Raw genomic sequence first — 71,544 nt, 5'->3', positions numbered from 1 at the left:
GGAAGCAGCCCTGCTCCAGGCATGCCGTCAGCAGCCGCAGGAGCTTTGGCCCCAGGGCGTCCATGGCCAGGACCCAAGCACGACCCGGAATGCCGTCGGGCCCGGGGGCCGTGTTCTTGGCCCTGAGCCGATGGACAGCTGCGCAGAGCTCACCGGGAGTGACGGGTGGGACTGCAGCCTCCTCGCTAGTTTCCGCCCTCAGGGGCGCCATGGCAGGTGGTGTGTGCGGGCCCCTCTCGGGGAAGAGCGTTGCGACCACTCGGTCCAGGAGGTCCGACTCGAGCGATTGGGTCAGCGGCGGCGCCCACGCGCGTAACTTGTTCCGGACAAGTTTGTATGGCCTGCCCCACGGGTCGGCATTGAGGGTCTCCAGAAATTCGGCACGACTCGCCTCAATTGCCTTCCCTATGGCCATAGAAAACTCTGCCCGGGAGTTTTTGTACGCCTCGTAGGAGCGGCGGATCTCGTCCTCGCTGGGCCTCCTTCTCCGCCTCTGGCGCATGTACTGGCGCCGCGCGGCTACACAGCCCTCGCGCAGTTGCGCGAGCTCGGCGGACCACCAGTACACGCTCGGTTTCGGCGGCAGACGCTTGGCCCGGGGCATTGACGCGTCACACACGCGCGTCATGGCCCCTCGGAACCAGGACGCTTCCGCCTCTACTACCACCGCTCCCTCCTGTACGGGCAGCCAGGCCTCTACTATCGCCGCCTCCCTGAGCAGTTCCCGGTCGAGTTTGGTGAGTGCCCATCTTGGGCCACCCCCGACCGGGTCCATCCGGCTTGGGTTGTGAGAGGTCGCCGAGGGGGTGGTGACGTCGAACCGTATGTACCGGTGGTCAGACAGCGTCTCCACCCCCACCATGACCTCCCATCCCTGGACACGGCGCGCCAGGGCGGCGCTCGCGAACGTGATGTCCACGATGGAACCACCCTGTTGCCGCACGCACGTGTGTGCCGTTCCCTCGTTCAGCAAGGCCAGCCCCGCCGCAACAGCCCACTCCTCGAGGGTGGCGCCCTTCGCGTCTGTCGCCGGAGAACCCCAGGCTGTGGACTTCGCATTAAAGTCTCCGGCGACGATCACGGGACGCGGAAGAAGCCGCCCGATTAACTCCCCTACTTCGCCCAGGAACTGTTCGAAGTCGGCCAGGCAGCGGTTTGGGGAGAAATAGGTTGCAACGAACCATATTTCTCCGCATAGCGCCGCCACGTACCCCTTCCCTTTTTTACGGCGGTAGGCGGAGGAACACCAGCTGCCGCTCTCGTCACCAGTGCCACCGATCCGTCCATGTCGCCCATGAAGTCGTCCCGGGGGGACAGAGTATGGCTCGGCCACCACGGCAACGCCGATCATCCACTGCGCCAGGGATTGGAACAAGAGATCCTGAGCCCTGGCGCAGTGGTTGAGGTTCGTCTGGAGGACCCGAATCGCCATCCTATTCGACGTTGGTTGGGTCCACCTCCTGCGTCTCCATAGCGATGTCTGGGGACTTCCTGGGCTGGGATGGGGCCCGTCGGGTGGCTCCAGCTCTCGATTTCGCCTTTTTCGGGGCAGAGGTTAGGCACGCCTTGGAACCAAGCATATGGTCGGCCTTTTTCCCCTCCTTTGCGCACTTGGCGCAGCGTGGCTCCTCCGAGCAGGCAGCCGCTTTGTGGCCGGGCTTGCCGCAGCGGTAGCAGGCGTCGCTGAGATCAGCGTCGTTGGTGCAGTTTGCCCGCACGTGCCCCGTTTCGAGGCATTTAAAGCACCGTATGGGACGCTGATCCAGCAGTTTTACCGCTGCCCGGACCCACCCTACCTGGAGTCGCCCTCGATCGGCCTCCACCACCTTCTTGGCTACGACGACTGGGCAGCGAAGCCAGATCGTGCCGAGGCCGGAGGCATCCTGCCTTACCTCTCCAGCCTTGATCTGGCCCTCTGAACAGCCGCCGACCTTAGCGACCGAAGCGACCACCTCGCCAGGGGACACTGAGTCGTCGAGTTCGGTGACTCGCAGCTCCGCGCACTTCACCGGCCTGGAGACTCTGACGACGTCGCTCCCCAGCTTTTCGGTTAGCGCTTCGGCCAGCAGGTCAGCCTTCTCGCCGCTGGCAGCACCTGGAATTTCCAGTACCCTGCCGCCAGCGGCTGCCCGCTTAAATCTCAAGGCGGTGATGCCGAACTGCTCCAGGTTAACTGTCTCCTTTGCCCTGGAGAGCACCTGGGCGTAGTTGACACCGCTTTCAATGGCCTCCGGCTGTAGGGTTAGCACCACAGCTGCCGAGCGAGGAGGGCGAAGTCTCCGGGCTTTGGGTTTCGCCCGCTGCGGTACCGGCTGGGGCGCCCTTGCCCTGGTCGCTGCTGCTGCTTTCCTCCTCTTTTTCTGCCGCCGACCGCCACCTTCCAGCCCTCGTCAGTGGATGTGGCGGCCGCTGGCCGGGGGGTTCGGCAGCGGGTGGAAGAGGACTCTCGGTGGCGGTGGCCTTCGCTGACGGTTTCGGCGCGCTCTTCTTACCCTTGCCTTTACCCTTGGCTTTCTTTTTGTCGCCCTTTTTTCGCCCTTTTGGGGTTCGACGGTGTAGTTTGGGGGACCCCGGGTAGGCGCTGACCCTCCCGTTTTCCCCCTGTGGCCGTTTGCGCGGCCTGTCGTCCCCTGTCTGCAGCCAGTGGGGGCTGCCCAGTTTTACCTGGCAAAAGCCTGCCGTCGCGTTCGAGAGCTCCGAGCCTCTCGTCGAGCATCCGCCCTACCCTGGCCGCGACTGCTCCGACCAGCTCGTCCACATCGGAACGTCCTGGGGGGACAGTGACGGGCTGTGGTGCCTCTTTGGGGAGGGACGAGGAGGGCGGGGCCTGCTTCTTGAAGTGGGCCCGGAGCTCCGCTTTCAGCTCCTCCACTTCGGAGCGCAGGTCCTTAACCTCCACCCTCAAGTTGGCATTCTGCCTCTGTAGCCGTCGCGTCTCTTCGGAGGAAGTAAGCTCCTTCAGGTCTTCGACCGCTTCCCCGATTGACGCGACAGCCACCTTGAGGGCCCGTACAAATGTCCCCTTTAGGTTGGCGGACCCAGTGGCCACCAACTCCACCGTCTTGAGGCTGTTTTTCACCCTTTGGTGGAGCGACGCCGCACTGTTGTCCGCCCCGTCTGTGTCTGGTGGGCCCGAGATCGTCCCGCCACTCTTAGGGGACTTTCCAGGCGCCAGCGACCGCGTGAGGCTTGCCAGCTCCTGCTCGGCCTTGCGCTGGAGCTCCTCTCGCCTCAGGCGGTGAAGCTCCCGCTTCGCCTGGGCAAGTCCCGCGTCGTGCGTCGAGCCCCCGCTCCGCGCCGAGTCCGACTCGGCACCCGTGTTGAAGGAGTTGGGGCTGGTCTCGGTCACTTCCGTCTCCTGCTGCGGTAAGTGCGAGATGGAGCTGAGCGGCAAGCGCTCGACCAGGACGATGGGTGCCTGGCCCAGCGGGTCCGTCCTGTTTTTAGGGCCACTTTGGCGCCTCCCCGCTTTAGCTTTCTTGCCGCTTTTGGCAGTGCTGGTCAGCGGTGCCACGGCTCCCGCGTCGCTCTCTGACCCGGAAGACAGCGCTATGTCATCCGCGGGCCGCTTGTCGGGTCTCGTGCCCCAGAACTTCAGGCCCATGTCTGTGGTCGAGGGCTCCTCCAGTGCCCTCGGGGGACCCATGTCCACCGAGCCTTCCGAGTCGCCGGTGTCAGCGGGGAGACCCCTCCAAACAGGTCTCGTCCGTCCAGCCTTGAGGGGAGTAAAACTCCTCCCTCTCGGGTGACGGCGTGGAGACTCCGCGTGGGCCGGACATCCTCCCGCTGAAAACTCTCGTTCTCGGGGTGGAAGGACGCACGAACTGCCTGAAACCTGTAGGCACAGGCGCATCCTCCATCCCCGTTACCGTCTCGGACGCGGGGTAGCGTATGTAACGCCCGAGTGCGTCCCGTAGTGGGCGGTACCCTGTCGGGACGGGCCTAGGCGAGGGCAGGGCAAGCCCAGGTGAGGACGGGGTGCCCGCCTCCTCCTCGCTGACTGCATCTCCTCCATGAGCAGTTTTCGGGGAGGGCTCTATCACTGCCTCCTCAGCATCTCCTCCTCCTCGTAACCTTAACAACAGTTCCAGTTCGTGAGCATCGGTGTCCGTTGGTCGCTTGCCAGAGTCGTTTGGTGTGATGGTCCTCGAGTGGTGTGCCCCCCCAGAATACGGCGGGCGGCATGTCACCACAGTACGGGATTCCCGTTCTGTGGTGACACAGAGGATTGGAACCTCCTGGGGTAGTTTTACTCTACGTTGACCACTCATGTTTTGCTATTTTTTAAAGGGGTATGCCCCCCTTGTGCGGCGCTTGTGACTGGGCTCCCCCCAGCCACTCATCCCATCGGCACGCCGCAAACCTTGGGATTGGGGATTTTTATAGTGGTTTACTCCACTTGGCCTTCCTCTCAGTGAGGGAGGCCCCCGGTCCGCTCAGTGCGGGTTGCGGGTTGCCCGACGGTGGCCGTAGCCACGACGCCGCGCCAGGCGGCCTGGGCACGCCTCCGGTAGCTCATAGAGCCCCGACTCCATCCCGGGGGGACACCTGGCAGCTCGCACTGTGCCCTCTGCTGACTTCAGAGGGACACGCGGAGCCGCCCCCCGTGTGCTGCTCTTAGTCTGGCCTCTCGCCTCAGGCCTGTCCGGTTTGGGAGGCCCTGTCCGGCATAGCCCTGAGGGTCCTGGAGGCACTCAAGCCCCTTCACCACGGCAAGGTGGCAACACGTCGAAGGGGAACCTTTTTTTTTTTTAAAGTGAGGAAATGCGTTACGCATACCGCTCCGGAGCGGGGTGAACCGGGCGGTTATGTGGGACTCCCTGTTGTGGGCTAATGGGACCCCAGGTATACCCACTAAAACCTCACTGTTGGCCGCATCAACGCTTTCTGGGTGGGGCCCGGGTATCGGGTGACAAGCTTCCGAAACCCCACCAGCGGCTGTCCGAAAAATTCGGACCACACTCAGAAGAAACTCTTCAAGGCTGGCCTCTCAGGGGACCCTCGTGTAGGTGGCAGACCTCCCCGAATCTGCCACCCACGGGTTCCCTTAGGGGGGAAGTTGACGGTCGCACGCCAGGCCAGGCGCCTCCGTGCCACGCGCTTGCGACGCATCGGTTGGGACGCTGGGTCTTCTTCCCTTTCTCTTTCAACGTCGAAGGGGAACCTAACCTAACCTAACCTAACCTAACCTAACCTAACCTAACCTAACCTAACCTAACCTAACTCTTAACCTAACCTAACCTAACTCTTAACCTAACCTAACCTAACTCTTAACGTAACCTAACCTAACTCCGAACCTTACCTAACCACTCAACTTAAATTCAGTACATGATTAGGGAAAAAAAAAAAAAAAAAAAAAAAAAAAAAAAAAAAAAAAAAACCCAACTTATTTACCAACAACTACTTATTTAACAACAAGATGGTGACAGCAGGCTCGACCAGGGTGGACTCGGTATATGTCGCCAAACAATAAAAAAAAAAAAAAAAAAAAAAAAAAAAAAAAAAAAAAACTGTATGTTTTAATAATAGAAATTATTAAGAATTACATTACCTTCCTAAAATACGATGTCGCTGGTGGAAACTTTGTCAAAGAGTGTCAAATAAAATTACTTACGTTATATATAATAATTTATTTTATGTCTCCTTTATAAAACTGACTCCTATAAAATTTGATCACGTATAATAGTCAACTGTAATGACGTATAACAGTCAAACTTTGTATTAACCAGGTAGGGTTGCTAGTCTTTATTGCTCGTCTGTTGTCTACATTGGAAATTGGAGTGCACAGCATGTTCCCGGCCGACCGCGCTCTAGAGCCTGCGAGCTCTGCCCGAATGCATGCCTACCCATTTCGACCCCTTTCTCCGCATATGCTTACTTTTTATTTTGTTTGGAATTGAACGAATTTGTTTATGTGAGTAGTTTTGGGACTGCGTGTGACTATGTTCTTTCCAAATCGTACCTAATGTCTCACTGGGTACTTTATTTATCGTCTTCCAGATGCTAATTTCACTATTATCCATGCTCAGCCGATTGCTGAAGTCTCCACTTTCAGACTTCCAAATGCTTATTTCGGTTGAACTTGTTCTCGAAGACCCGCTGGTTTGACTTTCAGGTTTCCAGATGCTTATTATATTTGATCTTGCTTTCAACATTTCACTGTGACCCTTTTTCTCAGACTTCCAGATACTTAATCGATTTTTGCCTAACTGACTGCGATCTTCAATCTGAGGGACCCGAAGGTATTTTTCATTTGTATTTGTTAATGGTTTCTTCCCAACTTCGTCGCGTGTATTCCTAATTTTCGTTTTTTCTGCTTTGTTTATCGATGCGTTTGTCTTCCAAAGATTCGTACCGATAGCATTCGCCTTTGATGAATAATTTTGGTATTTCCATAAATTTGTTCCAATTGAATAATCTTCCAACGATTTGTTATCTTGTATTTGAGATTGTAAAATTTCCTTATTGATAGAATTTATAAACGATTTACCATTTGCCTTTCTTGACTTTTCACTGACTGATTTATTTTCGGTAGCATCCGACTTTAACGCCTTATTTTGGGGTTTCCATATATTTGTTCCAATTGTATCATCGTCCATGGATATGTTACGTTGTCGTTGAGATTGTAAAATTTCCTTATATATGGAATTTATAAGCGATTTACTTACACGGGCCTTTCTTAACTTTTTATCGGCTGATTTAGTTTTGGTAGCATTCACCTTCAACGCCTCAGTTTGGGGTTTCCAGAAATTTGTTCCAATTGAATCATCGTCCAATGATTTGTTACCTTGTTGCGGAGTTTGTAAAATTTCCTTATATATGGAATTTTTAAGTGATTTACCTACACGGGCCTTTCTTAATTTTATATCGGCTGATTTAGTTTTGGTAGCATTCACCTTCAACGCCTCAGTTTGGGGTTTCCAGAAAATTGTTCCAATTGAATCATCGTCCAATGATTTGTTACCTTGTTGTGGAGATTGTAAAATTTCTTTATATATGGAATTTTTAAGCGATTTACCTACACGGGCCTTTCTTAACTTTTTATCGGCTGATTTAGTTTTGGTAGCATTCACCAACGCCTCAGTTTGCGGTTTCCATAAAGTTGTTCCAATTGAATCATCGTCCGATGATTTGGTACCTTGCCGTTGAGATTGCAATATTTCCTTGTATATGGAATTTATAAGCGATTTATTTTCTTTTCTTGTCTTTTTATTGACTGATTTAGTTTTGGTAGCATTCGCCTTTAACACCTCAGTTTCGGGTTTCCATAAATTTGTTGGAATTGAATCATCGTCCAATGATTTGTTATCTTGTCGTTGAGATTGTAATATTTCTTTATATATGGCATTTATAAGGGATTTATTTCCTGTTCTTGACTTTTTGTTAACTGATTTAGTTTTAGTAGCATTCACCTTCAACGCCACAGTTTGGCTTTTCCAGAAATCAGTTCGAGTTGACGATTTGTTGTATTGTAAAATGTCATTATTGATGGATTGTGTCGATTTGTGTGTTTGGGAGTTTCTTAATTTTTTATAGATTGGTTTATATTCTCTAGCATCCGCCTTCAACGACTCTTTTGGAGTTTCCAGAAATTTGCTCTGATTGAATCATCGTCTAACAATGCGATAGGTTGCTTATATGATGGTAATATGTCCTTATCGGTGTAATTTAAAGGCGCTTTGTCAGGTTTGGACTTCCGTGACTTTTTATCTACTGATTTAGATTCGGCAGCATCCGCCTTCAATGCCTCTTTTTGAAGTTTCCAAAAATTTGCTCGAATTGAATCATCGTCCAATGATACAATAGGTCGCCTATAAGATTGTAATATGGCCTTATCTGTGAAATTTAAAGGCGGTTTAACTATTATGTGCGTCTCGGTAGCGTCCTCCTTCGACGCTTTTTTTTGAAGTTTCAGATTTTTGTTTTTAATTGAATTATCATTACTTTCAGATTGTAAAATTTCCTTTTTGATATAATTTCTAAGTGGTTTGTCGTGTAGCTTGTCTATTTTGGCGATTGCTGGCATTTTACCGACTGATTTACTACCGCCAGTATCCGCCTTCAACGCCTCTTTTTGAAGTTTCCAGAAATTTGTCCGAATTGAATCATCGTCACACGAATGGTTAGTTTGCCTGTGAGATCGTAATGTGTCATTTTTTGTAGAATTTCTAAGCGATTTGACACGTGCATTGTCTATACGGCTATATTTTAAAGTATTATTTTCAGATTTATTGTACATGGTTTCCGCCTCTTTTTCGAGTTCCCCAATTTTCTTTTTAATTGAATCTTTGTTCAATGAGTCGTTACCTTGCCTATGAGATTGCAAAATGTCCTTTTTGATCGAGTCTATAATCGATTGCATCTTTTCTAAATAGGAGTATTTTAACTTTTGATCGTGCTCGTCGATCTGGGAGCGTTCAATCTGGGATTTCCTTACATCTGGTTTATCCATTGACGTGTTCGACTGCTCACTTGTATTCAAACGCTTCCAGGTGCTCAGTTTAGTATAATTTCTTGTGAAAAACTCTTCCATCTGTGAACTTAAGTCCGCCGAATCATCATATTGAATAGGTACGTCGTAAATGCCGGTCGCATTCGTTTCGGTCGTATTATCACCGATTCTCACAGGAACTCTTAGTGTAGTTGACGTCTTCCGCCGTTCTTCAATTTCCTAAAAAGAAGAAAACTCATATCAGATTGTTTTGTATTACCTTGGGTCGTCGTCGCGTTTGTTTGTTGTCAAGTTATTTGTACCATATCGCTTTCGTCACTCATTGTTCACTTGTCACTTTCGTCAGGACCCTTTTGTCGTCTGTGATGTTATGAGTTGTTGATCTTTTCCTTATTTTGGCTCATTCATTATTCGTCACTCTTTTGGCATATTCGCTGTTTATTTTATATTTTCAACCCCCGACGCAAAAACGACGGGGTGTTATAAGTTTGACATGTCTGTCTGTCTGTATGTCTGTGTGTGTGTGTATATGTGTGTCTGTATGTGGCATCGTAGCTCCCGAACGGATGAACCGATTTAGTTTTTTCTTTGTTTGAAAGCTGAGTTAGTCGGGAGTGTTCTTAGCCATGCGAAAAGCGGTCCACTATGTCGCGGTCCCGACCGGACGCGGTTTTTTCAAAATTTTAATTCTAAATCGAATTAGTGTAATTACATAATATTACGAACTCAGAATGAGACCAAAGCGGCTGTCGGAACAACTAAGGAGCCGGAATGACAAAAAGCCAAGCAATTCAAAATTATTATGATCAACGACGACAAATACCATAAAGTGACGAAATAAAACTGACGAACTGGTGACGAAATTAAAATGGTACAAATTTAAAACAAGACAAATGAATTGAAGAACGTTTTATCAATGAAAAAAAAGTTCTCAAAGTTGTGAATTTATTTTTCCTGTAATATTTATCATAATACCAATGTTTGGTAAAAAAAAAATCTGGGGGCAATTATTTTTCAGTTCCCTAAAACCCTGAGATTATGAAACAGGTTGCTATCTTGAGGTTGCTCATTCGGTAGTGGCCGAAATTTGTGGCGCAATAATTCGCACCGAGACGGCGGCGGGAACGAGTTGAACCATAAAGTAATATAATGATGTGAGTAGTTATACACAGAAGACGTACATAGTGTCGGTAGATGTTGGTGGCGTGCTCGCATTTGAGGTCGCGCCACGTGACGTCGCGCGGGTGCCAGACGCCGTCGATGCAGTGCATGTAGCGGAAGGTGCCCCACACGAAGTGGTCGCGCGGGCAGCGCGGCTCCACCGTGGCGCCGTGCGGCACCAGCCCCTCGTCGCAGCGGTACTCGCCCGGGTACTCCTCGCTCTTGAGGCACGTGCGGATCATGCGGTCCGAGCGCCGCAGCAGCGTGCACACCCGCATGTCGATAAACACTGTAACCAATCGGAGGCGTCAGACGGACTGCGCTCACACTCAGCCAGCCGGCGGCGGGCAGGCGCGAGGCGGTATACTCACTGCACTTGGGCATCGGCCGGTTCCAGCGGCCGTCGCGGCAGGTGAGGCGCTGCCAGCCCACGAGGAAGTGCAGCGGCTTGCAGCGCACGACGAGCAGGATGCGCTTCTGGCTGGCCTTGGTCTCGCGCGTGAAGTAGCCGTGCTCCGGCGGCGTCGGCATGCGGCACTCGTTCGCCGGCGGCGCCTCCGTCGTCGAGTTGGCGTCCTCCTCGTACTCGTCGTTGTAATAATACACTTCGTAACTTGACTCATCTGAGGCGAATAAAATACAATATTAATGTATGGCAAGGATGCATATCAGCGTGCTAAACATTAAGACCAGCCATGAACATGGTAACCCGACGAAACTATTATAAATTAAACCATACCTGCCTCATACCTTTCACCGATGTCAAGTGTTGATCTTTCAAAGGTGCTTCAACTAAGGTAGAGCTAACAGTGAGTTGGTATGCGAGTATTTCTTGTTAGGTTAGGCCAGTTAGGAATCCTAGAAAGATTACTAATTACAAATAATATCTATATTGTCTAAGTCTAACCTAAGTTAGGATAGATATCATAATAATCTAATCATAGTAATGTTTTTACATGTATGAGACAAGTTTGGCTGAAATATATATTTTGAATAGAATAGAATAAGGGGTGGGTGTATGTGGAGGGATGTGGAGATGGGTAACCGCGGACGCAGTCGGGCAGCGGCAGGTTCCAGCCGCCGCTGTAGCAGAGCGCGTAGGGCAGGCGGCGCGGGCGGCGGTGGCGCGCGCAGTGCACCCACAGGCGCAGGCGCGCGTAGCTGCGGCTCGGCATCGCGAACTGCTTGTTGGGCAGCACGCCGCTGTAGGTGCCGTCGCGCGGGTCGGCCGGCAGCCAGCAGCGCCCGCGGTACTGGAAACTGCGGACGTTAGCTTCATTTACTGTTCGGATCAAAGTCAAATAACTCATTTCTTAGTTTGTATTCCCTTCAAACCTTCCTTTATAGTCACCAGATTTCTTTACATTTTTAGCACCAAAAAAGTTTCAAGGAAGTTTCATACAAACTACCTAGGACATTTTGGGAAACGTATAGAGGATCTTGCTCAGCATCGTGGACTATCAGCCTACCAATTTTTATCAAAATAGGAGACGTGATCCAAATGTACAAACTTTTCGGGAATTGCTGACTTATGATTAGACGACAGAGACTACCGACGAAAGTGACCATAGATCAGTCAATGAATGCTCAAAAGGGGGGTCTAGGTGGAATGGCCGAAAGCAGAAAGTTTCACTACGGGATGTTGTTAGGGATAGTCAGGACACATACATACTAAAAGTCCTCGGACTTTGGACGTGAGCTCGAAGAGGGGGGGATGAAAAAGGTCCCATTTTTTGGTTTTTTGCTCATATTTTAAAAACTATGCGTCATACGAAATTTTGGTTTACTACACTTTGAAAGCTTATAAAATTCTCTATAACTTTGGTCTAGAAACATTTTTTCTATTCTTAACCGTTGTCTAGGTATGAACTCCTAAAAACTGTCAATTTTTAAAAAATCGTCATCCCCCACTTTTTACTTCATACATTGCTCCATATATTGAAAAATATTTATCTTAGACAAAAGTTTTCCTGAGAAATCTTGTAGATCATTCAATCACCTTTCATAATATGTGCACATATACTTATGTGTCACGTACCGTTTAGTAATTATACGACTTTAAAAAAAATGTCTATTTGAGCATTTTTTAGGGTTCCGTAGTCAACTAGGAACCCTTATAGTTTCGCCATGTCCGTCCGTCCGTCCGTCCGTCCGTCCGTCCGTCCGTCCGTCCGTCCGTCCGTCCGTCCGTCCGTCCGTCCGTCCGTCCGTCCGCGGATAATCTCAGTAACCGTTAGCACTAGAAAGCTGAAATTTGGTACCAATATGTATATCAATCACGCCAACAAAGTGCAAAAATAAAAAATGGAAGAAAATGTTTTATTAGGGTACCCCCCCTACATGTAAAGTGGGGGCTGATATTTTTTTTCATTCCAACCCCAACGTGTGATATATTGTTGGATAGGTATTTAAAAATGAATAAAGGTTTACTAAGATCGTTTTTTGATAATATGAATAGTTTTGGAAATAATCGCTCCTAAAGGAAAAAAAAGTGCGTCCCCCCCCCTCTAACTTTTGAACCATAAGTTTAAAAAATATGAAAAAAATCACAAAAGTAGAACTTTATAAAGACTTTCTAGGAAAATTGTTTTGAACTTGATAGGTTCAGTAGTTTTTGAGAAAAATACGGAAAACTACGGAACCCTACACTGAGCGTGGCCCGACACGCTCTTGGCCGGTTTTTTCAGTGAACGAAAAGAAGCAACAAATATTATGTATGTGATAAACGTGTAAAATATGTATTTAATGAACTAGATTGTATTACGATGCTGTATAAAGGCATTTACATAACCGGTAACAATAAATATAATTAGCTACACACAAAAAAAATTGGCCCAGAAGACAGTTAGTAGTATATCGATACCTCCTAAGTATACTTACTGAGACTGAGGCAAGTGACAATTTTCAATTTTACTAGGTACATTTACCTTCCACGGAAAATTCATGCTGAAATTCGCATTAGTTTTGGAAATAAAGTTTTCTTCAGAAATCTCGTAGACCATTCAATCACGTTTCATAATATGTGCACATATGCTTATATGTCATGTACCGTTGAATAATTATACGACTTAAAAAAAAGCGGAGCGCCTCCACCACCGAGTCATCAACGACTGTCACCCGGGGGCCACCGTCGATCGACTGATCGAATGTATCTCTGCAGGCGAGTTTGACTGCGACTCCACGCTCGTAGTTTTCATAGGGAACAGTGTCGACTGTACTAAGCGAGATATTTTAAAACTATCCGCTACTCTGTCGAAGGTCGACCGAGAAGAGGTTGCGAAGATCATTATTTGTGCGCTCCCGTACAGAATGTCTAGCAAAGTCAACAAGAGGGTGTTTCACTACAACTCTTTATTATATAATTTGGCGTTGTACAGTAGTACGATTTCGTATTTTGATACGAATAAATTTATAGATGAGTTTGTTATGCCTTATAAGAAAACCTACCTACCGAGGAGATGCCGTCTGGTGATTTTAATTTAAACTAACAGCTCCGACACGAGTGCACCAGCCGGCTCCATTTTTATTGATCACTGCGATGCTAGTATGATAGGTAAAACCAATTTATTGAACCTGGTTCACCAAAATATCCAAGGATTCACTTGTAAGGAACTTGAAATTGATTTGTATTTGCAGTCGTCGAATATTGACATACTCTGTATTACTGAGCACTGGCTTAAAGAACATGAATTTATGTTTAATTTTAAGAATCATAGTATAATTAGTTCTTTTTTTAGGAAATCTAGTAACCGTGGCGGGTCATTAATAATGGTTAAGCATAACTTAAAAAGTAAAGAGCGCCGAGACATTGTTGACATGTCTGTAGAACGCCATATTGAACTTTCTTGTGTTGAGATGGACCAATTTATCATTATATGCGTGTACAGGCCCCCTTCGGCAGACTATAATGTATTTGAATCAGTAATAGATGACGTACTTAGTAGTGTTTTTAGAACCCAAAAAAGTATAATTGTGTGTGGCGATTTTAATGTCAACATACTTGAACATTCGCCATTATGTGGAAGGTTATTAAACACCTTCAAATCCTTTAACTTGGTTAACTTATTCTGCGAACCCACTCGAATCACAGCAACCAGTGCTACATGTATAGATAACATTTTTAGTAACAAGGATGCGATTAGTAAATCTGTTATTAACAACCTAAGTTCTGATCACTGTGGTCTAAAAGCTTCTTTCAATGAGAAAACAGAAGAAATTCCGCAAGATACTTTATGTAGGCCAATCTCTCAAAGGCTCCTAGATTTATTTAATCGTAATGTTACCAAACGATTATGTTGTCTTTCATGTACGCAAGAAAACCCCAATTGTTTGAGTTCTGATTTATTTAACTGCATTAAAAATGAATTTGATGTCTGTTTCACTAAAAAGAAAGTAAAAAGCAGGACCAAGACTAAATTTAGCGACTGGGCTACGCCGGATATTCATAAGACAAGACGCCAACTCTACGACTTATACGATTTAAAAGCCACTGATAAAAGGCCGGAATTTCTGGAGCATGTTCGGAATTTTTCAAAATCTTTTAAGATGATGTGTGTCGCCGCGAAAGCTAATCACTTGTCTAAAAAGATCCTAAATTCTAGTGATAAGGTTAAAACTGCCTGGCAGGTGATCGGCAATGAAACTGGGAAACGTAAAATGAAGGATCCGCACTACAAGCTACGAATTGGTGACGCTTTAGTAAGTTCCGACCGTGAAGTGGCAGATCATTTTGAGCAGTTTTTCTCGAATATACCGGTAGAAACAACAAAGTCTCTTAATTCGTCGCCAGATGTCGCTGAAGAAATTTTGAAGAGAAATGTAGCGGAATGTACAGAATTCTTCAAATTTTCGTATATCACTCCGAACATAGTTCTTAAGACTTTTAGATCACTGAATTTAAAGAAAACTGAAGATCTATGGGGCCTGTCAGTCAAAGTTTTGCATTCCATTATTGAATCTATTGCACCATATTTAGCTGAGATTTTCAACAGATGCATTGATGTTGGCACTTTTCCAGATATTATGAAACATAGCAAAATTATCCCGTTGTTTAAATCAGGAACGAAGACAGATCCTACGAACTTTAGGCCGATTTCAATACTACCTGCATTAAGCAAAGTGTTTGAGAAACTTATTTTAAATCAACTGCTGTCGCATTTCAACAGAAATAAACTGCTTGATAGCAATCAATTTGGTTTTACCAAAGGTCGATCAACCACTGACGCTGGTGCGGTACTCCTAAAGCACATCTTTGACGCTTGGGAAAAAGCTCAAGATGCTGTTGGAATTTTCTGTGATCTGTCCAAGGCATTTGATTGCGTAGATCACGAAAATTTAAAACGAAAATTAAGCCACTACGGGATAAAAGCCGGTGCCCTCGACTTAGTCTCATCATATCTGTCGGATAGGACTCAGAGAGTAGTTATTAATGGAACTCATTCGGCGGGGTCCCCGGTAGCCCTCGGAGTGCCTCAAGGTTCAATTCTTGGTCCCTTCCTCTTTTTAGTATATATTAATGACCTACCCACTCTTGTTAAAGGCAGACATGATATAGTGTTATTTGCGGATGACACTTCTCTTATATTCAAAGTGAACAGGAAGGAAAATAGCTTCGACAGTATTAATGATGCCCTATCAACTATAGTTAACTGGTTTACGGCAAACAATCTACTTTTGAACGCCAAGAAAACCAAATGCATCAAGTTTGCGTTACCTAACGTCAAGCAGATAAATAACAGCAAAATCCAAATAAAAGGTGATACGCTGGAGTTTGAAGACCAAACTGTTTTCCTGGGAGTCACTTTAGACTCAAAACTGCAATGGCACGCACATATTGCTACTTTAGCTAACAAACTTAGTTCAGCTGCCTACGCAGTAAGGAGAATCAGACAGCTAACAAACGTAGAGACGGCCAGGCTGGTATACTTTGGTTACTTCCATAGTGTTATGTCGTATGGAATTCTGTTATGGGGTAAAGCCGCAGATATTCAGACGATATTTGTGCTGCAAAAGCGAGCTGTACGTTCCATATATGGACTGGGCGCTCGAGCTTCCCTAAGAGAGAAATTCAAAGAGGTGAACATTCTTACCGTTGCCTCTCAGTACATACTTGAGAATATTATGTATGCTAGGAAAAACATCCATGAATACAAGCTTAACAGTGATATCCATAACTATAACACTAGAAACAAACATAAACTTGCCGTGCCCTTCCACCGTCTCCGTAAGGTTAGTACGTCTTTCGTTGGGAACTGTACACGTTTTTATAACAAAATCCCCATTGATGTAGTGAACTTGCCACTCGGCAAATTTAAGTCACATGTTAAGCGCTGTTTGCTAGGTAAAGCTTACTATACGGTAAATGATTTTATAGATGATAAAAATGCCTTTAAGCCAGTAGGTTGATTATGGTAGCAGAAGTTTGTAATACAACCGTACTAGTATCCAGTAAAAATGACACAGCGTAATTTTTCTCATGTGATTGTATTGTATCATTAGTTATGTTAGTAGGACGCTTAGAGACCTTATACACCTCTAAGATTTTTGTTTTCATTATATAGCGTAGTTATATAAAATTTATTTAAAGTATGATAGTACACTGACCCTTAGAGACCTTTACATCTCTAAGTCACGTTGAGCATGTAATTAGTTATGTATAGCTATACTAGGCATTGTTGCCCTCTTTAATGTCACCTACAAGCTTAATGTCGTGTTTCACTGTGTCGATTTTTCTTTTGTCAATTTGCTGTTAGCTTGAACATGTCATGCTCGCTTAAAAGTCTTTGCTTACGGTGGCGTGTTGATCGGGTCGCCACCTTCCCGAATGGAGGTTGAGGGAGGCGATGGCTGAGATACGCGTCATACTCGTGAACGGGTGCTGTTTGTGGAGACTGGTCTGTTCAAGCTTACCTGGGCCACATGTTTTGTTAGATTATTTAACTTTACTTTTGAGCGGATTGCGAGACACTACATTCGGTTCTTGTAAGAATTAAACTTAAGTAAGTAATGTCTTAAGGATGACACTAGAGACCATCACGTTGTCGTTTAATTTAGTTAATTTTAGCTTTTGGACACTTAGAGACTTTATACATCTCTGAGATTTTGATTATATTTTATTTTAAAATAGATTCCTTACTTTAATGACCTTGTTGTCGTTTGATTAAGTTAATGTTAGTTTTTTGGACACTTAGAGACTGTACGAGCCTTACACCTTAGATGATATGATTCTTGATGGTTGATTGTAGTCTTGATAGAAACACTGATTTTGATACAGTTATAAATTTATTGATAACCAAGGTATATTGAGTACTAGCTAGGAGCACGTAATAACGTAAACTAATGCATAAATCGATGTATGGCGTAATCGCAAATACAGCAATTAAAATAAAGTCATAATTATATTAATTTTAATGCTGACGCGAGAAATGTGCGATGCTTGCATTGTACATATTCCCGGCCAAGAGATGAGAGATTGATAAAAGATGCTGATACATTATTCTTATATAAATCTGATCATTACAGTGAAATGAATTGAAATATTAGAATCAAACAAATGAAATAGAATTTAAGTTGCAAGGAATTATTTGATTGAAGTAAATCCCCTAAACATAGAAATGTTTGTAGAGTTAAGCGCAGTCGCCGCGACGCGATGATCTTGTCTCTCAGGGGTTGTCCATTGTGGTGGTGCTCGGTCGCTGATGGGATAGAGCTGCGCGATGTGATGGACATCGAGGTTAGTCTGCGGCCGCTCTCCCGGGGGGCGGCGGCGGCGGCGGCGGCGAACGGAGGGGTGAGGCGCGCGACGAGTTGCCGTCGACGAATGTAGCGGCGCACGTACAGCACTGCTAACACTGCGACAATGCCCATGACCACGTAGATTACTGTGTAATGATGAATGTCGTGGTAGTTGATTCTGTCTGATAGGGCTCCCTCGTTCTTCATATGTTCAATTTGATCTCTGATAACCTTGAAATATTTGTCGTTGTTTTCAAGAGCTGTTGATTCGCCTTGCAAGACTGGTACTGTTAGGTTTATAACGTTGTTGATGGAAGGCACGTCGAACTTAACAACGTTTGATTGTGTTTTGATTTCGTTCGAGAGTTTCTTCTGGGGAAATATAGTAAAGGCGTCTCCATTCAACACGCACTCTGTTCGAAGGGTTATGATTCTTGCCTTGTTCAAATGCTCAGCCTTGACCTCCTGTCCGCATATGATTCTCGCAGTACATTCGTCACAACAAAAGTATAGGTATGTATGTATTCATAGTGCTTAGTTCCGTCCATATGTTTCGACAAGTGTCAGAGTCAGCTGAACACTCGTTCGACATTTGATCGGCGATGCAGAGGTGTGAGTCAGACTTTAGTTGATAAATTGGACCTTGTAGCGTACAAATGAGAGTATATGAATCGTAGTGCGAGCATTTATTTACAGTTTCATCCAACATAGGTATATACGATTCTTTTTTGATGTTTATAGCCACTTGTTTTGCTATGGGTCGTATTTTGATCATATTTTTTCCAACTTGACGTGGGATTGATATTAATCTGAAGAGTTCATACACATCTTGAAAAACTAAGGGAATCTTGATTTCGAAGATAAGGTACTGACGGGTCATTCTTGTTCGCACTTTCATTAATTGATATAGTTTGGGTAGATCTGTGTTGATGTTCTCGCAGGGTAGAGTCAAATCCTTTGGCATCTGCCCGGCTATGATGTTCAGCTCATCTTTCAACTGTTGTGGTGTCAAGAGATGCACGTTAAATTTGCCATAAATAACGTTAGCAATGGTGTCCAATAAAGTGTCTTGTATGCTCTTCAGGTTCACGAGTATGTTGTTAGCGATGATTGATGATATGGTGATTTCATTTATGTGGGTTGATTCTTGAATTTCAGTTGCCTGCTTGTTAAGGCTCTTCTCGACGTTGTTTATGTGTTGATTGAACGTTTTGTGCTGATTTTGCATTGATGTTTCAACTCTTTTCAGTAAGTTAGCTTCCGCCTCGATAACCGAAGTTTGATTCCTCCATAATTGTGCTAAATGTTTCTCATTAGCTCTGGTCAGGTCGATGTCCTTCTGATATTGTTCGGCAAACTGTTCATCGAGCACGCCAAACAGGCTGTGAGCGACGTTACCGACGCCGTTGAAGAAGGCCCTTCTCTGTCGTGGGGACTCGACGCGTTGACCGAGTAGCATGCTGTCGTAGTATTTTAGTTCCGAAAAGGCGTGGCGCAATTGAGTTAGGACGATGTTGCACTGTTGTTTATTTTCGAGGGCGTGACATATATTTTCCAAGTGTTTGATGTATTTGGAAAATAGTTCTGATCCTTCCCAGTACGGATTGATATCATAATAAACTACAAGTTTCCACTCGTCTCGGGCCAGCTTCATGTTCGTTATTTTATCAAAATAAATGCCTTGTCCCTCTTTGAAATGTGACACGCTATGATTGCATTGTGCCGGTGATATAATTAACATAAACAGCATAAGCGCCATAGTGATGTAATTGATGAGTTTTGATCTTGTTTTCCTTTGTTTTGTTTGTTTTGCTGGGGGCGCGACCGACGAGGGCAACGTGTCTTCTTTCTGTACTTCTTTGGTTGATGATGATGATTCGTTTTCTGATACTGGCAGTTTAGACAGTTTGATAATGGGCCTTTTGATTATTGAATTTTTTGTCTTCACTGAGGCGACACGGACAAGTCCATCCTTTCCTTCGTGGACTTCTGATACCCTGCCAAGGGCCCACTTGCCAGCGGGTAAGTTTGCGTCGTGAATGATTACGACGTCGCCGATCTCAATGTTTGGCTTGAGTTGTGTCCATTTACAGCGTGATTGTAGCTGACACAGGTATTCAGTTTGCCATTTCTTCCATATATCTTGGAATATTTTCTGTGTTAGGCGCCACCGAGTGCGTTCGTCCCTTTCTGTTTCAACGATGTGGAGAGTCGGCCCGCTCGATAAAAAGTGTGCCGGCGTGATGTAATCCAAATCGTCAGGGTCTTCGGTCAATGCGCACAGGGGACGTGCGTTTAAACAACCTTCTATCTGTGCCAATAGAGTCGAAAATTCTTCGAAGGTTAAATGTTGTTCTCCCAGCACTCGGTGAAGATGATGTTTGAGACTCTTCACCGCTGATTCCCACAGGCCTCCGGCGCTGGGCCAAGAAGGAGCGTTGAAGTGCCAGCTGATGTTCATATCGCTGATGGCGTTGAAGAATGATTCATCAAGCGAAGCAGTGATCTCTTCATATTCTCTTCTGATTGCTTTGTTGGCTTTAGTAAAATTTGTGCCATTGTCACTGAAGATGTGACGTGGTGCTCCACGCCGGGCGGACATCCTCCGTAGAGCGGCCAGAAATGATTCCGAGCTTAGGTCTGAAACTAGCTCTAAGTGCACTGCCTTTGTCGCCATGCAAACAAACACAGCAATGTAGCCTTTAGTCGTTTTGATGCCGCGACCTTTGCTTGCCTTCACTGATACGTATCCCGTATAGTCAACACCGGTGTTAAAAAACGGCCTTGATGGATTTGATCTCGACTCAGGTAAGTCTCCCATGAGTTGTGATTGCTTTGGGGGTTTCTGCTTGAGGCATGTTATGCAACGACGGAGGCGATTTTTTGTAGCTCTATTACCTCCTATGATCCAGACTGATTCTCTTAGCTTCGAGTGAGTGAGTTTGGCAGTTCCGTGCAAAGTAGCTTTATGTGCTTGATCTATAAGCAACTCGGTCAAACGACCTCTATGTGGAATGATAAGAGGATGCTTCATTTCCCAGCTGATGTGTGCGTTGTGAAGGCGTCCTCGAACGCGTAGCATTCCATTTTGATCCAGGAAAGGTCTTAATTTCACAATATTGCTTTTTAAATGCACTGATTGATTTGTTTTCAAATTTATTATTTCATTTGAAAACTCTCTTTCTTGCACGTACTTGATGATTCTATTTTTAGCTGTGTTTAACTCGTCAGCTGTTAGGTAACTCGAGCTTTGCTGACGCCGCGAAGCCACTCGTAGTATCCAGGCGAGTACGCGGGTGCAATGAGTCATGTTGCTATGCTTACATATTAATTCATTGATAATATCGCCGTCTGTTTGTTGACATGTTACCGCGTGGCTTTGTTTTGATATTTTAACCTCTTGATCCGTAGTGAACGTGGGCCTTTCTTGATTTTCACTGTATGATGACAGCCAGTTTGGTCCATTCCACCAAAGATGGTGTTTTAATAACTGCTGGGCCGTGATTCCGCGACTAGCGCAGTCGGCCGGGTTTTCTTCGGACTTGACGTAGTTCCAACAAGTCGGTGGTATGATTTTTGTAATTTTCGTAACTCGGTTAGCTATAAATGGCTTCCACTTGCTAGGTTCGCCGTTTAGCCAGCCCAAAACTGCTGTACTGTCAGACCAGCAGACCATTTTGATTTGGTTTTCTGACAGAGATAGCTTGACCTTCTCCATGAGGGCTGATAGAAGTAGAGCTGAACACAGTTCTAGTCTCGGCAAGGACACAGCTTTTTTCGACGGTACAAGTTTTGATTTTGCTGCTATCAGTACCGGCGGCGGCAGCGTTGCTTTTTTGTCGTCGGTGGCGATAACACGGCAGTAGATTGCGCATGCGTATGCTTTAGTTGATGAGTCACAATAACCGTGTAATTCGATTTCTTGATTCTTGCAGGTATTTAGCCAACGCGGGATTTTGATATCTTTGATAACTTGGAGGTCTTGTGAAATTGTGAACCATTCTTTCTTGATATTTTGTGGTATTTGATCGTTCCATCCGATGTCATTTGATATGACATTTTGGAACAGTAACTTCAGTTTCGTGGTTACTGGTGACAGCCATCCCAGAGGGTCAAATACTTGTGCTATATTTGACAGCAACTCTCTCTTCGTCATTGTGATTGATGTTTGAGTTGGGAGTGGTGCAATTTTTAGTTGGAAACTGAATACATCTTCCTGAGGATGCCAGCGTAGACCCAGCGTTTTCGTTGTTTCTTGATCTTTAAATTCGAACGTTTCTTGCTGATCTTGAGTCTTACTAGCTCCTTGCAGTAGTTCGGGCGTGTTTGATGCCCATTTGCGAAGATTAAATCCTCCTGATTTTAATAAATTGATCAAATCTTGTTTCATTTTCTTCGCTGATTCGAGATCGTGACAGCCGTGTAGCAGGTCATCCATGTAAAAACTCTCTTCAACGACTTTAGCCGCTTGAGGATAGTTGTGGCGTTCGTCGTTAGCCAGCTGTCTTAAAGTCATCATAGCTAACCATGGAGCAGCCTTGGTGCCATATGTTGTTGTTGTTAGAGCGTATTCACGGAACCTTTGATGTTCACTGTCTCTCCATATGATTTTCTGATATTTTTGATCTTGAATGTTCATACCAATCATTCTAAACATTTTTTCAATGTCTGCCACGTACGCCACCTTATATTGTCTCCACTTGATGATGAGTGACAATAAGTCGTGTTGTAAATTGGGTCCGCTGTACATGATGTCGTTCAGACTTGTCCCATTTGACGTTTTGGCAGACGCATTGAAGACCACCCTATGAGATGTAGTTGCTGACTCAGGTCTTTTCACGCAATGATGTGGCAAAAAGCACTCCTGTGTCGAGTTGGGTGGCCCGTCGACTTCGTCTGTACATTCGCGCATGTGGCCTAAACTAATGTATTCTTGTATAAACTTCTTGTACTCCTTTTCGATATTGTGATCCTTTCGAAACTTCATCTCGAGTTGCCTGAACTGTGCTATGGCTATGTTCTTTGAGTATCCAAGCGCGTCTTCCTTCTCTGGCTTCAACGGCAACCGAACGACATATCTTCCGTCCTCTTGTCGAAAAGTAGTTTTGTGGTAGAAGTCTACACAATGTTGATCTTCTGATGACAAATTTGATGTTTCATTGATGTCTTCAATGGTCCAAAAGCGCGAAATATCACTCATGTTGTTGACAATGGTGCAGCATTGTTGATACGATGGCAATGGGACCTTTCCGTTAATGATATACCCGAGTTTCGTTTTCTGGGCTACGGGGAGGTCATCGTCTTTTACTATGGTTCCATTCTGGACGAATTTGGCGTAGATTTCTGTTCCTAATATGATATCAATCTGTCGGCTGATGTTGTAATCCGGATCTGCCAGTGGTAGTCCTCTTAAATATGACAAATCGGGCTTGACGAAGGTTTGATTCGGCAGTGGCAGAGTGAGTTTATTCATGATAAATAACTCTGCGTCAAATTGAAAGTCACAATGCAGTGATGACAAAGTGACGTTTATAACGCCGTTACAGGAGTTTCCATTAATTCCCAGGCCGTACATAGTGTCATCACAGCTTTCCCGGGGTATTTGGAGAAGTTGAGCCGCAGCCTCCGTGATCAATGACATCTGTGCTCCAGGATCAATAAACGCCCTCAAAGTGTGATACTTTCCATCTACTGCCCTTACTTTGATGAGGGCGGTAGGTAATAAAACTTCTATATTTTTTCTACATTCTTGCGTAATACTTGCAACAGTTTTGCGCTTATTAAGTGGATCGGAAGTCTCTTGTTTCTGACTGTAGGCATCATGCACGAGCGTGTTATGTCGTTCATGACACGTGCGGCATCGACTCGTTGAAAAACATTCCTTATCGTAATGATTATTATGATGAATGATTATATCGTAATGATTTATAAAAATGGAGACAGAGACGATGTCAATAACTACAGACCTATATCGGTACTACCAGCAATATCAAAAATATTAGAGAAGTTACTAAATCGCAGAATGCTCAATTATTTAAATAAATTCAACCTACTATCACAATCTCAATACGGATTCAGACCTGGTAGGTCTACTGAAGATGCTGTATCTGCTCTAACCTCAATAATAGTCGAACATCTTGATAAAGGGTCTAAATGTATGTCTGTGTATTTAGATTTAAAAAAAGCTTTTGACACCGTCTCTGTCCCCATACTCTTACACAAATTGGAAAGGATAGGGTTCAGAGGTATTCCCCTACGTCTACTCCAGGACTATTTAACAAATAGGAAACAGAGGGTGAAGTTGGGAGACCTCAGTTGTGCCAGTGAAGATGAAGAAGTGACGTACGGAGTGCCCCAAGGCTCGGTGCTTGGTCCAACGCTATTCCTAGTTTATATCAACGACTTGTGCGATATGAAGATCCCTCATGCAAAAATATTCTCATATGCCGACGACACCGCCGTCGTCTTCACTGGTACTTCTTGGGAGGACACTCAAAAATTTGCAGAGTCTGGTTTAGAAATGATTAATGAATGGCTAAGAAACAATATCCTCACGTTGAACACTGATAAAACAAATTATATATGCCACAGTATATACAACAACACACAACCCCATAAAAACTTTGACATTAAAATACACAGCTGCTGTAAAAAGGTACAAAATTGCTGCCAGCAAACATGTCCTACTATATCAAAAGTTGACAGCACTAAATATCTGGGTGTCTTCGTGGATCGAGGACTTTCTTGGTACCAACACCTCGAATATGTTATTTTACGACTACGAAAGCTTAATTGGATCTTTAAGAACTTGAGACATGTGGTGCCAAGAACTACCCCGAGTCTGCAAGGCTATAGTAGAGACCTTTTAAAAGAAATATACATATCGTTGGTTCAGTCCGTAATAACTTATTGTTTACCCGTTTGGGGAGGCGCCGCTAAGACACGCTTCATTGATGTAGAGAGAGCGCAGCGAAGTCTCCTCAAAATTATGTACTTCAAGAAGATGTCGTTCTCGACTGACAAGCTTTACCAACTATGTAACTTGCTTAGTGTTAGGAAATTATATGTACTAACCTGTGTTCTGAGAAAACATAAAACTACAACTTTCGACAGTAACCTTATGATAAAGCGGAGGAGAGACATTGTAATGCAAGTTCCAAAAACCCACACCACTTTTGCCAGTAGACAATACAATAAACAATCAGCACATTTATACAATACTTTAAACAAAGAATTAGATATATACCCTAAGCCTCAATATCATGTAAAAAAGAAGATAACTACTTGGATAGAATGTAAAAATTATGAACAGGTGGAAGACCTACTAGGATACGTAGTGTAGCCTCACCACACACACACACACACACACGCACGCACACACACACACACACACACACACACACACACACACACACACACACACACACACACACACACACGCGCGCGCGCGCGCACACACACACACACACACACACACACACACACACACACACGTACGCATGCGCTCAGGTTTATATTATAGAAACTTAGTAATACTTAGTAATACTACGTAAATGGAAGAGCGGTGCCTCCTAGCACAAGTTATTTTGTAAATAACTTAAAAGGAGACACCAGCCACTGTATTAATTGTACTTTTTGAACAAATAAATAATTTTTGATTTTTTGATTTTGATTTGATTGATTGATTATAAAGGCAATTTTTACATAGATTCAATCTTGCAATAGTGCTTCGTTTGCTTTCTGGTCTTGCACTTTGAAATGTTTCGCAATTAAATATGCCATGATTTTTATTACAAACCGGGCAATGTTTTCTTTGATAATAACTTGATTTAACATCATTTGATTTATTTTGTGATAATGATGAATCTTTTATGCCCATAAATGATTTGTAATAAGGTTTTCTTGGTGCTTCTGATTGATGAGATGTTTTTGGTGTATCCAACTTGCGGCGGCTCGCTTCATATGATGTAAATTTCATTTCTAGAAAATCTAGGAAGTCCTTTAAGGTCGGCAAGTCACGTGGGTTCTTCAATGATTCGACGTACTCCGTATGACTTTCCGGGTCCAATTTTTGTGATAGAATATGGACGATAAGGGGATCCTATGACACGATGTCCACGCCTAGGTTCCTGATGGCGTTTAGGCACTCGTTGGTGGTGTCATGTAGGCGCTTGATTTGTTGATATGATTGTTGTTGCATTGTTGATAGCGAAAGCAGGTTGTTGAGGTGTGCGGTGAAAATTAGTTTCGTGTTGTTGTACCTGTGATTTAGGATATCCCAACAGGTTTCATAGTTTTCTGAGCTGATGTTCAGATGTTGAATGAGTTTTTCAGCTTCACCTTTAACCTTATTTTTCAAAAATTGCATCTTCTGTGCATTAGACATCGAGCGGTTATGATGTATGGCTTCATTAAATAAATCCTTGAATGAAACCCACTGTTGATAGTTTCCACTAAAGGGTGGGATGTCCATGACGGGGTTGATTTTTCACGGTGGACCATGGACCATATTTTGGAATTGATAGATTTTTTCATATCTTGGAATTTCTTCTCATATTTGCAAAACGTTTGATTATAAGTTTCGTCGTTTTCGAAAAGTTCACTGTCGATGTCCCAGTGAAGAGTGTCAATAGTTGTCCAACGAGACTGTACTGATTTAAGTAAATCTTCCAATTCCCACTTTTCATTTACTGTGGAGAGGTCGATGTAATGTAGAGTACGTGCGAAGGCCTTGAAGTTGCTCTGTTGCTTTCTCATCTTTTCTGACAACTTGGCAGCATCGACGCTTGGTTTTTCGGTGATATTGAAAATAGGTGCAATTGCGAAAGCAGAATTGATTGTAGCCTGGGTGGCCGACCTTTCTTGATCTACAGATTGATGGGTAGGGACGGCGCGGCTTTGAAGATCCGATGGCCCAGGTTGCTTTTCTTCATTTTTGGTTCTTTCTTCAGCCCAGTTGGGCATCTCTGACGAAGGGAGTGGTGAACGTTCTGTTGGTTTCGGTGAAATTGGTCTCGGTCTCGGTGATAAGGCAGCCTTTTGAACTGTATCCAAATGATCAAGCAATACAGACCGAGCTGATTCGTAGAAGGATTTGGTTTTGATGTATGTTTTTTCGGCAAAAGAAGCGCAGTCCTCGTTCTGGAATTCTAATAACCTTGCATGATTGCTTTGAAACTCTTGCCAGAACCCGTCGAGGCCGGCCAACTTGTTATTGATGTTAGACATAGTCCGACGGCTTGGACTATCTTTCTTGTAGTTCTCAAATAGCCTGTTCATATTGGCCATGAGCTGATTTTGATCACTGCAAATCGCTTCCATTTCCTTGTCTAAACTCATCTTTCCTTGTCTAAACACAATTAAATTAATCTCAATGGAACAAACGATAAGTAAATTACAGTCCGAACTACTCGAGTCGCAACAAGTAATTAAAAGTCTTAGTCAATCAATCAAACAACTTGAAGCAGAATTATTCAACTGTAAAACTTCACACTCACAAATATACTCCACGGAATCAAGCAAACAGCCGCCGGTGCGTCTACAGTCGTGTCCACACACGCAGGATATACTAATAGATGTACCATCATCGCCGTCAGTGACATCTACTTGTGAGGCACGAAAAGACACATCAAAGCCACCGAAATTGTGTATAATAAATGCAAACAATTCTAGTTTACTAAAAATTACCAACCGATATTTCAATAACTGTCTTCACTATCGCATGTCTGGCGGTGGAATTGAACAAATATTTAGTGAACTGGAGAAGAAATTACAGAATTTTACCTTGAATGACTTTTGTGTCATCTATGTCGGCGAAAAAGACTTTAATGTAACGTCTAATTATAATAAGCAAATTGTGTTTATTAGAGAGCAACTCCAAAAAGTACAGCATACAAATATTATAATATGTCTTCCAACTTTTAAACTTAATCATAAGTCAGCCCTATATAACAAAAGAGTAGAATATTTTAATTATCAATTGTATTTAGATAATACGCAATACGAATATGCTTATATTCTGGACTCAAACAAAAACCTATCGTACACAAACGAGATGTTTTTGCAAGGTCTAGGTATTGTTAATAATAAAGGGCTTAACATACTATTTAAGAATGTGTTAGACCTCATGAATATCATAAGCAATTCCAATGCATCATCATCATACTGCAATATAATGAATCAAATGTCTTCTACAGTTGTTACTACGCAACCCACACAGCATTCCTTTCGATGCAAACTCTTTTTTTAATATCATGCATCAAAATATTGCAGGTGCTCTCGGAAAACTAGATGTCATTGAGTTGTCATTGCAAAGTTTAGCTAATAATAATAATTACATAAGTGCGTTATGTCTCACTGAACATTTTATGCAATTAAACAATGAGTGTAATTTGATGCTAAATGGTTTCAAAATGGCAGCTTGCTATTGTCGTAAAAAAATGAGTAGAGGCGGGACGTGTATTTTACTCCGGGATAATATAGAATGCAACCCTTTACTTTGGATAAAAGACTTGTGTGTTGAAAAGGTATTTGAATGTTGTGGTGTTAACATACCATCGCATAACATTGCAATTATATGTATTTATCGAATACCAGGTGCAGACTTAGATTTGTTTTTTGAAAAACTTCACAAGTTATTATATACTCTCACAAAGTCACAAAAACATTCTAGACGTATAATTTTATGCGGTGACTACAATATAGATAATTTAAAAACAAATTCTATAAATACAGAATTTGAGAGAGTATTGCAAAATTATAATTTCAAATTACAAATTAATGAACCAACACGCGTCACAGGTACTTCTAGCACATGCATCGACAACATTGCTACTAATTTTAAAACTACAGTTAAATGTAATGTACTCAACTTGTGCCTCTCAGATCACAAAGCACAGACAATATCAGTCCCAGTAAAATGTCTAAATTATGTGAAATTCTGGTATGAATGGAAAAGGGATTTCAGCTCAGATCATCGTAAAAAGTTTCAGAATGCTGTACAAAGTTTATCATTTTCGGATATAATCTCTTGCAGTAATAATACTAACTTTGCTTTCAATGAATTTCATGACACAATTAGTCTATTTTTTAATCTGTGTTTTCCTTTAAAAAAAGTAAGAGTTAATGCTAACTGTAAGCCAAAGTGGATTACTGCCGGATTAAAGAAAGCTATAAGAACAAAGCGAAAGCTATATTTTAAATGCATACATTCATCAGAACAAATTCATAAAGAACATTATAAAAAATACTCAGCTTTGCTAAAAAAATGTATTAAAAAGTCTCATAGGTTACAGAACCATAACTACATATACAAGTCAGATAATATAGGGAAAGCTTCTTGGTCAATTATAAATAGTCACATAGGCAAGCGTCACTGATAGTATGACTTTCGAGGACCAAAAAATTACTAACGCACAAGAAATGGCAACTAAACTAAACCATCAATTCACTACGGTATCAGATTCAATAAATGGTAACAAAACTAAATATCAATATAAATTGCACAACCTGGACTCAACTATATACTTACACCCGACATGCCCGGCTGAGATTGCAAGAGTAATAATGACGTTAAAAAACTCCAAAGCAGCTGGCTATGACGAGCTACCCACGTCAATCATAAAAGAGAACTCCTCAGTGTTCGCTTTTGTTTTAAGTCACCTGATAAACTTGTCTATGGCTGAAGGCATCTTTCCTGATAAGCTTAAACTTACAATTATCAAACCTTTACTGAAAAAAGGAGATATAACCGATCCATTAAATTATAGACCCATAGCGCTAATACCAGTGATATCAAAAATCTTTGAAAAGATTATCCATAAGAGGATATCAGACTTTATGGAAAAATATAATATCTTATCCAAAGATCAATTTGGTTTCCGCAAAGATAAATCTACTACATTAGCTGTATTGGACTTCATGACAAATATTTTAAATTGTAGGAATAACAGAACACCTGTCACAGGCATTTTTATGGACATGTCAAAGGCTTTTGACAGGGTGAGCCATGACATTTTGCTAACAAAATTATATCATTATGGTATACGAGGGAACTGTTATGAATGGATAAGGACATACTTAAACCAACGTCTGCAATGTACGGAAATACCCAAATATGACGATACCACAAAAATGCTAATTAAATATAGATCGGATTATATTAATGTTACAACTGGTGTCCCTCAAGGCAGTGTTCTTGGACCATTGCTTTTTCTCGTTTACATTAACGACTTGCCAGACGTGCCCTCTCTTGCCAACCATAAAATGACGCTCTTTGCCGACGACTGTTCTATAGTGATACAGGGAAAGGACACTCAAAATTATGAAACAGTCATTAACAGAGTTTTTGAGGATGTAAATGTATGGTTAATTAATAATAATTTAAAGGTTAACCTCCTTAAGACAAAATTTATGGAATTTTATGCACCGCAAGGAAAACCAAAGAATATCAATATAAATTACGACGGTCATACAATAGAGGGTGTGTCATCAATTCGTTTCCTGGGTATTATTTTAGATTGCCACACAAACTGGAAAGAACACACCGAAATGCTCATTGACAAGTTGAACAGGTTTATATTTGCCCTGCGAAGGATCTCTCAAATATCGTCACAAAAAACTGCATTATTAGCCTTCAACGGGCACGTAATGTCCAATTTGCGTTATGGCATAGTACTTTGGGGTAACTGTAGCAATATGCAAAAGGTATTTCTGCTACAAAAGAAATGTATACGAGCTATATGTGGTGTGCATCAACTAGAACCCTGTCGACCCCTCTTCCACGAGTTAAAAGTGTTGACATTGCCATCATTATATATTTATGAGATTAGTCTCTTTGTCAAATTGAACATAAATTCATTCAAAAATAAGGCATCAACCACAATTTATCAATCTAGACACGGCTCTGATTTATGTTATCCCTATCTCTCTAAGACAGCTTTTTTTCAAATAACATACTATGCATGACAATTAAAATATTTAATCATCTACCCCTAGATATAAGGAACTCTGACATGCCCGAATTTAAATGTAAATTGTATAAATTTTGTTTAGAAAAATGTTTTTATAGAATAGACGAATATTTGGCATCTGTAAATGAATGAATAATATAATAATAATAGGATTTTAATAATAATATGAATTAACAGTAATCAGAATTTTAATATGAATAATTGAATTAATAATGTCTAATATGTGTAGACTAGGCTTGTACAACATACTTTTGTATATAAAGATTAGATTTAGTACCTAGTTTATAAGAATATTTTGCATGCTTCTTCAAGCAAAATGTACGCACATTATTAATTCTGTCCACCTATGGTTAACACTACATTTTCGCAAATAAATATATCTTTATCTTTATCTTTATCTTTGATTTATTGATATGTAGTAGAGTAGATTGATAATTTGATAGTGAGTATTAATCAAAATATTTGACAATACTGTGGCCATTGATGTATGATATTGATATTGATTACCTTGGTTAACTGATTAAAAATTGATGATAATTTGATAATAGCTGCAGCACTATAATGATGATTTTACAAGTTCGAGATTCCTCTTACTTGAATTGATAGTAGACGTCTTCTGTTGATCTTGATATCTTCGATGATGAACTGATTTTTCTATGACAATGAATATAGTCAGGCTTTGATGATTCACTACGCCTGTTTCATCCGCACGGTGAGACCCGCTTGTGGGAGGCCGATTGGACGAAATCACTGTCACAGTCACTGATGGCTTCGAAGGACCATTAAGATGTACGAGCCTTACACCTTAGATGATATGATTCTTGATGGTTGATTGTAGTCTTGATAGAAACACTGATTTTGATACAGTTATAAATTTATTGATAACCAAGGTATATTGAGTACTAGCTAGGAGCACGTAATAACGTAAACTAATGCATAAATCGATGTATGGCGTAATCGCAAATACAGCAATTAAAATAAAGTCATAATTATATTAATTTTAATGCTGACGCGAGAAATGTGCGATGCTTGCATTGTACAGAGACCTTATACATCTCTGAGATTTTGATTATATTTTTAAACTTAATTTGTAACCTTGATTGGCCCTTATTTGTAAACTTGATTTGTTCTTTAATGATTGACAACTAGAGACTTGTACATCTCTTGAAATGTGTAATTTAGCTGTTCATTTTCTGTATTTTTTTTTTGTATTATTTGACAAAGGTTTTTACTTTTAAATATTTTAATTTTATAAAATTTGACTCTTGGAGACGCTATACATCTCCATGGATTATTTGATTAAGTATAATATTTTTACTTGTAATATTTAGTCTTTTACAACTATTGAAGTATTATAGATTTCTTTTATCTTTGTATCTGTTTGCACTTTCTTTATGTATTGATTATAGTTAGTAATAATATGACATTTAGAGACTTTATACATCTCTAATTCTATATCAGTGTATAGCTACTTTGCTTATGATTAATATTTTTAGTTAATATTTCTATTAATTTCATTTGTTTAACTTTAATGAATACTCTGTAATGTTGACATGTAAAAGTGCCCCCGTGGCCTATTTGCTGAATAAATGATTTTGTATTTTGTATTTTGTATCAATTTGAACAATTTTGATTGAAAATTGAACTTGATTGTATTACGATGCTGTATAAATGCATTTATACAACAGGTAACAATACACTTAGCTATACGTAAAGGCCTTCTCACACCCACATCTACCACTACTACAATCTGTGGTGCACCGGCAAAATAATAACTTCAGTATTTCTTCCGGAGCAGCTGGTAAGCACTTTGATTTGCACATGAATCAGTAAGTTGCTTTCGTTCCGTGCCCATCCCCATTGCTCAGCATAAATATCGCATCCAAGTCAAGTTTGCACCTGGTGGTATGTGCGGAATGAGTGCTCCATCGCTTCTCCTTCAGTTGGTGCGAGGGACGAAATGTCTTGTTTTACTTTAGATACGGACTGGAGGAAGCGCTGATATCTGAACTCATACAGAGAGGTCTCGTGCTTTGCTCCATATACCATCTAAAAAAGCAAACACTTTCACTGTCTTTAATGTCAGCAGATGATGCAGAGGGATTCGAAAATACAGGGGTTTTCAAATAAAGTTTGCAGAAACCAACTTACTTCTCCGAAATGCTGCTGAGGTGGTGTCACATCCCGTGAAGGCATGTAGAAAGAGTACGTCCTTTAGGCCTATCTGTTGCATCTCCTGACTCGAATAATGGGCGGTAGAGAATTTGCCTCTGTTATAGGTTTAACTAACATAATGTCTTGGTCTGGCGGAGCCCATGCGGACCTACACTGAGGGAGCAGTTATGGAGCACTCATTCCGCATATACCACCAGGTTCAGGCTTGGCTTGGATGCGATATTTATGCTGAGCAATGGGGATGGGCACGGAACGAAAGCAACTTACTGATTCATGTGCAAATCAAAGTACTTACCAGCTGCTCCGGAAGAAATACTGAAGTTAATATTTTGCCGGTGCACCACAGATTGTAGTAGTGGTAGATGTGGGTGTGAGAAGGCCTTTATGTATAGCTAAGTGTATTGCTACCTGTTGTGTAAATTCATTTATACAGCATCGTATCGTAATACAATCAAATTCATTACATATTATTAGTTGTATCAGTATTCCACACTTTTTAGGGTTCCGTAGTCAACTAGGAACCCTTATAGTTTCGCCATGTCTGTCTGTCCGTCTGTCCGTCTGTCCGTCTGTCCGTCTGTCCGTCTGTCCGTCTGTCCGTCCGTCCGTCCGTCCGTCCGTCCGTCCGTCCGCGGATAATCTCAGTAACTGTAAGCACTAGAAAGCTAAAATTTGGTACCAATATGTGTATCAATCACGCCAACAAAGAGCAAAAATAAAAAATGGAAAAAATGTTTTATTAGGGTACCCCCCCTACATGTAAAGTGGGGGCTGATATTTTTTTTCATTCCAACCCCAACGTGTGATATATTGTTGGATAGGTATTTAAAAATGAATAAGGGATTACTAAGATCGTTTTTTGATAATATTGATATTTTCTTAAATAATCGCTCCTAAAGGAAAAAAAGTGCGTCCCCCCCCCCTCTTACTTTTGAAGCATATGTTTAAAAAATATGAAAAAAATCAAAAAAATAGAACTTTATAAAGACTTTCTAGGAAAATTATTTTGAACATGATAGGTCCAGTAGTTTTTGAGCAAAATACGGAAAACTACGGAACCCTACACTGAGCGTGGCCCGACACGCTCTTGGCCGGTTTTTTTACCTCCCTCCACTATGACTGCACGGGGTACAGTAGTGCATGTGACTTGTCTCAGTATACCTACACTGTTCGATATTAAAGAATATGTTAGTTTCATCAGTATACGTCACTTTATTTCCAAAACTAATGCGAATTTCAGCATGAATTTTCCGTGGAAGGTAAATGTACCTAGTAAAAAAAGCGTGTTACAAAACACGGAGAAACTAAAAAGCCAAAAATAATAAACCTTCGAATTCAGATTTCTTATCGGATTGCAATAATCTAAACATCCAAATTATAAACAAATCAATTATTTTTGTAGTCGGTACCAGACCTGTTCGTCGCCTTGCTATTTCCTGTTTGAAAATGAAAATGAAATGAAAATGAAATGAAATGAAATGAAAATGAAATATTTATTTTTCAAGTAGGCATATTACAATGCGCATATGAACGTCAAATAAAGCTACGCCGGCTCTAACCCTACGCCTCAGCCTCGAGAAGATTTCAGTCCCCCCTCAGTTGGGAGGGGGGTATCCACTATGGGACCGGCAAGAAACTCGGCGGGCAACTTCTTTTCAAAACATTACATCTTATAATTAACATGCATTAAATAACAACATACAATTTAACATGCAAAAGTATTCATCAAAGAATATGAACAGACTAGGTACTCTATGGAAATCAATTTCAATAAATTATATTATTGCTTAATAATACGTCGTTCTTCTTCAGAGAAAACATATCAAATTGTCATAGAAGAAAAAGATAATATGAATCTCAATATCATTAAATATGTAATTTACCTACACAACATAAAATATAAAATATTTGATGTGCTTTCTTATCTGAACTGTGTCCTCTATACATAATACAATTATTTTAATTGCTATTCGTTTTTTGTAGTTTCTGGTTCGGGCCATGCATGTTTGTCTGTCAAATAGTCCTCGACTCTGTAATAAGCCTTTAACATCAATGATTTTTTTAAGTAGTTCTTAAGAGCTGGGAGGGGTAATCTCAAAGCAGTGTCAGGTAACTTATTATAAAAATGAATGCATTGCCCAACAAATGACTTCTGTACTTTACGGACACGAAACTTCTTTATGGCAAGCTTATTTTTGTTTCTAGTGTTATAATTATGGATATCAGAATTCTTAGTGAAACAGTCTAAATTCTTAACAACATAAATTATACTATCATAAATGTATTGGGAAGCTACAGTTAAGATATTAATTTCTTTGAAGAGTTCTCTTACTGATTCACGTGTTCCTAAGTTGTAAATAGAACGAATGGCTCTCTTTTGTAATACAAAGATAGTCTGTATGTCAGCTGCTTTGCCCCAAACCAGAATACCGTATGACATTACACTGTGAAAATAACTATGATACACTAGGCGAGCTGTCTCAACATTAGTCAGTTGCCTGATTCTCCTAACGGCGTATGCGGCTGAACTTAATTTGCTTGCTAGTTTCTTTATATGAGGACTCCATTGTAGATTTTTGTCCAATGTTAAACCAAGAAACAGTGTTGTATCTACCATCTCTAAGCATTCATCATTCAAAAGTATTTTTGTATCGATTGGTTTAACATTCGGCAGAGAAAATCGAATACATTTGGTTTTCTTAGAATTAAGAAGTAAATTGTTGACAGTAAACCACTGCAGTACATCAGCTAACGTGCTATTAATTACATTGTAATCCGTAGATTTTCGGTCAACATTAAAAAGCAGTGATGTATCATCAGCAAAAAGTACTATTTCACAAAAGTTTTTCACTATACATGGCAAATCATTTATATAAACCAAAAACAGGAATGGACCTAAAATTGAGCCTTGTGGCACTCCTAATTGGACTACAGTCCCGCTAGAGCGAGTTTTGTTAACAACTACTGTTTGTGTTCTATTGCTAAGGTAAGAAGACATAAAGTTTAGGGCATTTATAGACAAACCATAGTGTTCTAATTTCAAAATGAGCGTTCCATTGCCCGGTTTGCCCTACCCAACCATACGCAGGCTGGTCCCGACTCCAAAAATAATTGATTTGTTTATAATTTGGATGTTTAGATTATTGCAATCCGATAAATCTGAATTCGAAGGTTTATTATTTTTGGCTTTTTAGTTTCTCCGTGTTTTGTAACACGCTTTTTTTGAAGGCGGTTTTATTTTTTGTTAAAAAGTTAATTTATTTGTTGATTTTTAGTGGTTCCTAGTGATATTATATGTATCAGTCCGATTATATGTACAGTAGTGAAAGAATTGTCCTTTAACTCCTAACCATTGAGGAGTTGACCTTCCATCATCAGCTCAGCCACATAAAATTATTACCATCAGGCGCAAATACTGGTGCACCTTTGAAAAATACACAAATAACATTACATGTGCCTATAACATTTGAAGAGTTCCCTCGATTTCTCCAAGATCCCATCATCAGACCACGACTTGGTGCCAATGGGACCATCTCGGGGTTATACCCGTTCGATCAAAAAAAAAATTTTGAAAATCGGTCTACGATTCTCGGAGATATCGAGTAACATACATAAAAAAAAAAAAAAAAAAAACATTCAGTCGAATTGAGAACCTCCTCCTTTTTTGAAGTCGGTTAAAAATTGAAAATTGTCACTTGTCTCAGTCTCAGTAAGTATACTTAGGAGGTATCGATATACTACTAACTGTCTTCTGGGCCAATTTTTTTTATGTGTAGCTAATTATAATTATTGTTACCTGTTATGTAAATGCATTTATACAGCATCGTAATGCAATCCAGTTCATTAAATACATATTTTACACGTTTATCACATACATAATATTTGTTGCTTCTTTTCGTTCACTGAAAAAATTGCTCAGTGACATATTTTTAAAAAGTCGTATAATTATTCAACGGTACGTGATAAATACATAAGCATATGTACACATATTATGAAAGGTGATTGAATGGTCTACAAGATTTCTGAAGAAAACTTTTGTCTAAGATAAATATTTTTCAAGATATGGAGCAATGTATGAAGTAAAAAGTAGGGGGGATGACGATTTTTTAAAAATTGACAGTTTTTAGGAGTTCATACCTAGACAACGGTTAAGAATAGAAAAAATGTTTCTAGACCAAAGTTATAGAGAATTTTATAAGCTTTCAAAGTGTAGTAAACCAAAATTTCGTATGACGCATAGTTTTTGAAATATGAGCAAAAAACCAAAAAATGGGACCTTTTTCATACCCCCCCTCTTCGAGCTCAGGTCCAAAGTCTGAGGACTTTTAGTATGTATGTCTCCTGACTATCCCTAACAACATCCCGTAGTGAAACTTTCTGCTTTCGGCCATTCCATCTAGAATCGTTCGTTGACCAAGCTACAGCATTAACCGGTCACTTGAGTTGGTAAACCCTAGGATTTACCGAACCAATGTCGGAAAAAAGCTCATAAGCTCGGTCACGGTAACATCTAGGTTTTACCGGTAAATCCTAGGTAGTTTCTACACTCTACAGGGGCAACTCACTTGACTTTTGGCACCGTCACAGTCATTGATTCTGAAAAACATAAACGAAGATAATTACTTACATAATTTGTTAATATGATATAACAGTTAATATGATATTCAACGTGAAACACTGTAGCAATAGTACCTACATATCTACATACATGTCCTACATAGGCACAGGAAGCCAATTATTACAACTCAGGGGTAGTGTCGTAGAACTAGCGGTATAATAAATTAAACAGGACAGGTTGTTGGGTGGTGTGTTGTGTTGTGTGAGGTGGGATTAGGTTGGTTGTAATACAGAGATGCATTATGGATAAAATAAGTTGGTTAAAATGTCATGTCATGTCACAACAGCAGGTCGATACCGTCCACAGCAGGATTACTTATTTAAACTTCGTGTGGCTCATGGGATCAGCACAAAATGATGAGTCACATTCCGTGAAGGACTCGAGTCCGTCGTCATTGGTTCATGTACGCGGAGGTGGTGCATGGCGCCACTCCAACTATCAAATCACATAACAGTCATTTCAAATTCATAATCATATCTTTATTTTAGTTTTTTTTGTAATACGACATAATTTTGAATAAAAAAAAAAATGAATTAATGATTGATAATACTTATTCTTATGATTTTTGACGATCCACAACGGATTTTTTCGATCCCGACCTGTTTGCTAGATATAATGTTCTCCGATTGGGAATAATGGGATGTCTAAAACAGTAATATCAGCCAATTAGTATGTATAACCTTGTTTATGACGTAGCAGCACTTCCGTGGCTGTGCCGGTCCTTCCCGCGTCCGCGTCCGCGCTCGCGCCCCCGTCCGCGTCCGCATCCAAGCCCGCGTCCAATCCCGCGTGCACGCCCGGGCCCGCGACCGCGACCGCCCCCGCCCCCGCCGACTGCTGCACCTCCCGCCGGTACGTGTTCACCACGCAGATGAAGTACAGCGTCACTGGATCATCACAAACGTGGCTTCATTTAATACGTTTCGTACGACTACCAGAGATGACACTGCTTCTGAGTTAATCTCAAGAGTTTTTGCTCCTGCTCTGTTTCAATTTCTTGAAATGTTATACGAAATTGTCAAATGATTTAAAGCGACAAGGTACAGAAATCATCACTTATTTATGCGTATCCAGCGTTGTGAGATGTGTAATTCAAATAATGAAGGAAGATATTCCATATTTAATATAAATAGAGTACTTACTTACGTATGTAATAGGTAAGTCCAATGAGCGGCATGAGCGCGACGCCGCGCATGCGCAGCGTGTGGAAGCCGATGATCATCACGAGCAGCGCCACGATCATCACGGCCGCGTACACCAGCGTGAACCAGATCCACACCCAGTACAGCACCATCCGCCTCTGCAACACGACATCTATCGGTGAGTACACCAGCGTGAACCAGATCCACACCCAGTACAGAATCATCCGCCTCTGCAACACGACAACTATCGGTGAGTACACCAGCGTGAACCAGATCCACACCCAGTACAGCACCATCCGCCTCTGCAACACGACATCTATCGGTGAGTACACCAGCGTGAACCAGATCCACACCCAGTACAGAATCATCCGCCTCTGCAACACGACAACTATCGGTGAGTACACCAGCGTGAACCAGATCCACACCCAGTACAGCACCATCCGCCTCTGCAACACGACATCTATCGGTGAGTACACCAGCGTGAACCAGATCCACACCCAGTACAGAATCATCCGCCTCTGCAACACGACAACTATCGGTGAGTACACCAGCGTGAACCAGATCCACACCCAGTACAGAATCATCCGCCTCTGCAACACGACAACTATCGGTGAGTACACCAGCGTGAACCAGATCCACACCCAGTACAGCACCATCCGCCTCTGCAACACGACATCTATCGGTGAGTACACCAGCGTGAACCAGATCCACACCCAGTACAGAATCATCCGCCTCTGCAACACGACAACTATCGGTGAGTACACCAGCGTGAACCAGATCCACACCCAGGACAGAATCACCCGCCTCTGCAACACGACAACTATCGGTGAGTGCACCAGCGAACTAGATCCACACCCAGTACAGCACCATCCGCGTCTGCAACTGTCGTATCTGCGGGAGGCACGCGGGAGGGGGGGGACACGCACCTGCAGCACGGCGGCCAGCAGCAGGCAGCTGACGACGCCGGCGGCGGCCGCCAGCACGTACAGCGCCACGAAGAACTCGCTGCGGAAGCGCCGCGCCGGCACCGCACACGCCGCCCAGTGCAGCTGCAACAGTACCAAGCCGTCATTCCCTCACCCTCTTAACCCCCCTACTCCCTCACACTGCTGACGGCAACTGTCAGCCACTCGTTATACTCACTTCACGTTTACCTAAACTCTAACTCATACATACATAAATGACTTGTTTAGCAAAAGGTCAAATAAGTCAAGTTTCATGTTTTTATCCCAACCCAAAGCATAATATTTAAGTGGCTATACTATACCTATTTACACATTTATTTAACTTTAACACGATTGCATGTTTTCAACTAGGTACGAGTTAGCTTGTAGAGCGTCTCTGCATGTAGCGCCACATCTCGGACACTGGCGATCAAATATATGAAAGAGGCGCGTTCCTACCATGTACCATGCTTGTATGAGAGATATGACGGTCGACTGTTCGCGTTTTTGACAAACGGTAACTGTGAGGTAACCGAGAGGGGGCGGGCGGCACTTTCAGTGGGGAGCTGAAGTGGCCATACTGTACGATAGTACTCTTTATCATACTGTGGTAGCGCACAGATATAGGAAAGAAGCTGAAGGCGCTTCTTTACAAAACTGCACCTGGAAGTAAAGGATGTGCAACACTCACCATGCCGACGACAGCGATGACGACGGTGGAGGTGCGCAGGTCGAGGCCGGCGAAGGCCGAGCAGTACATGCCGAGCGCCGTTTATAGATACACTTTATTTCATTTCCGACTCCAATCCCAATCTAGACATTAACTGCTAATTTCATTTATGATCGACCGAAATGGGATCGACACCCATTGTTCACAATGCAAAGGTCAATTTTGTATCAATCCTATTTTTTATACTATAATTTTAGCAGCAGAGCCAAAACCAATTGTAATCAGTTTTGTTATGACAGGCTGAAGTATGCCAGAAGCTATGTACCAAAAGTTTTTTCTAAACGTAGGCAAGGAGGGTCTAAGTGGAATTAATTGCCTATGCTCCAACACAGAACGCACAGAGCGAATAGCTAATAAAGCTAATAGGAGTCGTTCGGTATTGAAACTTAAACAAAACAGGAAGGTAAAGACTGACCAGCCCCTCTAGCACAACTTGCCTTGTCGCGCGCGAGTCCATACTTGAAGTCGCGCTTGATGTATGAACTCGCGAGCAATCCCTGGTTCAAATCCTGATGAGAGCTTTTTTGTTTTTTTTCTACAGATATTTTTTCCTACGTTATTTTATTTTTTTAATATCCAAAAATATTTTATTACAACTTTTCGAAATTTCATTCGCAAATCTTATTTATACAACTGATTGGATTTTGGCCATTTTCTATAATCTTATACTTTTAAACGAGCAATTCTTGTATATTTATTTATTTATTTGTTTATTTATTTATTTATTCATACATACCGACGATCTCGGAAACCGCTCTAACGATTTCGCTGAAATTTGTTATGTGGGGGTTTTCGGAGGTGAAAAATCGATCTAGCTTATCCTTAGGTCCCGGAAAACGCGAATTTTCGAGTTTTCATGCGTTTTTTTTCGCGCGCCATCTCGTGTGCAGTAGTTGTATTGTTAAGACAGAATTATTTCGGTCGATGTAAGTACTATTTATTATAAAGACTAGATGGCGACACAGATCAAGGCGTCGTATACGAAACAACAAACATTAAGTAGCTTATAATTCGCGGGCGAGGTGTTATAATTTTTTCAAGTCATTTCATATTAATGAAAAGAATACTTAACACAAATAGAAAAATTTACTATTTGAGCTTTTGTGGTGTAACGCGCGCCATCTCGTGTGGAGTAGTTGTGTTGTTAAGAAAGAATTCTTTCGGTCGATGTAAGTACTATTTATGATAAAACTAGATGGCGACACAGGTCAAGGATACAAAATAACAAACTTGGACTAACTTATGAATTTTATGATTCGCGGGTGACAACACTTACGTATTAATTAAGTGTTTTAATTATTATTACGAATTTTAAGCTTCTTCTATTATCTCAGTACTATTTTATAACTCAATACTTCAAACAGATGTGCTATTACATTCTAGAATTATCCGGAAATAATAGGCACATACCGCCATCTCTATTTGAGCTTTCGTGGCAAAACGCGCGCCATCTCGTGTGGAGTAGTTGAGTTGTTAAGACAGAATTCTTTCGCTCGATTTAAGTACTATTTATGATAAAACTAGATGGCGACACAGGTCAAGGATACGAAACAACAAACATTGACTAACTTATGAATCTTATGATTCGCGGCCCGGGTGACAAAAGTTACGTATTCATTAAGTGTTTTAATTATTATTACGAATTTTAAGCTTCTTCCGTTATCTCAGTACTATTTATAAGGTAGTGGTAGGTCTGTCATGTAAAAAACACAAGAAATAAAATAGAACACCGAGCGAAGCTCGGTCGCCCAGGTACTTAATATTAATTAATTTAAAAAATAATACCTTAAATTTGTAGAGGTTAACAATGTTGATAACTATTCCAAATTTCATACCGATAGCATAAGTAGTTCTCAAAATATTTATTATAGTAATGTGACAGACGGACAGACAGACAGACAGACGGACTTCAAATCAAGAGTGAACAGGCATCTTCTGAGCGAGCTCAGTCCATCGTAGGCCACGTCTTTGCCTTTGGCTAGTCTGTGGCCAAGAGTAAGCCCATTTATAATTTAAAAAAAATGCTAACCTAACCACAACTGCCACAAAAGGAAGTATCGAAGGAAACTGACGACGACGGACACGCACGCCGTCAGCGTGAAGGATTTTATAGACGATAGAAATGCCTTTAAGGTGATAGCTTGTCGATAGATGAATGAAGTTGTATATATATTTTCATTTCTGCATTGTGTTCAATTGACGTATGGGGACATCATATTCTCGTCTGATTATATTGTTTTTATTTAAGTTTAGTTGTGGACACTTGGAGACCTTATACATCTCCAAGATTATGTGTTTAATGTTTATCTTATTTTAATTTTATTGTATAAATCTGCATTTTAAATGATTCTGACACTTTAAGAGTCCTTTACATCCCTAAGTCAATTTATGATAGCAGCATCCTTTGTAACATACGAGCACAGAATATGGTGTCTTACAGCTATGTTTTATTATTTGAATATTTAATTTAGCCTGGCAGCGTGAACATGTCATGCACACTTAAGTCTTTGCTGCGGTGGCGTCGTTGATCGGGTCGCCACCTTCCCGAATAAAGGTTGAGGGAGGCGATGGCTGAGATACGCGTCATACTCGTGAACGGGTGCCGTCTGTGAAGACCGGTCTGTTTAAGCTTACTGCAGGGGCTATTATAACTAAGTAACTTTAATTCTGATTTATATTAAATTAGGACACTTTGTTCGGTTGTCGTTTGTTTCCTTTCTTTTAGTGAATATTTTAAATATATGATTTTGACTCATTGAGACCATATACATCTCTAAGGAGAATTAGCTTAAGTAGATAAACATTTTATCTTTACTTGTGACATTTAGAGTCATTTGCACCTCTAAAGTAATTTTAGACTTTTTTTTTGTATTTGTACTTTTTTATTTAGCGTAGTTCTTGGTTGTAATTCGACATTTAGAGACTTTCTACATCTCTAATTAATTGTAGTAGAGTTATACTTTAGTTAGAACTTAGAATTAGTATAGTATCAATTGTAATTTCAATTCAATTTTCTAAATATCTACATGTGACGTGTAAAAGTGCCCCTGTAAATTATTTGATTTTATTTTATTTTGATCAGCTCAGGCTGGCGGACGCCGGAGGCCCTCGAGTGCTGACGACGCCTTTAAGGGTTCCAGCCATTCAAAGGGTTGTGACAATACCGGTGTATGGAATGAAAAGCACACTTCATGCGCATGAGTTTATTTTATTAGAAGCCAGTAAACATTACAATAAAACGCTACACTCTATTAGACGAAGTACAAAATATCTTAACTAAATTATCATATAACAACTCTTAAAATCTCATATAAAATATCATTCGAAATGCGACATAATTACATACGTCGCTGTTAATAAACAATATTAGACTTTGCTATTTAGAACCTTACTCGAGAATCAGGGATAGTTAAATACGTGTACTTCGTACGCGGCCGCAGCGAGGACGCCGCCGCGTCGCCGGGCGGGAAACATTCGTACATACATCGACTCGTATCGGAATAGGCTTCAACTTACGAAGCTGTTCCTCGCTAGCGTCTTCACTGCAGTCACGCGAGTTAAGCTAACCACTTAAGGAGACAGTTTCATATAATATAATTCTCAGAGAACCACAGCAATTCGTAACAATTAATAAAATATAAAGCTGCCTGTCAACACAGGAGGGACAACAGAAACGAGACAACTACGCCTACGCACTAAATTAACAATTGAAGGCAACCCACTTCCATGGATTCAAACCAATTGTATCTTTATAACAATTATAACATTTTTAAAGTTTTCATTTTAAAAGAACATATTAAAAAAAATATATAAAAAGTTTTTAAAACAATGTCTAGTATAAAATAGTACATTACGATACAAGTGCGTAAAAAAAGAAGTGTTTTAAATCGACACGAGTTTCGAATTTCCTTTTTGCACGTGTATCGTACGACGTTTTTCAGTACAGATGAGCCTCCAAAGTTTCGACCTAGCATATAATGAACCACATCTCGCACTAGTGCGTAAAAAAACACCATCTGTACTGAAATAGTACATTTCGTTATAAGTGCGAGAAGTATGTCATTACTTCACGAGTCCCGAGACATTTTGCCACGAGCGGCACGCGAGTGGCAAATCTGTGAGTGAAGCGAGTGAAGAATGACATCCTCGCACGTGTGACGAACGACGTTTTTTAATACAGTTGCGAAAAACACTACTACAACGAAATAAATTAACTTTTTAACAAAAAAATAAAACCGCCTTCAAAAAAAGCGTGTTACAAAACACGGAGAAACTAAAAAGCCAAAAATAATAAACCTTCGAATTCAGATTTCTTATCGGATTGCAATTATCTAAACACCCAAATTATAAACAAATCAATTATTTTTGTAGTCGGTACCAGACCTGTTCGTCGCCTTGCTATTTCCTGTTTGCCCCATCCAACCATACGCAGGCTGGCCCCGACTCCAAAAATAATTGATTTGTTTATAATTTGGGTGTTTAGATAATTGCAATCCGATAAGAAATCTGAATTCGAAGGTTTATTATTTTTGGCTTTTTAGTTTCTCCGTGTTTTGTAACACGCTTTTTTTGAAGGCGGTTTTATTTTTTTGTTAAAAAGTTAATTTATTTGTTCATTTTTAGTGGTTCCTAGTGATATTATATGTATCAGTCCGAATATAAGTACAGTAGTGAAAGAATTGTCCTTTAACTCCTAACCGTTGAGGAGTTGACCTTCCATCATCAGCTCAGCCACATAAAATTATTACCACCAGGCGCAAATACTGGTGTACCTTTGAAAAATACACAAAAAACATTACATGTGCCTATAACATTTGAAGGGTTCCCTCGATTTCTCCAAGATCCCATCATCAGACCCCGACTTGGTGCCAATGGGACCATCTCGGGGTTATACCCGTTCGATCAAAAAAAAAATTTTGAAAATCGGTCCACGATTCTCGGAGATATCGAGTAACATACATACAAAAAAAAAATAAAAAAAAAAAAAAAAAAAATTCAGTCGAATTGAGAACCTCCTCCTTTTTTGAAGTCGGTTAATAAAACAATCCGAACTCTCAATTTTCGCATTGACATTGACGCAGTATATTTGAAAATTCAAAGGCGTATTTTTGAAGCTTTTAAACTTGCGGGCATATTTTGGATTTTGCTATTAATCCAACACAATTTATTTCATTGGGTACCATAAAAACATAAACATTTACGATTTGGGACGATTGTTTAATGTATACTAATATTTTAATTCAATCGACCCATTTATGCCTCGATATATTGCAAATAACATTAAATAATTATGACAAATCGCGTAACATATTAAGGTTTTTGAACGTGCTTGCATTAAGAGACAACTCTTTTGACAGAAGACGCGTTTCGTTCCATTCTGTTTACACGACTCATTGTGACCTATTTTTTATAAATTATGTATAATATGACTAAAAGTAAACAATTACATAGGAAATATCAATGTTTTAAATATTAATGCCTTAATAGTATGTTTATAGTTTTATTCCGTCTTAGTAAACTAGACTAATATTAAAACAACTCGGTGAGTAGTCGTAAAATGGAACGTATACTTTTTACGCACTAGTGCGTAAAAACCAACTTCTCGCACGCTAAACAGCCAAAAAACGGGCACTTTTTGAGCAACTGTATTAAAAATATCATTTAGTTATGTTATACTTTTTTTTGGAAGTCGGTCGAGTCGAGACGTGGTACATGCAGCTTGTAGGTTGATACATCAAATACAAATCATTTCGAAAGTGGGAAACTACACGATCGTCACACAAAGTCGGCCGCACATAATAAAATAAAAAGGCACTAGCGAACGGCCGCTAAATAAAATATGGCACTCGTTAACGACTATCAGATTATGCACTCGTTGTCGTCGCGTCACGCGTCACTTGTCACTTGTCAGGCGGACAGGCTCAGGAAGTAGAACGCCAGCAGCGCCAGCGAGTAGAAGAGCGTGCTCAGCCCCAGCAGGAAGCGGATGGCGGCTCGCGGGCTCCCGCGCCGCGCCGGCGAGCGCGACCCGCGCCGCGAGCGCGCCAGCAGCGGCCTCGTCACCGCCGCCGCCGCCGCGCCGTTGTTGTAGCGCTCGGTGTTCAGCACCTTGCGCTCCAACCGCTCCAGCTTCTTGCGCTCGTCCGCCGCGCTCGCCTCCGCCAGGTTCGCCGCGCTGTAGCGCTCCGCCGCCTTGTCGAACGCGCCGCCCCCGCCCGCCTCCTCGTACACGCGCGCCTCCTCCGCGTCCTCCAGCGCGAACTGCGGCCGCGGCGCCGACTCGGGCGAGCGGAACGAGCGCAGCGACAGCGAGCGCCGCAGCCGCACCGGCGCGCCGCTCGTCTCCGGCGCCCGCCGCGGCGCCGGCGCCACGCCCAGCCGCGACTGCCGGTACTCGAGCGGCAACACTCGCGCCGGGTACCCGTCCGCCTCGCGCCACGCGCCCGCCGCGTCCCCGTCGACGACGAACACGCGCGGGAGGTCGCGCCGCGCCCGCCGCATGGGCGCGTAGCGCGGCGGCCTCGGCTCCCGCGGCGGCGGCACGCCCGCCAGCAGCCCGCGCGCCGGCGGCGACGGGCGCGCGCGCAGCGGCACGAAGTGCGGCGGGCGGCCGCTCGGCGACACCCAGCGCGCGCCCGACGCCGCCGGCGCGGCGCGCAGCGGCAGCCCGTAGCGGAAGTAGCGGTCGCTGTAGGCGACGGTGGCGAGCGCGCCGCGCGACCCCGTCAGCAGGTTGTAGATGGCGCCGGCGACACTGGTAGTGCGCGGGCGCGGGCGGCGGCGCCGGCGCAGGAGGCGGCGCACGGCCTGCAGCGCGGGCCGGCGCGGCCGCGGCCCCGGCGCCGCCTCGTAGGGCTCGGCGTAGGTGCGCTCGGCGGCGGCGGCGGGCGCGTGGCGGAGGCGGCGCGGGCGGCGTCAGTCGGCGGGCAGCGGGCGCGCGCGCCGCGCCGCGCGCAGCTCGTGCAGCAGCTCGAGCAGGCAGGCGCTGGACCAGGCCTGCGTGCGGCAGGAGTCGCGGCAGGGCGCGCCGCCGGGCCCGGTGAGCTCGGGCAGGCCGCGCCACGGCGAGCGGCGCAGCTCGGCGGCGGGCGCGGCGAGCGCGGCGTGCACGGCGGCGAGCGTCTTGGCCCAGCGGCCGGCGTCGTGCGCGAACGCGAGCCGCGCGCGCAGGTAGAAGCCGAGCGGCCACGCCCACTCGGGGCCCTGGTGGTAGTTGAAGCCGTGCGCGACGCTCGGGTCGTCCGAGTCGTTGGAGTTGTCGTACTCGGGCCGATACGCCCAGTCGGCCGGGTCGAGCGTCTTCAGGCCGAGCGGGCCGAGCAGCACCTTCTCGGTGGTGTCCAGGGCCTGCCACGCGTGCTTGGGGTCGAAGAGGTCGGGCGCGACGGCCATGGCGACGACGGCGTTGCAGCGCAGCTGGTAATCGGCCCAGGGCTGCGAGGCGCCGTGCGAGTCCTTGTAGATGGCGCGGCGGTGCACGAGGTCGGGGCGCAGGTCTTGGGCGGAGGGCGCGGGGGGCACCCAGAAGTGGCGCTCGAAGGCGCGGCGGATGCGCTCGGCCCACTGCGCGTAGGTCCAGGAGGTGAGCGCGCCGTCGGGGTGGCGGCGCGCGACGCCGGCGTGCGGGAAGCGGCCGGCGCGGTGCAGGTCGGCGAGCCAGCTGACGGCGCTGTAGGCGAGCGCCACCAGCTCCACGGCGCTGCCGTCGCGCGGCGTGGCGGGGCGGCCGCGCGTGCCGGCGCGCTCGGAGGAGCCCATCTTGTCCATCCAGGTGCCGCAGTTAGCGTCGTTGCCGCCGAAGGGGAAGCCGGTGTCGGGCTGCACGCCGATCTGCACGTTGAAGCCCTTGTCCGTCATGTGCGCGTCGATCTGCCGGCCGGCGTTGCGCTCGCGGAACACGAGGCCCTGCGGAGGGAGGGAGGGGGCGGTCAGTGGCGAGCGAGCGAGCGTGCGGGCGCGCGGTGTAAGGTACTCGCCTGGAAGTGCACGGCGAGCGCCTCCTGCATGACGTCGTGCAGCGGCTGGTCGGCGGCGCCGGGCGGCGCGGGCGCGGCGTCGTCGGCGGGGAACAGCCGCGACACCGGCTCCGCCAGCAGCGCCAGCCCCGCCGGCGCCTCACACACGTACTGCGACACGACAAACGTATCAGTAAGAGAGAATAATTTATGAAAACTGCAATCAATAAAAAAAGTTATATTTTTTAAAGAGTAATATATAACTGTAATAAAGTAGGTACCTGTTTGATGGCGTGCAGCCACCACCAGACGGCGTCGCGGCAGTTGTAGCGCGCGTTGCGACCGCCGTCCAGCAGGTTGGGGATGAGCCCGTGCCGCAGGCACCCCGCGAACCCCAGGATGTGCGCGCGCGCCTCCTGCGAACACCACCCGATTCAACCACTCCAAATCATCTTAGGAACGGTTATCGCCAGATTGTATGTTTATCAGAATCATCTTTTCGCGCGGGACATAAGTTATAGCTCACAAATTGGATTTCGCTTAAATAAGCGAAATCCAATTTGTGAGCTATAACTTCACATTTGTCGCATTTTTTATCACTAAATAGTGATAAAAAATGCGACATTAGAGGACGCCTTAGATATGAGAGGAGGCGGGCTCGGTACCTGGTAGCGGCCGGTGAGGATGGCGGCGCCGCGCAGCGCGATGAAGGTGTCGCGGCCCCAGCAGCGCATGTAGCCGGCGGCGAAGTGCGGCAGCCCCGCCGACAGCGTGCTGCCCGGCGGCCGCGGCGGCGCCAGCGCGGGCGACAGAGCTGGCAACGTCGCGCTCGGCACCGCGCCTAGCAGATATGAGAGGAGGCGGGCTCGGTACCTGGTAGCGGCCGGTGAGGATGGCGGCGCCGCGCAGCGCGATGAAGGTGTCGCGGCCCCAGCAGCGCATGTAGCCGGCGGCGAAGTGCGGCAGCCCCGCCGACAGCGTGCTGCCCGGCGGCCGCGGCGGCGCCAGCGCGGGCGACAGAGCTGGCAACGTCGCGCTCGGCACCGCGCCTAGCAGATATGAGAGGAGGCGGGCTCGGTACCTGGTAGCGGCCGGTGAGGATGGCGGCGCCGCGCAGCGCGATGAAGGTGTCGCGGCCCCAGCAGCGCATGTAGCCGGCGGCGAAGTGCGGCAGCCCCGCCGACAGCGTGCTGCCCGGCGGCCGCGGCGGCGCCAGCGCGGGCGACAGAGCTGGCAACGTCGCGCTCGGCACCGCGCCTAGCAGATATGAGAGGAGGCGGGCTCGGTACCTGGTAGCGGCCGGTGAGGATGGCGGCGCCGCGCAGCGCGATGAAGGTGTCGCGGCCCCAGCAGCGCATGTAGCCGGCGGCGAAGTGCGGCAGCCCCGCCGACAGCGTGCTGCCCGGCGGCCGCGGCGGCGCCAGCGCGGGCGACAGAGCTGGCAACGTCGCGCTCGGCACCGCGCCCAGCAGCTGCACGCTGCACAGCGCCAGCGCGCGCGCCACCTCGCCTGCCCACGAACAATGTAACAACGCTCACTGTGCGCACAGGCGCGCCTAGTGCATGTCAAACAAATAGAAGCGCTCTTAGCACACGCAGCTCGCACTACTCGTGAACCCAACGCTACGCTGCACGCCCCGCCGAACGCCACTTGAGCTTTTCACACTGTCATAAAGTGCCTAATAGGGATTCATGTAAGGACATATGATTAATAGGAAAATTACGATCGTTTTCTCTGAAAAAATAAAATCTAGGTTTAAAAAAAACCGGCCAAGAGCGTGTCGGGCCACGCTCAGTGTAGGGTTCCGTAGTTTTCCGTATTTTTCTCCAAAACTACTAAACCTATCAACTTCAAAACAATTTTCCTACAAAGTTTCTATAAAGTTCTACTTTCGTGATTTTTTTCATAATTTTTAAACATATGGTTCAAAAGTTAGAGGGGGGGGGACGCACTTTTTTTTCCTTTAGGAGCGATTATTTCCGAAAATATTAATATTATCAAAAAACGATCTTAGTAAACCCTTATTTATTTTTAAATACCTATCCAACAATATATCACACGTTGGGGTTGGAATGAAAAAAAATATCAACCCCCACTTTACATGTAGGGTACCCTAATAAAACATTTTTTTCCATTTTTTATTTTTGCACTTTGTTAGCGTGATTGATATACATATTGGTACCAAATTTCAGCTTTCTAGTGCTAACGGTTACTGAGATTATCCGCGGACGGACGGACAGACAGACATGGCGAAACTATAAGGGTTCCTAGTTGACTACGGAACCCTAAAAACGATTTAAAATGAAATTGGATGAATTGTATGTGTAGTTACCGGAGCGGGCCTCGGGCGTCATGCGCGCTAGAGCGGCGCGCGTCACGGCGGCGTGCACGGCGCGCAGCGTCGCCTCCGCGTACGTCGGCACCAGGTACCTGCGCACTCAAACATTTCAATATGCCTGCACTCATCAAATAACTCCCAGTATGTTACTATTGGTTCCCACCAATAGTAACCAGTAAATAGGTTCCCACCTGTAATTGTTCTCCGAACAATAATAAATAAATAAATAAATGTCATTTGATATTTGGCAGTCGCTTTTCGGTGAAGGAAAACATTGTGAGGAAAGCGGATTAATTACAATAAGGTCTAGTTTACCCTTGGGGTTGGAAGGTCAGATGGCAGTCGCTTTCGTAAAAACTAGTGCCTGCCTACGCCAAATCTTGGGTGGGTGTCAAAGCGGACCCCAGGCTCCCGTGAGCCGTGGCAAATGCCGGGATAATTATTATTCGTACCTGGGCAGGTCGGAGAGCGGCGCGAGCAGCTCGCGCAGCCTGCTGGCCACGTCGGCGAGCGCGGGGGAGGAGAGCCGCCGCCACGTGTAGTCGAGCAGCCAGTCGCCGGCGCGCAGCTGTAGTCGGTGCGGGACGTACCTGGGCAGGTCGGAGAGCGGCGCGAGCAGCTCGCGCAGCCTGCTGGCCACGTCGGCGAGCGCGGGGAGGAGAGCCGCCGCCACGTGTAGTCGAGCAGCCAGTCGCCGGCGCGCAGCTGTAGTCGGTGCGGGACGTACCTGGGCAGGTCGGAGAGCGGCGCGAGCAGCTCGCGCAGCCTGCTGGCCACGTCGGCGAGCGCGGGGAGGAGAGCCGCCGCCACGTGTAGTCGAGCAGCCAGTCGCCGGCGCGCAGCTGTAGTCGGTGCGGGACGTACCTGGGCAGGTCGGAGAGCGGCGCGAGCAGCTCGCGCAGCCTGCTGGCCACGTCGGCGAGCGCGGGGGAGGAGAGCCGCCGCCACGTGTAGTCGAGCAGCCAGTCGCCGGCGCGCAGCTGTAGTCGGTGCGGGACGTACCTGGGCAGGTCGGAGAGCGGCGCGAGCAGCTCGCGCAGCCTGCTGGCCACGTCGGCGAGCGCGGGGAGGAGAGCCGCCGCCACGTGTAGTCGAGCAGCCAGTCGCCGGCGCGCAGCTGTAGTCGGTGCGGGACGTACCTGGGCAGGTCGGAGAGCGGCGCGAGCAGCTCGCGCAGCCTGCTGGCCACGTCGGCGAGCGCGGGGAGGAGAGCCGCCGCCACGTGTAGTCGAGCAGCCAGTCGCCGGCGCGCAGCTGTAGTCGGTGCGGGACGTACCTGGGCAGGTCGGAGAGCGGCGCGAGCAGCTCGCGCAGCCTGCTGGCCACGTCGGCGAGCGCGGGGAGGAGAGCCGCCGCCACGTGTAGTCGAGCAGCCAGTCGCCGGCGCGCAGCTGTAGTCGGTGCGGGACGTACCTGGGCAGGTCGGAGAGCGGCGCGAGCAGCTCGCGCAGCCTGCTGGCCACGTCGGCGAGCGCGGGGAGGAGAGCCGCCGCCACGTGTAGTCGAGCAGCCAGTCGCCGGCGCGCAGCTGTAGTCGGTGCGGGACGTACCTGGGCAGGTCGGAGAGCGGCGCGAGCAGCTCGCGCAGCCTGCTGGCCACGTCGGCGAGCGCGGGGGAGGAGAGCCGCCGCCACGTGTAGTCGAGCAGCCAGTCGCCGGCGCGCAGCTGTAGTCGGTGCGGGACGTACCTGGGCAGGTCGGAGAGCGGCGCGAGCAGCTCGCGCAGCCTGCTGGCCACGTCGGCGAGCGCGGGGAGGAGAGCCGCCGCCACGTGTAGTCGAGCAGCCAGTCGCCGGCGCGCAGCTGTAGTCGGTGCGGGACGTACCTGGGCAGGTCGGAGAGCGGCGCGAGCAGCTCGCGCAGCCTGCTGGCCACGTCGGCGAGCGCGGGGGAGGAGAGCCGCCGCCACGTGTAGTCGAGCAGCCAGTCGCCGGCGCGCAGCTGTAGTCGGTGCGGGACGTACCTGGGCAGGTCGGAGAGCGGCGCGAGCAGCTCGCGCAGCCTGCTGGCCACGTCGGCGAGCGCGGGGAGGAGAGCCGCCGCCACGTGTAGTCGAGCAGCCAGTCGCCGGCGCGCAGCTGTAGTCGGTGCGGGACGTACCTGGGCAGGTCGGAGAGCGGCGCGAGCAGCTCGCGCAGCCTGCTGGCCACGTCGGCGAGCGCGGGGGAGGAGAGCCGCCGCCACGTGTAGTCGAGCAGCCAGTCGCCGGCGCGCAGCTGTAGTCGGTGCGGGACGTACCTGGGCAGGTCGGAGAGCGGCGCGAGCAGCTCGCGCAGCCTGCTGGCCACGTCGGCGAGCGCGGGGAGGAGAGCCGCCGCCACGTGTAGTCGAGCAGCCAGTCGCCGGCGCGCAGCTGTAGTCGGTGCGGGACGTACCTGGGCAGGTCGGAGAGCGGCGCGAGCAGCTCGCGCAGCCTGCTGGCCACGTCGGCGAGCGCGGGGAGGAGAGCCGCCGCCACGTGTAGTCGAGCAGCCAGTCGCCGGCGCGCAGCTGTAGTCGGTGCGGGACGTACCTGGGCAGGTCGGAGAGCGGCGCGAGCAGCTCGCGCAGCCTGCTGGCCACGTCGGCGAGCGCGGGGAGGAGAGCCGCCGCCACGTGTAGTCGAGCAGCCAGTCGCCGGCGCGCAGCTGTAGTCGGTGCGGGACGTACCTGGGCAGGTCGGAGAGCGGCGCGAGCAGCTCGCGCAGCCTGCTGGCCACGTCGGCGAGCGCGGGGGAGGAGAGCCGCCGCCACGTGTAGTCGAGCAGCCAGTCGCCGGCGCGCAGGTTGTCGCACACCGCGTGCCCCAGCGCGTCCTCCGACCGCACCTCCTCCAGCAGCGACATCAGCCCCTAGACAACGCCATGTTAAATACCACAAGTAAATCGTTGTGTCGTGTAATTATTTTTATTTAATAAAATCTGTGACCACGATAACATTATAAAACAATCTCGTCGGATCCAAGGTTTCCTAAAGAGCTTTATAGCCGTGTCTCGCTGGTCGCAAGCGAGACACTCGTAGAGGATGCGCACCTGCAGGCCGGCGTAGACGAGCGGGCCGTGGCCGGGCACGTCGTAGACGCCGCCGGCGCCCGCGTCGCGCTCCTCGGCGTCGCAGCGGAACAGCAGCGCGTTGTAGTCCGCCAGCTGCAGCGGCGCCAGCGCGCGCTCCAGCCCCAGCGCGTCCGGCGCGCCCGCCTCCCACAGCGCCAGCGTGCGGCGCACGCCGTCCAGCGCGGCGCGCTGCGCGGCTCGCGGCGCTGCGGAACAGGAAACCATCAACATATTTTTTTTTTATTTATTTAGAAAGAAACAGTCACTTATATAATACATTAGCACAGTTGAATAATTACATTACAGACTTACAGTTTCCTCAATTAGAATATCAAACCAACTAACAAAATACAAAAATAGAAACAATTTTCTAACCTGTCTTACAAAAAAAAACTACTTGTATTTTCATTACACATAAACAAATATTCTTAAATATTCTAACAAATTTTAGTTAAGTTTTATAAATTTTAACTCTCTGAATGAAGTCCATTAATACACTTCAAGGTCTGCAGTTTGAAGCTACTACATGTTTCTTTAAATATGTCTACACTTTGAAATTTATCATTATATATTCTGCAAGCTCTTCCGATGAAACCGTTTCTCGCGTACGAAGTTCGACTTCGAGGAATATGAAAGAGGTTCTTTTTTCTACAAGCCCTCTCACAACGACGTGGCACTCTGAATGAAAGGGATTTTAATAACTAACATAAACAATATCACGACTATAAACTCGAGGGATATAGATCGCAGGCTACCTATCCTCAAGGCGATGACGGCGCCGGGCGGGAAGGCGCGCCAGTCCAGCACGGTGAGCGCGCCCTCGCGCCGCGCCGCCGCCACGAAGCGCGCCGCGTCCGCCGCCGGCCGCCGCCGCACCGCCGCCGTCCACTGCTCCAGCCCGTTGATGTACCGCGCGCTAGCGCTGTACGCCGCGCCGCTCCTGCGCCCGCCACGACACGAGGCTCGTTACATAGCTCAAAATAAATTTACTAGAACATTCTATGAATGGAAATTGGGTCAATGCCGATTGAGAATCTGTAGAAATTTTGACCCCAGAAATACTTTCTTTTTCGTTTGGAATATTTAGGTCCCGGGTACGGCCCGGGTTCAAAACCTTAAACTTTAAGTAGTGTATTGCGATTGGTGCCGTGACCAGGATTTCAACTAATTCCAGAAATGTTGGATCGCATATGACCATGTGTACATAAACACATATTCCATATATGTATACCTGGGTTGTAGCTCCATCTCGAAGAGTATTTCCTCGAGGTCGCCCTCGAAGCGCAGCGGCGGCGGGAGCGGCGCGTCGCCCTGCGGCGGCGCGAAGGCCGTGTGCGCCGCCAGCAGCACCGAGCGCCGCGACACCGACGAGTGCCGCGTCACCGCCGTCACCGCCTCCGTCATCTGGTCCACGTACACCTGCACATAGACAGTAGTAACATTTGAAACCCGAGTCACAATCCAGAAATCATGAGCGGTTCGGCCGTACCTCGTCGTAGCCTTGCTGGGCGAGCTGGCAGTGCAGTAGGTTGAGCTCCTTGCGCGCGGCGAGCAGGCCGGTGGCGGCGCCCACGCGGCCCTCGCCCTCGCCCCACGCGGGGTAGAGCCGCGCCTCGTCCACCACGTGCACGTGGTGCGGCACCAGCTCGTCCAGCCCGCGCGTCGACCCCGCCGCGCAGAACGCCATCGACACCAGGGCCGCTGCAATATATCACACTTTATATGTAGTGTCCGAGCTCAACACGCTAACTCTACGTATGTTCCCGTCGGCCGCGTACCTGTGGGCAGCACGTCGTGCACGGAGCGCTTCTCGAGCGGCGAGGGGTTGTCGTGCGTGAGGTCGAGCAGCAGGGCGGGAGCGAGGCCGGGGCGAGCGACGTCGACGGCGGCGCGGCGGAAGGCGCCGACGGCGCGGCCGCCGAAGCGGTGCAGCAGCCGGCCCTGCTCGCGCGAGTCCCACGCCGCCTGCGCCTCTGCAAGACAAAACGATCAATAAAACTATCTGATCGGATCCTAATTTCGGAAACGCTTTAAGCGTTAGCCGGTATCCGATGAACTGACCCCGGATGAGCGCGGAGATGCCGAGGCGGTTGAGGAAGATGTTGTCGACGTGGTCGGAGTTGGTGAACAGCTCGGCCGCCACGAACAGGTCCGGCTTCACGTTGCGGGCGCAGTCCATCATGTACTCCGCCACCTGACACATCACACACATTACTAGACAAATTTATTCAGCTACTCATCCCAAAAGGCATAACTTTGAACTGAAACACGCCACACTGTGCACAGCAAACGCGGTTTTCATTTGATTTTTTTTTACAGTCGGTTCATCTTTACTTGTCCTATCATGTAAACAAACGAAACGTCAAATATGATCAAAGACAATTACTAGTGATTGGAAATGTCGATAAAATGATGTATTAACGATAATTTGTAAATAAACGCTGCTAACGTCATCAGAGGATTTTCAATTTTACGTCACACAATATCTAAGTAAAAAACCAAAATTTAATTAGGTTTCGTCGCATTTGCAACAATCCTATGGAAAAGGCTAGTACAGTATTCATTTTATACTTAGTACCTAATATTAACACTAATAAAAAAATATATATACTGATATAATATTTATTGTAAAGAGGTAGGAAATAAAAACTTAAAAAAAGTCGGTTAATAAATCTGATAAATTATTGTAATTAATATCAACGCATTTTTTCCAAGCTATATAAACTCAAACGTTAATATCGATCGTTCATAACGATAAGTTGTCATCTCAACATTACGAGTCATAGACAATCTAGACTTCGTAATGTCAGGAGTTTGTCATGTCATCCCTTCGTAATTACAATTATTGATGAAAATCGTTTTAGAAATGATATTTTTCAGTGGTTTTTTTGATTGATTTCAATATTTTTAGTGATGGTTAATGTGCAATTCCAGAGAAAAGTGAGATAATGTTTTCCAGCAGTGTTTGTATACATGATTGGACAAGTATGGTTGAACTGAGTGTAGTAAACTGTAGGTTCTTAGGTATGTAGGTGTTCTTAGCCCTTTCAAGACGAGAAATCGAGATTTGCTAACTTAATTTCGAATTTTAATGACATGTGTTAAAATTGACATTTATATGTTAACAACCCTCACTACTCACGATCGTATCAGCTCGTATTGAATGAAAGAGTTATGTGAATGATATTGAATCTGTAACCCCGTTGTGACTCACGTGCAGCGGCGTGGAGTGGCAGTTGTCGAGGCGCAGCCCGTCGAACAGCTCGGCCGTGAGCTCCACGTACTCGCGCATGTGCGCCCACAGCCACGGGCTGTCCTCCGGCTTGTCGCCGTACCTGCGATTACATAACAACCACTTTAATATTCACAACATTCTATAGTGGTATATATCAGGAATATATATCAAGTGGGGTGTCCCAGCTTGCCGTGCAGTACCAGGCGGTTAAGCAGCAAGTTTTAGTCAACAGTGCCTATCTAAAAGCTGTATCTGAACAAAATAACATCGTAGAACAAATCAAAGAGCTCCAGAATAGCTTACAAGTTGCCCCCAAAATAGAACCGACTGTATCCTTCGCCGACAAAGTGAGAACAGGTAACAACTCATCTATAGTACCTACCAAGACCAACTCTATAGTAATTTACCCTAAGGAGAAGGACAAATCAAGTGAAAATACCAAAAAACTTGTACAGGACCTGATAAAACCAGAAGCTCTCAAGCTACATGTTCGTGGAATGAGAAAAACGAAAAACGGAGGCGTTATTATAAATACCGATCGCAAGGACGACCTAGAAAAACTAAGAGCATCCCAACGGCTTCAAAAATCAGGACTGAAATTAGAAGAAACTACCAAAAAAAGACCTAAAATCATCTTGTTAGGCGTGCCTTCAAATATAACAGAGAACGAAGTTTTCGACTGCATTTATGAACAAAATATTGTAGATCAACAGCCAAATATTTCTAAGGACACATTTATGAGCTCTATAAACCTAAGTCATAAATCTGGCAAGAAGGACCAAGCCACATGCAATTATATATTAGAGTGCTCTGGCGACATAAGGCGGATACTCATTCAGCAACAGCGCGTTTTTATCAATTGGACTTCCTGCCCAGCACGAGATTATACTATGTTAACCAGATGCTACAAATGTCAGCAATATTGTCATTCTGCTAAATACTGCAGAGAAGCTGAATCCACATGCAGCCACTGCGGATTATCGGGACACACCAACAAAGAATGCCCCAAGATACTAGAACTACCAAAATGCGCTACATGTATGCGATTCAAAAAACCAGCTGACCACCAAACTGGAGATGATTCGTGCCCGGGAAAGAAAAGTGCCCTTATAAGGTATTTAAATACCATAGATTATGACGGCACCTGCTAAAAACCTACCCTGTTATTTATACTATGTCTAAGGAGAAACGTTTTATTATCACTTATTTAAGTTAATGTAAACCTACTTACTTGCAATTTATATGACATTTCCCTAGTAATAACATGTAATAATATTGATACTTATAATGATGACATAAATACTGAAGTTACGAGAGTAATTGAATGGCTAGAAGCAAATAATTTGAATGTTAACTTTGATAAAACCAATTTCGTACAATTTTGTAATAGAAAAGAAGTGCCTGAATTAAATGTCAAATATAATGATCAAACTATACACGAAACTGATGTAGTAACGTTTCTAGGTATAGTTGTAGATAAAAATTGCTCATGGAAACCCCAAATTGAAAAGAAATGCAAAAGCTTAAATAGTTTTGTTTATCCGCTCCGGCGACTTGCAACTTGTGTAAACAGGGAAACTGCTCTACTTGCATATCATGGCTATGTTGCGTCCTTGCTAAGATATGGAGTCGTACTCTGGGGAAACTGTTGTGAAATAGAACGACTCTTTATCTGTCAAAAAAAGTGCATTAAGGCGATTTGTAGGAAACCCTCAAGAACATCTTGCAGGAATCTCTTCGCTGAACTAAAACTGTTAACCTTACCATCCTTATACATTCTGGAAGTCACCAAATTTGTCAAGTCAAATCAATCCTTGTTTACGAAATTGGAAGACATATGTAGCTTTAATACGAGATATCCATTAAGACTAGTAAAACCTAAGGCGACAACGAAACTGTGTGACAGGAACAGTTACAGCATGGCAATAAAAATTTACAATCAGGTCCCTGAAGACATAAAATCCCTGCCTTATAAAGCGTGTATATCAAAACTGAGTAACTGGTTGTTAGAAAAAAGATTTTATTCAATTAATGAATTTTTGACATCATAAAATAGATAGGCGCATTACTTTAAATTTATTGAATTATTTCTTGTAATTTTATTATAATCATGACATTTTAATTAAGTATGAATTGTGTGGGTAAATTATTAAATTTGAAATGTTTGTATTTTTCTTACTATTCTAATTTAAATATTATAATTAGTAACGTAGTGAAATGTATGATATGCATGTTAATTGTAAAGCTATATAGATTAATAAAATTGATACTATATGTATGTTCCTAGATTAGTTAAATCATATTTGCACGCTTTTTATAGGCAAAATAGTTGAACGAAATTGTACCTCTTGACCATCTTACTGTACACTATTTTATGCAAATAAATTACTTACTTACTTACTTACTTATAACCTTTATTGTTTTGCTCAATAAGCACCTAACTACATTATACTGACCTACTAACACGAAATGCCTAAGATACAAGTATTAAGTTACTTAGTTTAGGTATTGGCGTAACATCTGGGGGCACGGCAGTGCCCCCGCCAAGTCGAGCAAAAAGAGGCACGGCCGTACCATCCTTTTCTCGAAGCATTTCAGACCATTTTCAACCCCCTGTTACTCCGTTCTGGATAAAACTAGAAGCCTCAATTTTCAGCACCCAAGTAGTCATTGTATAAACACGGTATATCCCAAATTTCATTAAATTTGAACCAATAGTTTAGGAATAATTACTAGCCAAAGTTTCTTAGTTTTGTCACTCACTGGCTGACTGACATACGATCATCAATGATAATAAGACACTTCTAGTACACTTGGAAGCTTCAAATTTAGAATACAGTTAGTATTTAGTGTATAAATTACACAAAAATTAAAAAATGTTGCAATTTCATTCCAGGTTTTCAGATACACCAACTGCATAAATAACTTTGTAATCTAATACCAATATATGGGATTACCAAGTTATATTTACAGTTAATTTACAGTAAATAAATCCGTGTGCCTGTCTATGTAAATTTATACAGATACCCGATGACGTGATGGGTTGAAAATCTCACTACCCCATTTCCTTACATGGTGGGAGTCGTATAATTCAACTATGGGATATGGGTTCCATTGTGGTCTGGACGAATAGGCTGACAACCCCTTCATAATTTTGCCAACAGTTGCACTGAAACGAGTTCGTGTGCTCTGCGTACCCTGTTGGAAAAATACATGCGCGACTTTATGTATGGATATAGATATGAGGGCGAGCCCTCGCCAAGTACAGCAAAAATTTAAAACAAGTAAATTGCAATTCTACCTACATCACCAACTTCCTATACCCATATAAATATATGAGTACCTGTAAATGTGTTGTAAAATATAAATACGTACTTAAATATTATGCTCAAATGTAACAAAAAAAACTTGTGCTACAGTCGTTAATAGTAGGTACAGTCGAGATCATAAATATGTGTACGTTTTTTCAATTAATTTGCAAAGGGTTAAGGTGCGACCGCTCTAGGCACCAAATGGTAAGGGAGCCGACAAAATCGTACCTACATGTGAAAAAAATCCAATAAAAAATATTATATTGCGTGGGCGCGCACATATTCCAAAATAGCGAGAGGTCACCATCATCCTCCTTGCGTTATCCCGGCATTTGCCACGGCTCATAGGAGCCTGGGGTCCACTTTGAAAACTAATCCCAAGATTTGGCGTTGGCACTAGTTTTTACGAAAGCGACTGCCTTCCGACCTTCCAACCCGAAGGGACCTAGACCTTATTGGAATTAGTCCAGTTTCCTCACGATGTTTTCCTTCACCGAAAAGCGACTGGCAAATATCAAATGACATTTCGCACATAAATTCCGAAAAACTCATTGGTGCAAGCCGGGGTTCGAACCCGCGACCTTCGTATCGAAAGTCGCATGCTCTTACCGATAGGCCACCAGCTAGCGAGAGGTGTCAGAAATTAATTCAGATATTGAAATGATTGTGAAACGATGTATCAAAATGTCGCAGTGTACAACATTCATAAGGTTCAATTAAATGAAAGGAGGATTTTAGTCATTGACAGACCTTTGAAAGACAATAATCCATTGAAAATTGTACCTATAAATTATGTGGTGTTGCCTTGCATCAATTAAAGTTACGTAGTTACAAAGTTACGTCGTAATCTAAATATCATGTGTCTAAAATACAGTCCGAAGTGGAGTTCTTCATAAAACTTATGCCAGCAGAATTGTCGCCTGCGGTATTTCCGGACCAATACGACCTTCAAACTTTCAAGAAAAGAGCGTACACCCATCTTAAAGGCCGGCAACGCACCTCCAACACTTCCGGTGTTTCGGGTGTCCATGGGCGGTAGTTATTGCTTACCATCAGGCGACCTGTCTGCTCGTGTGCCTCCTATCCCATAAAAAAAACGTCTCAGAGAGTCAAAGGAGCAAGCGTGATGATGAGCACTAGGAAACCGAAGGGCCCTACTGAAAAAAAAAACACCGAAATGGGCGTCCCGAGACAGTTATGGACCTGCAAGTACATTTGGTCTATGAAAGATAAGGGTTTTGATAGAATCCCACCTTCCTCTCCACTAGCGGGTTGAGTCTTTATAAATAGAGTCAATAATATGAAAAAAATTCGCGCTCGCTTCGCTCGCGTTTATTATTTCCATCGAATAAATATCTTTGAAATGGTCGACAGAATGCATTTTTTACTTACATACTCTTAGTCAAAATTTCGCGTTTGCTACGCTCACGTGTAGGTACATGAACACGATATCCCCTATCATCCCCAGGGCCATATACCTATTAACTATTAATGCGTGTATGAGGAGGTTAATAGGAAAGAAAGAAAAAAGTTGGACTATCTACCTACAGAGAGTCTACAAAAAGAAATGAGATCCCATCAAAAACAAAACTTGTAAAAACACCAAGTCTCGCAACTCAGTACTTCTGGCGTAAAAAGAGTTGAGATACCTTTAATACCAAGTCGGTTAATTTATTCAGTCCCTACTTAAAGGACCTTCTGCCGTAAGTTATTACGTAGTTTACCTATAGCTAACCTAATAATATCTTATAACGACCATACCAGTATTAAATATATTTCATGTTTTAAAGAAAATGGACTGACTTGGCAATCGCATGATACAATTTTGTCAACGGTGTAAATTGCGATTGCCAAGTCAGTTCATTTTCTTTAAAACATGAAATATATTTAATACTGGTATGGTCGGTATTTTATCTTATCTTATCTTATAGTCTATTAGAGATATGTATTGTTGCCGTTGTGTCTACACTACAGGTACCTGAGCTTGACGCTGTCGCCCCAGGCGATGAGCTCGCGGCGCAGGTACACGTGCGAGGAGTGCGCGAAGTCCATGAGCGGGTCGGCGTCCATGACCCAGCCGTTGTGTCTACAGGTACCTGAGCTTGACGCTGTCGCCCCAGGCGATGAGCTCGCGGCGCAGGTACACGTGCGAGGAGTGCGCGAAGTCCATGAGCGGGTCGGCGTCCATGACCCAGCCGTTGTGCGCCATCACGTAGCGGCCGCCGTCGCCGAACACCAGCGCCTCCGCCTCCGCCGCAGACCCGCACTCGCCCGCCGCCGTGAAGTACCTACAAATTCATAAAAATATTTCTATAACATGGAACTAGGAATAAACAGACATTAAAACGTCAGAAATGCAAAAACTAAATCAAAACAATAATACACTGTCATTAAAATTTTACAAACTGATATTATTGTTATTTTACATAAATATAAAGTTTTAAAAGCTTTGCAGTTGCTGATCGACAGCGACTGGTGGAGAATTGTTCCAACACTCCGTAGCAGCATATCGAAAGCTGTCTATGTGAAAACGGAATGGCGTCTTCTGCTATCGTGACAGGTGTTTCCGCCATTCGGGCAAAATGTTCTAAGTATACAATTATGCGTTTCTTACTTAAAAAGAAAACTCATTACAAAAAACAACACACCTCGGCACCAGGGGATTCTTCTCGCTGACTTCTTCTATTTTAGGCCCGTCGGCCTGCAAGCGGAAGTATCTAAAAAGGACAAAAAAAACATACGTTATTATCGAATATAAATGAACTTTTTATTGTTTTTTTTCTAATATGTGAAAAAAATATTTAAAAAATAATCTACTCGAATTATGATGAGATTGATGAGCATAAAAGCATGTTCAGATATTTTTATTCGTGTGTGTGGAATGTGGATGTAACTAAAACACGACTGTAAATATGGCGACTGATTTGTAACATTTACTTGTAATGTAACGTTCACAGTGTTAAATGACAGCTACGCGGCGGTCACTCGTCTGGACCGCTCTGCATACTTGTGAGTTGTGCTCCGTTTTTTTTTTTCATTTATTTAGGAAATAAACAGTCACATGCAAAAGTGTTTAAGTTCTTAGATTACAGAAAGACCTATAGTTCCATTTACTATAAAATACAAGTAAAAATATTAACAAGTGTCGAAACAGGGCTTGTGCGGCATTGCCCGCAAATAACATAATGAACAAGGTGATATAATTCTAATACACAGCTAAAGAAGTAATCTACATGTATGGGTATGAATTGTGCAATGTTAAAAAACATGAATTAATAAGTAACTTGCTTTTCGTTATTATTCACTATGGGAAAAAAATTCCAGGTTAGAGTCGCGCGCTGGCGGCCGCCTTCGGAGGCGGACCTGTACTGACTTGTAGGAATAACGCACACTAGCGCAGCCGCTCGCTACTCGCCAGCTCGCCACAGTCACCACGCACCTCATGCCGGCGACGCAGTTGTCGAGCGCGGCGCGCAGGTGGCCCTGCAGCTCCTCGCGCGCGGCGGCGTTCAGCTCCTCGAGCCGCCGCCGCAGCTCCTCGCAGCACTTCTTCAGGCGCGCCTCCTCGTCGTAGCAGTCCGCGCGGTACACGTTGTACAGCTGGAAACATCACGTTTGTCAACAACATTCTTACAGTACATACAACTTATGTGTCATATGAAAAAGTTGAACGTTGAGCAATACAAAGTGTGAGTGATTGTGTGGTGTCAGTGGTGGGGTACCTGCAGCGCGCGGTCCATGTCGACGGTGGCGTGCAGGCGGCGGTGCTGCGGGTCCGGCACCAGCGCCAGCTCGGCCGCCGCGCCCGCCGACACCGGCGGCACCCTGGGACACGACAGTCAACCTCTATATTACACCTACATATCATGAAAAAACTATACAAGAAAATCTTTCAAAACTTGCTCTTTTATTAAACCCAAGGAGCAATGCCGGCTTTCGACACGTCAGAACAGAAATATAATACTGCCAATGTGTGCGCGGGTAACGTGAGGTTATGTGCACTCCGTGCGGCTTGTCCGATTCTTCTTCCCTACACCCGTGCAGTGCAGTGCACGTACTTGTTGCGCGCGAGGCAGTAGAACTGCTGCAGCAGCTCGGGCACGTTGCAGCAGTACAGCTCGTGCAGCCGCAGCTCCGGCAGCACCGCCGACTCCAGGTAGTGCCGCACCGCCTACAACGCATACGTAGATATAACTCTTACAAAAATACTATTTTCTGCACTTTTTTATGCACTTAGGTATTTTCTACCGATAATAGATATAGTAGAGTGGTTTACCTCCAAATGTTCGTGCTCGTTGACCTTGGGCGGGATGCCGCGCGGCAGCAGGTCGCCGCGCGCGGCGTCGCGCGTCACCCGCGCCAGCGCCGCGTCCAGCAGCGCCGCGGCGCGCAGGCGCGGCACGTTCACTACAACACACACCGATCAAACTCATGCATTCAATACAATTACACCACCACTACCACGACGTTACACACGCAAACTCTCACTGGTTTATGGCCTCGGGATTAAGCACGTGTTTGATTAGCCGCCGTATATTTAAGGCCACGGTGGTTTTCACCCGCCGCCCGCGACTGCCGCCAGCTGGCCGCCGCGTCTTTGGTTAAGTATTTTAAAACATTGGACGGGTAAGAAAACGAGTATAAGAAGAAAGACTCGCCGATGTGACCAAAGGAACATTGTTAACTACAACTGTATCTCATTTCTCCATCGATCCTGGATGAAGTGAAGCGCTAGCCGTGGAATCTTAGTACCTAGTATGATTTAGGAGCACATCGCAGAGGCGACGCGCCAGCACCGCTCACGGTGCAGCCAGTGTACAGCAGGTACTGACCGCAGTTGTATGTCGCCTCGGGGTGCAACGCTAGCCACGGCGTCTCGTTGGCGGTGTGGTTGAGCACCACGTCGCAGATGGAGGCCACGCGCCACTCGCAGCGCAGCTTGGTGAGCAGGTTGTCCACGTCCGCGAACGACGCGTCCGCGCCGAACGCCGGGTTCAGCTTCAGCTGGTCCGCCAGGCTGTAGCTCGAGTTGGAAGCGCCCAGTTCCTAAACCGGTAGAGGTCGCTTAGAAACAAACATGAGCATACACCCTTTTAAAAAATCAATGTTAAATAGGTAAGACGCAACAATAACTCATCTAATTCGAGGCCAAGAGCCGTCGAAGAAGCGGAACACAACCTCCTGCACGCACCTGTATGGGCGTGAAGTGTATCATGTTGTAGCCGCTCTCCTTGGCGACGCGCAGCGTGTCCTCCCAGCGGGCGAGCGGGCCGAGGCACTTGGCGAGCACGGTCTGGCACGCGAGCGCCTCCACCGGGAGCACGTCGCGCCCGCCCGGGCCTACGCGCACGCCCGCCGCCACCTGCAGCCAGCCCGACCCGCGCGGCCCGATCGCCGACTCCCTGCCGATGCCACAACACAACACGACACGATGTACGAAGGATTTCTAAGGCAAAAATCAAAGATGGCGGCCTAAATGTATGGGATATCGGTCCTACATCCGATATCGGATCGGATAATGTGAAAGCGCACTTACTCTCACATTCCGATCTAAACGGAAACTGGAAACCTATTATTGCTATTAATAATGAGTGCCAAGAAGAGCTTCGCTTTCGATCAAAAAGGCTAGACAGCCTGTTACATCTGCAATCCGTTTACACATTATCCGATCGATATTATCGATTCATTTATATATGGGATTTCGGTCCTACATCCGATATCGGATCGGATAGTGTAAAAACGCACTCAAATATGTGCACACTTATTTGGCCAGCAGAGCTTAATGAGAGCGGTAACTCACGCGCTGTCATAGACGAAGTAGTAGTGGAAGGGCCCGGCGCGCGCGAGCCTGAGGTCCGCGTAGAGGTCGGTGTCGGTGACGAGCGCGCCCGCGCCCAGCTCCTCCCGCGCGCCCCCCTGCTCCTCCTCGCGCCGCCACTCCAGCGCGTAGTACTGGTTGCGGACGAACTCCGACACCTCCGCCTTCTCATCCTCTGGACACAAAAAAAATCAAAATAATTTATTCAGCAAATAGGCCACAGGGGCACTTTTACACGTCACATGTACATATTTAGAAAATATTTAAAATTGAGTTGAAATTACAATTGATACTATTATTGTATACTAATTCTAAGTTCTAACTAAAGTTAACTCTATACAATTAATTATAGCCTGACAAGTTTTTATTTGACCCTCGCCACGTTGCGGATTTTCAGCTGAACTAATTTCTTTTACTGGCAAGGATTAATATTTGACACCCGTCGTCGAAAGTCATTGAATGTCAGTGATTTAAACGAGAAGTAAATATTTTAGATTTTCTAACGGTTTCATCGCAAATATGCCCAAAATAATATTTAAAAAAGTGAAAATAATTATACTTAACGAGATAAATTACCAACAACAAAAAAGGATGAAGGATTTCACAGTATTTCGATAACAATGTTCCGAAATCGGTTGTTGACATGTCCGGTACTGACAATGTATAGTGCAGTTCTCCTGTACTGATTATTTCATTTCGATTTAGCTTAATATATTTTTTGTTCTTATTTAAGGTAACGTAAGGTAAGGTAAGGTGACGGCTTCCACGCCATCATGCGCAAGCGTGTGGCGTCGCTGGCGCGGCGCGTGCGCGGCAGCGCCAACAGTCTCCTAGCCACGGTGGCTGAAAGGGTAGATGGGGCTTTCTGGCAGTACTGGAGTAGCATACATGCTCACAATAATGTTTCAAGTTAGTATAAAATATAGAATAGAAATATAGTATAGGTATAAAATACAGAATATCGAATTGTCACTAACATAGGTTAAGAATAGCAATAAGTTACTAATACAATATGGAAATTTATTTCTGAAATAAATGATATTTAATTTAATTTGATTAATTTTAAGGTGTCTGTAGCTCAGCCGTGAAAATGATTTATAGAAATAAGGAAGCCGTTACATCATTGACACCAGTATAAAACAAGGTCCCACGCAAAAACAAAATAAACATCGACGACTTGGATAAAGGCACAAGATTCATGGATTTTAGGCTGTACGGAAACAAGTAGCGAGTATTTAAACCATGCTTATTAAACTTTGATTCTCTAAAACCCTGTTTTCATTTTCTACAAATATTTACGCGAAACCAGTACACGCTGTCCCCATTATACATGACGTCCGAACATTATTGCCATATGAAAGTGGTTTGTAGCGACACTCTTTCAGGGTCAAATTAGAGATGTAGAAAGTCTCTAAATGTCGAATTACAACCAAGAACTACACTAAATATAAAAAGTACAAATACAAAAAAAAGTCTAAAATTACTTTAGAGGTGCAAATGACTCTAAATGTCACAACTAAAGATAAAATGTATATCTACTTAATCTAATTCTCCTTAGAGATGTATATGGTCTCCATGAGTCAAAATCATATATTTAAAATATTCACTAAAAGAAAGGAAACAAACGACAACCGACAAAGTGTCCTAATTTAATAAAAATTAGAATTAAAGTTACTAAGTTATTAACAGCCCCAGTGAGCTTAAACAGACCGGTCTTCACAGACCACGAGTATGACGCGTATCTCAGCCATCGCCTCCCTCAACCTTTATTCGGGTGGCGACCCGATCAACGACGCCACCGCAGCAAAGACTTTTAAGCGTGCATGACATGTTCAAGCTGCCAGGCTAAATTAAATATTCAAATAATAAAACATAGGCTGTAAGACACTATATTCTGTGCTCGTATGTTACTTAGGAAGGAAATATAGATTTATACAATAAAATTAAAGTAAGATAAACATTAAACACATAATCTTGGAGATGTATAAGGTCTCCAAGTGTCCACAACTAAACTTAAATAAAAACAATATAATCAGACGAGAATATGTTCTCATACGTCAATTGAACACTAGTATGCTTAATTACACAATGCAGAGAAAATGAAAATATATATACGACTTCATTAATCTATTGACAAGCAACCACCTTAAAGGCATCCCTATCATCTATAAAATCCTTCACAGTGTAGTACGCCTTAAATAACAACAAACGCTTGCTGCGTGCCTTAAATTTGTCAAATGGCAAATCCACAATATCGGTTGGTACTTTGTTATAAAAACGTGTACAGTTCCCGACGAAAGACGTACCAACCTTACGGAGACGGTGGGCGGTCACAGCAATTTTATGTTTGTTCCTTGTGTTATAGTTATGGATGTCACTGTTAAGCTTGAATTCGTGGATGTTTTTCCGAACATACATAATATTTTCGTATATGTATTGAGAGGCAACGGTAAGAATGTTCACCTCTTTGAATTTTTCTCTTAAAGATGCTCGACCGCCCAATCCGTAGATTGAACGGACAGCTCGTTTTTGCAGCACAAAAATAGCCTGAATGTCTGCAGCTTTTCCCCATAACAGGATCCCATATGACATAACACTGTGGAAGTAGCTAAAGTATACCAGCCTGGCCGTCTCTACGTTTGTTAGTTGTCTGATTCGCCTTACTGCGTAAGCTGCAGAACTAAGTTTGCCAGCTAAAGTGGCTATATGTGCATGCCATTGCAGTTTTGAATCCAAAGTGACTCCAAGGAAAACCGTTCGATCTTCAAATTCCAGCGTTTCACCTTTCATTTGGATCTTACTGTTTAACGTTCGGAAGCGCAAATCTGATGCACTTGGTTTTCTTGGCGTTTAAAAGTAAGTTATTCGCCGTAAACCAGTCTGTTATGCTAGACAGTGCATCGTTGATGTTATCGAAGCTGTTTCCTTTCTGTCAACTTTGAATATAAGAGAAGTGTCGTCAGCAAATAACACTATATCATGTTTATCTTGCACTAGTTTCGGTAGATCATTAATGTATACTAATAACAGGAAGGAACCGAGAATTGAACCTTGAGGCACTCCAAGTGCTACCGGTGAACCTGCTGATTGAGTCCCATTGATAACAACTCGCGGAGTTCTGTCGGAAAGGTACGATGAAACAAGGTAAAGGGCAGCAGCTTTAACCCCATAGTGGCTCAATTTTCTCTTTAAATTCTCGTGATCAACGCAATCAAAGGCCTTTGATAGATCACAGAAAATTCCAACAGCATCTTGAGCTCTTTCCCAGGCGTCAAAGATGTGTTTTAGAAGTACCACACCGGCATCAGTAGTTGAACGACCTCTGGTAAAACCAAATTGATTATTGTCAAGCAATCTATTTCTGTTAAAGTGAGACAACAGTTGATTAAGAATAAGCTTATCAATGTATGTCTACAAGAGATAACTAAGTTTCGGACATCGAAACCAACTTCTGATATAACAGAATCGAAAAACTGTTTTTCCACTCGTCGACTTTAATCTGTCAATTAGGACACCACAGACTAAACTATAAGTGCTAACTTTTCAGTGTTGGATACTCTATGGCAGTTCCGACTCAACTATAATATCTCATTATAGTTGACTTTAGTTAACTGTAATAATTTCAAAAATAGAACTTCATACAATGTCTATACTAATTTGCGGTACCTGGCAAATTATCCTGCATCTGAAACACATTTTTTTTAATCTATCGCGTTATCGACCAATCAGAGACGGTTATCATAAACAATTGGTTGCTAGGTAATTCGATGTTGATACTGTTGATACAACGGTGAATGACGCTATTAACATTAATTTTAACTTGAATGATGATATTTTTCGTCCATTGATGATGAAGATGATGACTCATAGAAAAAGTATTGTATACAATAGTGATATATTTAAGCTTTTCACTCTCGTACCGTACTATTAGGCCACTCAGCAAGCTTCGTGGCCTAAAAATGGTACTCGACTGAAAAGCTTTGTATTATATCACGATTGTATAAAATACTGTTTCGGAACCGGAGTTTGCATTGAATTGTTAATGACTGCACAGAAAACCAAAGAGGAGGCAAAAAGTGATTAGAAACCGCTGCGGAACTTACGGCTGTCGGTGATGATGTAGTTGGTGTAGAGGAACACCTTGCGGCCGAGCAGGCTGGGCCCCGGGCGGAACCGGACGGTCGTGCCCTTCTCGAACCTGGAACACAAACTCGTGTCAGGTTCAATCAACATACCATACCTACTCGGCAAGTAGGACAATCTTCTTTCACTTCTATTATTAGGAGTTTATGTCAGTATTACTCTTGAATCCATGTGATGTGTATTGTGTACTGACCGGTAGATGGTGGAGTCGTGGTGCTCGCCGTGCTCGAGCGTGAGCAGGCGCGTGGTGGCGGCGGCGGGGGGCGCGCCCCCGGGGGCGGGGAGGGCGGGCGCGGGGTGGGCGCCACCTCGGCCGCCGCGCCGCGCTCGATCGCCATCTGCCTCTACACACACACACACAAACCTTTGGATGATTTGAACAAGCGACAGCCTAGCTCAGCTCCTCTAGCTCAAAGGTTTCCTAACTTTGACCGGTGAACGACGAAGACCTGTCATTTATCTCTGCCTTCCTTTTCAGATACATAATAGTACCTTCGAATCTCCCATTTCCTTTGAGCATTGGAAAATTAGTAGGTAAAGAGAACCAAAACTGGAGAGTAAAATCCGGACAGTGTGAAATAGCAGAAGCCAGTTATCTGATGATCTGGATGCTGACGTATAGAATTGGAAAGTTAATAAATGAAGCTTATCGGGAAAGTGCTTCCACCAGACAAAACTGTAAGAAGGCTGGTTACTTGAGAGCGCACCCTCGGCAGCGCAGCCGCGGCGCCGTCGGGCGTGCGCGCCCTCGGGCGGGGCTGCTTGTCGTCCGGCTTGTCGAGCGCGCGGTGCTCGAGCTCGCGCTCGCGCGCCGAGTCGCGCCGCAGCATGTCGCGGGAGTGCGCGCCGCGGCGCCCGCCGCCTCTTATACACCCGCCGTGCACGCATACACCAAGACCGTACATACATTGTCTTTAAATGACAAACGCACCTGCGATATATTCATAGCAACGCTCCTCACTGACCATCTGCAAGCCTTATGTCATCGAAGTAAAGTTCACGAACTGTCAAGAATTGTGTGGGCAATGGCCTTACTTGCAGACATTCTTACTACCTTTCTCTTTTGCGTAAGTTTCGGTGTACCCTCTGAACCACATTAGGTGTAACATGCCTACGATTCCACGCGTTAAAGCCCGTTTTCTTCCGCGGGCCTCTCGTGTCAGGTTCCTGGCACGCGCCGGCGACGCCGCACAAAGCGGACACTCTAAACCGCATTGTGCCCGTTTCAGGTTTTCGTACACAATAACAGTTACGTTGCGCTGGCTTGTGGTTTAGTTCTGAATGTGTAACGCGTTATTTTAACAATTTATAAACATTGGCCTATGATGGGATGGGACATAAAAAACTTGACAAAGTTCGATTCAGTATTTTTTCTAAGACATGGTATTAATTGACCCAATGATATGCTGCAATTCATTATTAAGTATTCAAGACATTACATATATGTATGTATATCAGGTATAGAGTTTTAAGGTAGGTAAGTAGAGACTGGTTATCTAACAATACAAGACTTATCATACTTAAAGACTTCTTGTCCACCGCCCACTTGTAGTGCTGTGAATACAGTTGACTATTGTATGAAGCTGCTTCCACATATAAATATAGGCATTTGTGATAGTGTCTCTTTCATTTCCCTTGTATAGTGAGAGATAACAACAATTATTCGCCAAATTACCCCTGTTTGGATGCACTTGAATTCAACTCACACTCTTTACATAGTACCTACATGTCATGACATTACAGTGTCACTAAAGTATTTATTTTTATTATTGAAAATTAGTTTA

The 71,544-nt window shown here is 44.7% G+C and overlaps 4 protein-coding genes across 4 annotated transcripts; all 4 read right to left on the bottom strand.

Annotated features, from left to right (window-relative positions):
* Positions 1–1,433: 1,433 nt before the first annotated feature.
* Positions 1,434–3,646, bottom strand: LOC125225995. The gene is made up of 3 exons (XM_048129809.1): positions 2,665–3,646; positions 2,310–2,537; positions 1,434–2,254 (listed from the first exon to the last, which is right to left on the bottom strand). Exons 1-3 carry the CDS (start codon positions 3,644–3,646, stop codon positions 1,434–1,436), a joined length of 2,031 nt encoding a protein of 676 aa, XP_047985766.1.
* A 1,969-nt stretch (positions 3,647–5,615) lies between these two features.
* LOC125226117 lies at positions 5,616–10,151 on the bottom strand. Its single transcript, XM_048129984.1, has 3 exons — positions 9,985–10,151; positions 9,634–9,902; positions 5,616–8,671 (listed from the first exon to the last, which is right to left on the bottom strand). The coding sequence occupies exons 1-3, from the start codon at positions 10,142–10,144 to the stop codon at positions 7,565–7,567; spliced, it is 1,536 nt and encodes a 511-aa protein (XP_047985941.1). The 5' UTR covers positions 10,145–10,151; the 3' UTR covers positions 5,616–7,564.
* A 35,309-nt stretch (positions 10,152–45,460) lies between these two features.
* LOC125226046 lies at positions 45,461–46,713 on the bottom strand. Its single transcript, XM_048129875.1, has 2 exons — positions 46,587–46,713; positions 45,461–46,493 (listed from the first exon to the last, which is right to left on the bottom strand). Exon 2 carries the CDS (start codon positions 46,426–46,428, stop codon positions 45,835–45,837), a length of 594 nt encoding a protein of 197 aa, XP_047985832.1. The 5' UTR covers positions 46,429–46,493; positions 46,587–46,713; the 3' UTR covers positions 45,461–45,834.
* Positions 46,714–46,743: 30 nt separating this feature from the next.
* LOC125226047 (glycogen debranching enzyme) lies at positions 46,744–70,648 on the bottom strand. The gene is made up of 25 exons (XM_048129876.1): positions 70,456–70,648; positions 69,954–70,104; positions 69,721–69,815; positions 65,600–65,792; positions 64,991–65,201; positions 64,632–64,845; positions 64,076–64,206; positions 63,858–63,970; positions 63,522–63,624; positions 63,239–63,399; positions 62,448–62,516; positions 61,896–62,087; positions 56,468–56,588; positions 55,315–55,447; positions 55,032–55,226; positions 54,743–54,954; positions 54,485–54,672; positions 54,009–54,193; positions 53,233–53,459; positions 52,871–53,052; positions 50,216–50,313; positions 49,172–49,392; positions 48,164–48,298; positions 47,904–48,053; positions 46,744–47,832 (listed from the first exon to the last, which is right to left on the bottom strand). The coding sequence occupies exons 1-25, from the start codon at positions 70,646–70,648 to the stop codon at positions 46,843–46,845; spliced, it is 4,863 nt and encodes a 1,620-aa protein (XP_047985833.1). The 3' UTR covers positions 46,744–46,842.
* Positions 70,649–71,544: the final 896 nt, after the last annotated feature.

This window comes from Leguminivora glycinivorella, chromosome 5 (assembly GCF_023078275.1).
Source record: "Leguminivora glycinivorella isolate SPB_JAAS2020 chromosome 5, LegGlyc_1.1, whole genome shotgun sequence".
Lineage (NCBI taxonomy): Eukaryota > Metazoa > Arthropoda > Insecta > Lepidoptera > Tortricidae > Leguminivora > Leguminivora glycinivorella.
This window is presented reverse-complemented; position numbering and strand designations above follow the sequence as displayed.

Excerpts from the sequence above, each read along its gene's own strand:
- LOC125226047 (XM_048129876.1), bottom strand. The coding sequence starts at position 70,648 with ATGCGTGCACGGCGGGTGTATAAGAGGCGGCGGGCGCCGCGGCGCGCA. Across the intron at positions 64,846-64,990 it reads TACACTTCACGCCCATACAG|GAACTGGGCGCTTCCAACTC; the intron begins GTGCGTGCAGGA and ends CTACCGGTTTAG. Across the intron at positions 62,088-62,447 it reads AAGAATCCCCTGGTGCCGAG|GTACTTCACGGCGGCGGGCG; the intron begins GTGTGTTGTTTT and ends ATGAATTTGTAG.
- LOC125225995 (XM_048129809.1), bottom strand. The coding sequence starts at position 3,646 with ATGGGTCCCCCGAGGGCACTGGAGGAGCCCTCGACCACAGACATGGGC. Across the intron at positions 2,538-2,664 it reads CGACGGCAGGCTTTTGCCAG|GGCGAAAAAAGGGCGACAAA; the intron begins GTAAAACTGGGC and ends GAACCCCAAAAG. Across the intron at positions 2,255-2,309 it reads GGGCAAGGGCGCCCCAGCCG|CTGTGGTGCTAACCCTACAG; the intron begins GTACCGCAGCGG and ends CTCGCTCGGCAG.
- LOC125226117 (XM_048129984.1), bottom strand. The coding sequence starts at position 10,144 with ATGCCGACGCCGCCGGAGCACGGCTACTTCACGCGCGAGACCAAGGCC. Across the intron at positions 9,903-9,984 it reads CCGGCCGATGCCCAAGTGCA|TGTTTATCGACATGCGGGTG; the intron begins GTGAGTATACCG and ends GATTGGTTACAG. Across the intron at positions 8,672-9,633 it reads CCAACATCTACCGACACTAT|GAAATTGAAGAACGGCGGAA; the intron begins GTACGTCTTCTG and ends TCTTCTTTTTAG.
- LOC125226046 (XM_048129875.1), bottom strand. The coding sequence starts at position 46,428 with ATGCGGCGGGCGCGGCGCGACCTCCCGCGCGTGTTCGTCGTCGACGGG.